This window comes from Cibotium barometz, chromosome 6 (assembly GCF_041138505.1).
Source record: "Cibotium barometz isolate CiBa-2024 chromosome 6, ASM4113850v1, whole genome shotgun sequence".
In the NCBI taxonomy this organism is placed as follows: domain Eukaryota; kingdom Viridiplantae; phylum Streptophyta; class Polypodiopsida; order Cyatheales; family Cibotiaceae; genus Cibotium; species Cibotium barometz.
The window spans coordinates 28507986-28580074 of NC_141051.1; the positions used below are offsets into that span (position 1 = coordinate 28507986).

The 72089-nt window shown below is 40.6% G+C and overlaps 4 protein-coding genes across 6 annotated transcripts; 3 read left to right on the forward strand and 1 right to left on the reverse strand.

Annotated features, from left to right (window-relative positions):
- The first annotated feature begins 37295 nt into the window (after positions 1–37295).
- Positions 37296–38660, forward strand: LOC147637603 (uncharacterized). Its single transcript, XM_086798995.1, has 3 exons — positions 37296–37875; positions 37954–38021; positions 38106–38660. The coding sequence occupies exons 1-3, from the start codon at positions 37296–37298 to the stop codon at positions 38658–38660; spliced, it is 1203 nt and encodes a 400-aa protein (XP_086655121.1).
- A 184-nt stretch (positions 38661–38844) lies between these two features.
- Positions 38845–40235, forward strand: LOC147637604 (uncharacterized). Its single transcript, XM_086798996.1, has 3 exons — positions 38845–39241; positions 39330–40033; positions 40224–40235. Exons 1-3 carry the CDS (start codon positions 38845–38847, stop codon positions 40233–40235), a joined length of 1113 nt encoding a protein of 370 aa, XP_086655122.1.
- A 1369-nt stretch (positions 40236–41604) lies between these two features.
- On the reverse strand, positions 41605–42783 carry LOC147637605 (ubiquitin-like-specific protease 1D). The gene is made up of 6 exons (XM_086798914.1): positions 42699–42783; positions 42447–42620; positions 42222–42359; positions 42042–42135; positions 41830–41931; positions 41605–41722 (listed from the first exon to the last, which is right to left on the reverse strand). Exons 1-6 carry the CDS (start codon positions 42740–42742, stop codon positions 41618–41620), a joined length of 657 nt encoding a protein of 218 aa, XP_086655040.1. The 5' UTR covers positions 42743–42783; the 3' UTR covers positions 41605–41617.
- An 18181-nt stretch (positions 42784–60964) lies between these two features.
- On the forward strand, positions 60965–65154 carry LOC147637606 (uncharacterized). Of its 3 annotated transcripts, XR_015265991.1 has the most exons (10): positions 60965–61446; positions 61541–62040; positions 62188–62546; positions 62668–62733; positions 62828–62890; positions 63018–63119; positions 63990–64055; positions 64137–64206; positions 64361–64892; positions 65039–65154. XR_015265991.1 is itself a non-coding variant. In XM_086798915.1 (9 exons), the coding sequence occupies exons 1-9, from the start codon at positions 61100–61102 to the stop codon at positions 64753–64755; spliced, it is 1968 nt and encodes a 655-aa protein (XP_086655041.1). In that variant the 5' UTR covers positions 60965–61099; the 3' UTR covers positions 64756–65139. The 3 variants fall into 3 exon arrangements, 2 of the variants coding, with proteins under 2 accessions (XP_086655041.1, XP_086655042.1); XM_086798915.1 differs by having other exon boundaries at positions 64361–65139; XM_086798916.1 differs by lacking the exon at positions 63990–64055 and having other exon boundaries at positions 64361–65139.
- Positions 65155–72089: the final 6935 nt, after the last annotated feature.

Below are 72089 nucleotides of genomic sequence, written 5' to 3' on the forward strand. Positions count from 1 at the left end.
TTTGCTCCACCCTTATTTTTTTCTATAAATGTTTTGAGTGCTTGTAAGCGATAGGGGTCTCACAATGTATGTATGGATATTTGTATATATGTATGTATGTGTGTGTGTGTGTGTGTGCGCGCACGCGTATGTATGTATGTATGTATGCATATAGATGTGAGAATACACACAGAATGAGATTCAAAATTTCTTCTAGATTCTCTCCCCTAAGAAATGTGAGATAGCTAGGTTGGAGCTTGCCTCACTTGTTCCCGGCTCATCAAGTCCCCTTGCCCCTAATTCGTGGATTATTGCTAGTGATGCCCATAGTTCATGACTCATAGTAGCCATATTGGTAGCTGCCAACGTAGTAGTGCTAGTGGTAGAGGTTGTGGTGGAATAGCAGTGTTGGTGGTGATGGTGGTTGTGGCACTGATATATGTGAAGGTGGTTGTAGTCATGCTACTACTACACCATATCATCCTCCTACACATTCTATTGAGACTACTCCATGTGCTACTCGGGGTTTAACTCCTACAACCACTCTAGGTTTCACTCCTAGAGCAATAGCAGGCCTTACTCTGAGTTTCACTTTGATAGTAGGAATTCCTTTTTCTCACACTCCCTTTACTCCTTTCTCTCCAAGCATCAGGGTCCCTATACTCCTATAAATGCTATGATGATGGGTCCATCATCAAGGATGCGCTAGGTGGTAGGGTATGCATACAAGTTATAATTTGGCCATGATATCCTCATGAAGTGGTATGACCGATCCAATGGAAAACAAATTTACATTCTTGATCAGCTTCATAGAGAGTTCCATATACCAATCCTCTCTGATCAAAAAACAAGTGGAGGCTCAAGAGAATGAGAGATCTTATAAGCTATCTAAGGTCTGAGGTACAACATGCAATAAAGGAAGGAAAGACTTTATATTTTGAAAATAATGATTGGAGAAAGGCTAATGCAGAGGTCCGTGTGACACCTTGACAAGTACAAGCAACAATGGGAGGCCGCTAAATCAGGGCTTGAAGATTTGGGGACTTTTGAACTTGGTATTGGTGGCACTAGGTGCTTTTGTATATACTTCGTAAGCTTTCGTCTCTTTGTTTTTATAATATATTAATAATATATGTATGAATTGCTAAATATACTAAATAATTTTCCTTGAATGTGTGTAAAGAGAAGTAGTGGGGCATGGCTATAGTCAAGGAGAGTATGAATTCATGTGGTCTCACGAAACTATCTTCATTTTTTAAATGTTAAATTATAAGAGTAAAAATATGGTTTTATTCATGCAAGGACCTTTAGAGGAGCCAGGCAATGATGTGGAAGTATGAGGAGACACTAGCATGGTGATCACAAGGAGTAGCTCTTACATAGGCCTTTTGTTTATACATGCTCATATTTTTTGTAAGAGCTATGTGTGTAATTTCTGTAAGAGTGAAAGCTCCGCTCATATATTTTTGTAAGATAACAATGTACAAATTTCAAAATTCCCAAAGTATCAAGATTTTCCTAAATTTCCTAATACCATGTTTGGATTTTTATACTACTTGTGCGTGATAAGCTTTTGTTGTCCTTATCAGTATATATAACTTTTCTTTGCTTAAATTGTTTATTTTTATCTTAATGTGTTTATATTTAAAGTACCTGACTCGGTACTAGGGGTAGAATGGATCCCATTTTGGCCAAAATCATTTTTTATCTTAATGTGTTTATATTTAAAGTACCTAGCTAGGTACTATTTTTATCTTAATGTGTTTATATTTAAAGTACTTGGCTAGGTACTAGGAGTAGAATGGATCCCATTCTTGCGAAAATCATTTTTTTAACAGTGTCAATATTAGGTAGGTATTTATGTTGATAAAAACATCAGTGCTTAATGCATATATACCAATGTTCTAATCAGATCTAGCGTCAATATTTAAGTCAGTAAACACGCCATTGCTCGATGAGTATTCCGATGATTATACCAATGGTTCTATATCGATGTCACCATGGGAAGTTTTGGTTTAAAAAACTAAGTCTAAATTGTCGATATATATGACGATATTAGGCTGATCTCTAGAGGAGGAATAATTTTCCATCTACATTATCAAATGGGTATTAGAATACATGTAAAGTCTGTTATTATAGTTAATAAACTCATCAGAAAGTATCTGGTGTGGGATAAGAAGAATCCTGTTGGTGGAATTATAATGTGTAGAGCTTTTAGGCAAAAAAATATGCAAATATTTCATGGGATGAGAGGTTATTATATGAAATATCTTGACAACCTCATTATAAAAATGTGTCACATAATATTAGTGTAAAATATATGTCTATGGGAATAGAAATTTACATGCAATATGGTGCAAATGATCTTAAGAACAAAGTTTGTCTCACTTCAACGAGCATTTTTGATAAAGCATTGATATTTTGGAAGTTCTATTCAAAAGCATCTTTTAGGCAATAATTTCAGCACAAGAATTAATAAAATGATCAAGATAGGAAAGAACTACCCATCTTCTAATTGGATAACATCATATCAAGGAAGAGGAATGGAGCTCAAAAAAGGTTGATGCTTTATGGAAGACAATGGTATATCCATCCAACACGACAATGAAAGATATATATGATAATTTTATTAATAAACAAAAACAGAGCTCCCAAAAGTTGATGCTTTTCGAACGACAATGGTGTATCCATCTAACACGACAATTAAAGATATATAGGATAATTTTAACAAACAAAAATTTTGATTCTTCACATCCAAGATTGGGGGGGGTATGGTGAGCATTATCTAGCAAGTGCTTTTTGGGAATTAGGTGAACGGATTCCAAAAAGATACTCTCCCCCCTTCATCAAGAGACAGAGGGGCGACGAAAGTTGGAGAGAGATTAATGATATAATTATTTGAGAGGGAGAGAGGGCGAGAGAGAGAGCCAGAGGGAGTGAGAAAGAGAAAAACATGACAACATCACATCCTCTACATCAACCATGTTCATTCACGTACAACTTCCAAATATAGAAATGTGAAAACCATAATCTTTACTACTATGGGCCTCGCTTGTCCTCCAGGGTGAAGGCACAAAGTAAGCAAACGGCGTTCGTACCCTTTCGCACTTCCTCTAGCAAGACACGCTCAAACTATTTACCAATAAAGCCATAGGCTCACCACATCATAATTAAGCCTACCACTTTGGCCTTCACTTGAGAAATAGCATTATCATTACCAAGAAGTGGAAAGGATGTGAGGCCTTTCCATTCTTGTGCACCATCTATGGTCTTCTGTTTGACTCCACATTGGTGGCCCCTCTTTAGATACGCGTAGCAATAACTTCAATGCTAATATTTGATGAGGCCATCACAAATAATACGAAGGAGGGTTTAGGGTCATGTACTCTACTAACAAGGCTTGGTGGCAATGGTGATTAACAAAGTTCTTCGGAGCTTATCTCATTTTTATAGTAGTGGGAGAGGTGTACTCTACGTCTACAACTACGTCTACAACAACAAACAAAATAAAAAATAAATTTTTCCTTCTTTAATGCCAATAATAAATGCATCTTTCCTCTAATTTCTACACCACAATAATAAAGTCACATTTTATACTTTTTTGGGAAAGAGCAAGTACTATATATTGTATTTTTTAAAATACATGCAATTTCAAATAATGGATTGTGTGTTTTTTGTGGAGCACCTTGCCTCTCTCTTCTCTCTCTAGCTCATCGTTCCCCTCTCATTTCCGTAAGATCTCCAACCGTTTAATTCTCGTAATGTGAATACCATTTATTAATAGATGACCACATTCTTGTAACGTGAATACCATTCATCATTAATAAATGACCACGTTGTTCTACAATACCATACCTGCTTGAAAATGCACAATCCATAGCAAGAGGGGGAGGAGGGAGAAAGATATTGCACAATCGACAATGAGGTTTCTTCCAGACAGGTAACAAAGGTCCCAAAATACTATTGGTCAAGTGATAATCCATGCATTCAATTATCTAAATTAGGGTAGGTTCTCCTATGAGGCAAGGCATCGCAATGCTCAAGGTCCGATAGGATATGTTGGTGGATGAACTTATCAAGCCTAGCACACATAAATAAATGAAGTACAAGTGCTTGCATGCAAGATACGACTTCTTCTTAGATTCTCTATCTGTAAAATTTGGACATGTACAGCACGATTTGTCTTTCACATGAACATCATATTTTCCCACGTGTGTGTCATTCGATCTTGAAAACTTCATACTTGTGCTCCAGTCTCTACACTTCTTCTACCACCCTGTAGCTTTCATTTTCAAAGCGGCCTTTATTTTTTTTGCTGCTTCCTCTTATATCAACATGCGGTACTTGACTCTTATGCCATTTCGCATGCCTGAGCCACCTGCCTTTGTGTTAGTTGTGGACCCATATGGTGGTTCTTTGGAATTTTCAATTGTAAAGAACCTTGTAGCCCCCCCGCTACTTGGTGGGGTGGGCATAGTACCTCTTGCATTCTTGCTCTCCACCTGGTATCCACCTTCCCATAATGAATATACCTCCTCATCTATGACGTTAGTTCCTATAGCAACTTTCCATATCTTGGGTCACCGGGGTGGATTGGGCTTTGGGTCTATGTTGGTGTCCACAATATAGCAATGAAGCACATGGTCCGACGGGAAAAACCATATCCATTGTCTAATAAGACCATTAGAGTGATTGAGATAGCCTTCAAAAAATGGTGTGGGAACACCATTAGAGTGCTTGAGATAGCCTTCAAAAAATGGTGTGGGAACACCCTTCATAGATATGGCGATGTGTTACACTTGTAAAAACCTTGTAGCCCGACTGCTACTCGGTAGGATGGGCAAAACACCTTCTGCATTCTTGCTCTCTACCTGGTATCCACCTTCCGATAATGAATATACCTCCTCATTTATGATGTTAGTTCCTATAGCAACTGGCCATATCTTGGGTGGTGGATTTGGATTTGGGTCTATGTTGGTGTCCACAATATAGCAATGAAGCACCTGGTCAGGGGAAAACCACATCCATTGTCTAATAAGACCATTAGGGTTCTTGTCATAGCCTTCAGAAGATGGTGCAAGCACACCCTTCATCACAGATCCGGCTATGTGTTTCCCACAGCTCTTATCCCCACAAAGCGTTCCACTGCATGTGTGACCTTGTTGCCAATGCATGTCCTTCACATTACCTACATTGCTTCATTCACATTACCTACATTGCTTCATTCACATTACCTACATTGCTTCATTCACCTTGCACTCAATGACACTTCACTCCATGACTTCCACTGTTCTTTTTGGAGTACTTCTTGTATCATGCTTCTTGAAAATGACCTTCCATGGCCTCCTAACATACTTGCAATCTCGTGCATGTGCATTATACTCTGGTCTATGCGTGGCCTCATCATCAATATCAATGACCACAATGGGCTAGTCTCTTGTCATGTACACTTTCTTTGTCACCAGTCAGAGGGGTAGGCACCTTATACATGGGTGTTCCTTGAGTTTCCTAGATTAACTGTTAGGACCATGGGTTGTGGGCTTGTAGATAATCGTTCGTTTAGTTTCTCTAGGCTTAGTCCTCTCCCTATGTGTTTTCCTTGAGAGTAAGAGACTACCTTGGTGCTTTGCAAAATTTCATTTTCCATATCAGTAGTACGTGCATCGTAAAGAGAAATCTTGTGTCTATATCCCCCCCTACAAGCCAACTTTCATGCTTGCTTTCTACTAGGTTTGTTCTTGGGGTATTTGGACCATCATTACTTTTCTCGAAGCTTTGGAAAAGTGGGAAAATACTCCTCCACATAAGTCTAGAAGATGTGGAAAAATAAATAAATTGAAACATGACACCCCCTCCTCAAAGTGGACTTAAAGAGACAAGAAAGAATTTTTCTCAAGGTTTTCAAAGTCGATGGGCTTATTCGCCTTGTGAAGAGCTAGATTGTTTAAGACATCACTCACTATTTCTGCAAGAAGGGAGGTGCCTTCACGGTTCTCATCTAAACCACTTTCAATGGGACATGACCTTGTTGACCTTGTGAAGAGCTAGTTGAGTGGGACATCACTCACTATTTTCTCAAGGGATGTACGTGCCTTCAGAGTTCTCATCTGAACCACTTTCAATGGGACATGATGTCAACATTGACAATTGATTGTGCATTGTTTGCTTTTGTGTGCTCTTCCTTTCTTCTTCGTTTAGACCTCTGGTTTTGATCCATTAGCCATTTCAGGGGCTACTATAGCCTTTGGAATTGTCATCATGACTGAACCCCAATGTGCTATGTGCACCTCCCACTAGCTCAACCAAGAGTCCATTGTTGACATATTCCTATCCATCACATGACTATTGTGCCACCACATGGACGTATCAATTGAACCTCCACTGATGCAGCTTCACTGGTAGGAGCCATGTGCCACTTCTCACACATTGCTTTGTTCTCTCCTACAGATGTACCACACACATACTTTGTTGTGTGGGCAACCATGCTTTTCTCTCAAATGAAATAGGCAAGACCTCTCCCTATCTATCAAGACGTTATTTTTCCCACCATTGAACACATGTCGAACTGAATTTCAGTTAGCTTGAGCCTCATCTGCCACCATGAAACCAAAGAAATGTTCCCTTTCACAACCATGGTTTGCCATCACTTCATTAACGCATTCCATTAACAACATTGGGCCTCCATATCCTCATGTTTCATTTCACACGTTGCCAATTGCTAGAAGATCCTACATGCTACGTGAAAACTCTAGTCATTTATGTTGTAACACACTTGTCCAACTCTCTGACTACTTTTATACTCTACATTCCTAATATGCTACCTTGGATCGTACATGTGACAAGCCATGGTAACCCAATTTGATGTTCGCTGGCGACCTATGACATGCGTTGGGTGTGGTCGAACTGTACCCACGCATGTCATAGGTCGCCAGAGACGGTCTGTCACATTCAATTCACCAAATCCAGCCCTAAAGTGGGTCCAATGGTGGACATCTTGAAAACAAAGCACTTCTCACTTGAGGACCCTTGTCTCGAGAGTGAAAAAAGTCGTAAGTGCACTCTTGTTTCAGTTTCAGAAGTGCATCCAATCCAAAGCTCTCCTTTGAAGGCCCCTGCTGGGTTGCAATGACTGACCTCCAAAACCTACAAATTAAATTGTTCAAACTTCAAACTTTACTTATCTAGATTTTAATAACTTTTTTACAAAAATATAATTTCCCAACCAAATTAGCCTATGAGCTGTCTTCCACCAGTGGTCCCATCTTCTCTGCAATGTTGATGAACTCTTGTTCCCCAATGAAATGTGAGGAATCACCTTCTTGCAGCATTAGTGCTGCCATTATGATTTCTTTGGCCACACATATTTTTACCTTTCTTGCCCTAGCATTACGATCTACTCCTAGCACCCTACCATTTGCTTTGTCCTATCAGTTAGTGCCTTTGATGTGCTTGCCCGTACATTATGTTGATGGAAACTAATGTGTATCATTAATTGATTCATCGTCTCATCATAGGGCATCACATATAATAGATGTAGTAATTGCTTTTGTAGAAATGCACATCACCGACACTAAGCAGTAATGGTGGCAAAGGATATTTCTAGATGCATTGTCGCACTCCTCTCTAGTGGGTCGGTTCCTTTAGCATGCTTTCAGTAAAATGTGATGTATATGATACCCTGTGGTTCTTTAAATGTAGGCAAAGTTCATTCACACAATTCAAACTACCTACGCAATGGCTTCACAGACACACTCCAAGGAAGGCAATGTTAGAGGTTTATGGCTTTGACCACCAATGGGGATCATACTTATACTCCATGGAGTCCATTCCTGAACGTTGTGTGGTGGTTGAGTGATGGCCTCTACTACACCACCAGTAGGCACACAAGAAGAAAAGTAAATGGGATGAGAACTAGGGAACATTGAAATCCCTACTCCCTCCAAGGGCACCTATCAAACCTAGGGAACATTGAAATCCCTACTCCAAGGGCACCTATCAAACCTACATGTCCTCAGCCCTCCAGTTGACTCAATTGGAAACCTCAACACCCTCCTAACCTCCTTTTCTAATCCAAACAACTCCCTCAGCTATCCTCTCAGGTCAATACTGACCTCCAAAATCTCTGAGACCTACCACCTATAGGCCTCAGCTGACCAAAGCTGAGGCCATTCTTACTAGAACATCTCCCAACTAACACACAAATGGCTGTAAACTGCTTTTGAAATCCTCCACTAGTCCTTAATCAGAAACCTTTCGTCTAGACCTCCAAAATGTCCTCCAACTTCAGCTAACCTCACATAGACAACCCAAGGGCCTTCATGGACACCCTCTTGTCCTTCAAATTTTTTGAAAACTACCTCAGCAATCTAACACAAAACCAGCTGACTCAGAAACCTTCAACTATAATAAAAACATTCTCCAAATGTCCTCTGACATCTGCAAGCCCTCAAGCTACACTTAATTCCAAGAGATATCACATTAGAGACTCTCTGCTAGCTGCAACAACAGACACACAGCTACTTTAGATCTAGCTGTCCTCTCAAGGATGGCTAAACTAACTCAGCTGACTCAAGTTCTCTCTCCTCTACATCAACTGACATTTCCAAACCCCTAAACACTCAAACGAAGCCAAGACCCAACCTTATAACCACTTAGCTGACAATAGTTGACTACTACAGAAACACCACTTAGACCACAAACCAATACAACTCTTGATAGCTGACCTCTCATAGACTTCTAACAGCGAGCTATGACTTAGGATCACTTCTCTTCAACTCAAACAAACCAAAGCAAGGTCCCTACACCTTCAGTTGATGATTTTGATCCTCAGCTAACCTATTCTAACTCTGTATCTTCACAATAATTAATTGTGACTGAGCTCAACTGACTCAGAATCGCCTCACCGGTCATCCGATTGACACTCACAAAGGCTTAATCACCATGAACTCAATCAAAACCTTGGGGGGTTCATTATATGTAAATTGTCTATATCACGTTGTCGTGACGTGGGCGGTGTTGCTGGGAAAGCGCGGGACTTCTAGCTGTGAGAGTAACTTCCAAAATCCCAGCAAGAAAACAAATAGATAGTTCCTCAAGGAGCATAAGACATCACCATTTTTGTTGACATGTACATGTCCCAAATCAATTCAATTCTTGAAGCTTTGAAATTAGTATCATTCTCCCTTTCTCTTCCTCGGTTACAAGTTCATCATCACACATGCACTTCCAAAATCACACACACAATTACCATCATAATCATAACACACATACTAGCAGAGAACAACCGAGCTCCGGATCAAGAGGTAGAAATCAGCTCATCAACAAATGCATAGCCTATTGGAGCATATCCCAAAGAAACACCAACATACTAGATACTGGTAGCTCGAGGCTGGTCATGAGCACCATAGCACGATTGGGAAGGCCACGACTCCTGGATCTTAATGCTTCAATCACAATTAATATTTCGAAGATGCTTGAGCTCTTTGTACACTCTCTGCACTTGTAGACGACCACCGCCTGCTACAATCATGTTTGACTCCAGTGTCCTTTTTATAATACTGAGTGTGTCATGCAGTGAGCATTCCATCTCATCCATAGTCATTAGCACCACGAAGGATATTCCAAATAGACAGACAAAGCAGCCTCCACAGCACCACTGCCTCTCTGATCCTTCCCCCCCCTCCGCAGTATTACCAGCCCCCTCCCGGCTCTTCAAAAACCAGGTCGTCCGCTTGTCTTTCACCCCTCTGTACTCTGCCTTATGCTGCGCTTCTGTGCGCCTTATACCCAGCCTCAGTAGCCTCAGCTCCCCTTTGCTCTCTCCTCTCCAGTTAGATCTCTAGGACAACAGCGAGGTAAACAGGGGCACCAGCACCAACCTGCTCTACGTATTTTTTTTTAAGCTTTTGAAACCTGGCGATTCCACTAACCCCCGAAAACTGCAGGCCGCCTTCCTTCCTGCACCCCCCTCCCGGCTCTTCACTTCTGCTGCACCAGAGAGCTCCCTTTTAGTCCTTAGGCAATGAAGGCTTAATCACCAGAGTGTCCAACGAATCGCCCATCGCATGAATTCAACAGCAATCACCTTCACTTGATGGAAGCTTCAGGAGGCATATCAATAGAAGCAGCTTGATTTCCTTTGTAATTCGAAACCATACATGGCACGAACAGAAGATATTCTCCACATTTTAGAATCTCTGGTTCATCTGCTCTCTGGTCTTTTTTTTTCCTTCACACTCCTCTCCGTTTTCTGCATACCCCCCTCAATATGCGCTCCCTCTCTGGTTTTTCTTTCCTTCCCCGCAAGGGATTCGGGCCCTTCCCACCTTTTACAGCTGAATTTTCGTATTTCCCAGGTTTCAAAACCACTTGCGCCACCTTTTTTTTGCATTAATTTCGGATATCTCATTTGGTTACTGCCACGCAAGCTGCCGTCTTTACTACCTTCTACACACATGATATATCTACTCCTCATATGTATATGCTTGGACCAAAGCAGCATCAAATATCATATTCATATCATAAGCCTACTAAAGCATGCATCATGCTTGCACTCCCATAAGTGGTAATCATTGACTCGGCTCATCGATACCATAGAGAAGCTACTACACATCATGCACATGGGTAGCCATTTACATCATAAGCCTACTAAAGCATGCATCATGCTTGCACTCCCATAAGCATGCATCATGCTTGCACTCCCATAAGTGGTAATCATTGACTCGGCTCATCGATACCATAGAGAAGCTACTACACATCATGTGTTACCATATTATAGTAGTGATGTGTGTGAACACACTTAGGACCGCCGGGGCACTTTTTCCCTCACTAGGAGGTTTTTTCCCCCGTGCATTGTATATACGCCCATTATCTTCTAGGGCTTGTTATCTTTCATTTTTGGCACTCATAATACACTACTGTGTTGTGCTCAAACTTCCTTATCTTCTTGAAGTTGTGTGTGCATTCCTGCAACCCTAATTCCAACAATTGGTATCAGAGCAGGCTTCCTCCTCCCGGGCAGCATCACCGGCACCTGCCGCTTCATCTCCTCCGATTGCGACGAGGTTTCACGAGCGTCTGCAGGTTAGTATATGCCGTGGGCAAAATCTGAAGTCATTTCGCCCTCCGTTTTTGCATTCCAAGTACTGCGCAGGCAAAATCGTCCTACTGTGCAGATTTTCTGTCAAGATTAAAATCTGCAGGACAGGTGCCCATTCGTCTGTTTTGGGCTGTGCTACATAGCACAGGTCGATTTTATACAGGTTTACCTCTTACAGACAGCATTTACATCTAGTAGTACAGTCATTGGCCATGGCTGACAACAATGATGTATTCCGCATGTTGGCTGCTGAGGATAAGTTGGATGGCACCAACTATCCATTGTGGGCATATATGATGCGACATGTATTGGTAGCAAAGGGGTTATGGAACATTGTGCAGGGTATTGATGCACGTCCTATTGTGGCTGGGAATGCTGCAAACACATCAGAAACAGGTACTGTTGATGATGGTGCAGGCACAAGTGCTGTAGCAGCTGTTCGAGAACCACCACTTTCAGCAGAGCAGATTCGTTGGGATGGTAGAGATGCGCAGGCTCATGCCTTGATTGCGCTGTCTGTCAAACGTACCATTATCCCACATATTCGCTCCTGCAGGACTTCTAAGGATGCTTGGGATGTACTTGCCACATTGTATCAGGCAAGAAATGAGGCTCGTGTTGCTTATCTCCGAAAACAGTTGGAGAGTGAGCATATGAACGAAGGTGATTCTATGGATAGCTTTTTGACAAAGATCAAGGATTTCAAAGAGCAGCTCATTTCTGCAGATGAAATCCTGTCAGACAGTTCACTTGTGCAGACTGTTTTGAATGGTCTACCAGATTCTTATCAGGGTTTTGCTTCCACTCTTCGCTTGATGATGAAAGGCAATCCCAATGCCTTATCATTTGAGGAGTTAGTTTCTGTTTTGCTGCAAGAAGACCAGTCAAGGCAAAACAGGAATATTATGCGTGTCGCAGATCAAGCTTTCGTTGCTAGTCAGAGAAGTGGGAAAGGTAAAGCTGGCTTTTCTTCTAGTAAGCAGAAATCTGCAAATGCTGCGCAACCAAAGAAGGAAGACAAAGATGAGAAGAAGGGTGACAAACAGAAGACATTTTGCAAGTACTGTAAGGGAAATGATCATGTCATCAAAGCGTGTCCTAAGCTGGCTGCGAAAGAGGCTAAGAAGAAAGAGGCTGGTATGGCTGTTGCAGATGCCTCTCCTTCTAACAATGAATCTGCTAATGTTGTGCTAGATACAGAATGGGCATTCAATGCGCAGTGCAGTTATGACCCATCTTTGCATGACACATGTATGTCTGCAGTAGATTCAGATGTATGGTACTTTGACAGTGGTGCCACTAAGCATATCACCTCGCAGCGCAGTTTATTCACTTTCCTTGAGTCTGCTCCCACAGGGAATACTGTCACTTGTGCCAATAACTCCTCTTATCCCGTTGAAGGAGTTGGACAGATTGTGCTGAATGTTGCAAATGGCAACACCTTTACACTTTTTGATGCATTGTATGTGCCAGGGATCAAAAAGAATCTGCTGTCAGTCTCCGCATTTGCCAAAACAGGTTTGGTTGTAAAATTTGTGGATAACAGATGTACTGTTCATGATCTCTCTTGTGGTGACATCATTGTAGCATCTGGTTCACTATGTCGAGGGCTGTATAAGCTCAATATGGATGGCAAATGTGTAGAGGATTCAGCATGTGCTATTATGGATACGCAGGCTATTTCAGATGCAAAACTGTGGCATGCACGTTTTGGTCATCTGAATTTTGCAAGTTTGCTGCGCCTGCAGAAATCTGAAATGGTGTCTTCTTTGCCTAAGCTTGAGGCACCTGTCAAGCATGTTTGTGAGGGCTGCATATTGGGTAAAATGCAGCGTGCTTCCTTTCCCAAAGATGGATCAGTGAGAGCTGAACGCAGATTGCAGCTTGTTCACAGTGATGTTTGTGGTCCCATGCAAACTCCATCATTTGGAAACTACCTTTACTTCGTGACTTTCATTGATGATTTTACCAGGCATGCATGGGTATATCCTTTGAAGGCAAAGTCCGAAGTGTTTTTGTGCTTCAAACAGTTTTTGGTTATGGCTGAAAATGTGTCAGAAAGTAAGATGGGCACCCTCCGTTCAGATCGAGGGGGGGAGTATATGTCTTCAGAATTTAATGCATTTCTGGCTGAGCGTGGGATAAAACACCAATGTACAGTGCCGTATACACCACAGCAAAATGGTGTGGCTGAGAGAAAAAACAGGTCTCTCATGGAAATGGCAAGATGTATGGTTAAGAGTCAAAGTCTACCACATGGTTTTTGGCTTGAGGCTGTCATGTGTGCCACTTATGTACTAAACAGGTGTCCCACCAAAGCATTACAGGTTGTCACTCCATATGAGGCTTGGCATAGCCGCAAGCCATCTGTTGGCCATTTACGTGTTTTTGGTTGCCTGGCATATGCATTAGTGCCTGTGCAACATCGCAGAAAATTGGATGACAAAGCTGTCAAATGTATTTTTGTTGGATATAGTGCTGAGAGCAAAGGCTATCGTTTGTATCATCCACAGACAAAGCGCATTTTGGTTAGCCGTGATGTTGTATTTGTGGAAGATGCAGTTCAGCCCTTGGTTTCATGTACTAAGGAGACAGATATCAGCTCACGTGATGTCTATGATACATTGTTGCCTCTTTTCAGTGGTGCACAGTCAAGTGCAATACCTCATGAGGCAGTTTTTCAGCCTATGCAGGTTTTAAATGATGGCACAGATCAGCCTATATCTGATGCAGATGTGCATGATGCACTTGAGGATGAGAGACAAGAGATTGAGGGCTCTAGGAATATGCCTAGATGGCTGGTGCAGACTTTGCGTGACAGCAAGTTGGATGCCCCTTTGTCTAGTCGCACTCGTTCTGGCTCTCATGGTGCCTCTTATGCGTCAGATTGTTATGCATTGGCTGTTTCTAGTATGTGCGATGAAAGTGAGCCTGTTTCATTTGATGAGGCACAAAGTTCAGAAAATTGGATGGCTGCTATGCAAGCAGAATACGATGCTATTATGAAGAATGGTACATGGTCTTTATGTGACTTGCCCCCTGGCAAGAAGGCCATTGGCACTAAGTGGGTATACAAATTGAAGCGTAAGCCTGATGGCACAGTGGATCGCCATAAGGCTAGGCTTGTTGCAAAAGGTTATGCTCAAGAGAAGGGCATTGATTTTGATGAGACTTTTGCTCCCACATGTCGTATGACCACTGTTCGTAGCATCTGTGCATTAGCAGCTCATAATGGTTGGAATGTACATCAGCTGGACATAAAGACTACGTTCTTAAATGGAGATTTGCATGAGGAGGTGTATGTATCGCAGCCTCGTGGTTTTGTTCAAAGAGGGCAGGAAAACAAAGTGTGCAGGTTAAAAAAGGCTTTATATGGTTTAAAGCAAGCTCCACGAGCTTGGTATGAAAAAATACATGCATATTTGACTGCACATGGGTTTCAGAATAGTCCAACAGAAAGCACTTTGTATGTTAAACGTGTGGATGGTGTACATCTAATCATTGCTCTCTATGTCGATGACATGCTGCTCACAGGACCAAATGAGAGTCATATTGCTGATTTTAAGGCTGATTTGAATGCCTCTTTTGAGATGTCAGATTTGGGGCATTTGCATCATTATTTGGGGATACAATTTAAGCAGTGTGATGGAGGTATTGCTTTGTGTCAGACAAAGTATATTGAAACATTGTTGCGGAGATTTGGCCTTGAAGACTGCAAGCCTACTGCTACTCCAATGGAGACAGGTTTGAAGTTGAGTCTTCATGATGCTGGAGATCACTTTGATGTCACACTCTATCAGACAGCTGTTGGTTGCCTCATTTATGTATGCATTACGAGGCCAGACATTCAGTTTGCAGTCTCACAGGTGAGCAGATTTATGCATAGCCCAGGCATTAAGCATTGGTAGGCAGTGAAGCGTATCTTTCGCTATTTGAGTGGTACTCGGCATCTTGGGTTGTTTTATCCCAAGGGGGGATCATTGCCGCCAGATTTACATGCTTTTTCAGATTCTGACTGGGCTGGTTGTTATGACACACGCGTGTCCACGAGTGGTTTTTGCTTCATGCTTGGAAGCTCATGCATATCATGGTTGAGCAAGAAGCAGCCTACTGTGGCCACTTCTAGTTGTGAAGCTGAGTACAGGGCAGCTTTCACAGCTACGGTTGAGTGTGTGTGGCTCAGACGTCTTATGGCTGATTTGGGTGTTGGGCAGCCATCTGCCACCACCATCTTCACTGACAGTCAGAGCGCATTGGCAGTTGCGCGGAACCCAGTGTTCCATGCTCGTACGAAGCACATTGAGGTGCACTACCATTATGTCAGGGAGAGACTCTCTGCAGGAGAGATCAGTTTGGCTTATGTGCCAACACAGGATAACCTTGCAGACCTTTTCACAAAGGCTCTGCCTCGTGAGAAGTTCGAAGCTTTTCGCAAAGCTTTGGGCTTACTCCCTTTTGTGGATTCGTCCACATAGCTAGACACTTCCCTATACATGAGTGCTAGCTCCTGTTCACCGCATCACTCCAGGGGGGATTTGTTACCATATTATAGTAGTGATGTGTGTGAACACACTTAGGACCGCCGGGGCACTTTTTCCCTCACTAGGAGGTTTTTTCCCCCGTGCATTGTATATACGCCCATTATCTTCTAGGGCTTGTTATCTTTCATTTTTGGCACTCATAATACACTACTGTGTTGTGCTCAAACTTCCTTATCTTCTTGAAGTTGTGTGTGCATTCCTGCAACCCTAATTCCAACATCATGCACATGGGTAGCCATTTACATCATTCACATAGCTCTTTGACGAGCCACCCATACCATCATTTACATAGCCACGCAGACCATGTACATAATTGAGTGTTTCTCACTTACCCATGAAGTCTAAGTAACAGCTGAACCACCACCACCACCTTACTCACAAGAGCCATCTTGAAATAGTTCTCACTAGCATAGTTGCCACTAGATTCACCATCCATGGGCATGAAGATATTATTGAAGGGATCATTCTGCTTATGAGGACACACAAAGACTTTGAATGTGTGCAGTATCTTATTAAAGTTCTTCTTGTTTTGCTCATTCCGAGTAAGAACTGAAATCATGGCATTCCAAGACACGATATCTCCAAAGGGTATTCTTCAAAACCAATCCTTATATCATATATGCTCTCACATTTCCATACATGTTGAGAAGGGTGTTCCTTACTGCAAGGTCTACCATAAGCATAGGGCTCCATAATTCACACCACACTCATATACAAAAGCTTCGAGACCAAACTCAGCCTCGGCTCGTCTTATTGAACCTCATTTACAATATGAACATATGTACATGGGCATCATATAATGACTCGTCATAGCACTTAATCCCATGCATCTGGATTTGCATTTGATAGTCTCATATGCATGGTTTCACACCATAGACGTGCCATGGCACGACATCCACCCCCTCTAAACCTGCACATCCTCTGGTATGTGCCAAATCATCATCAAGATCCACATATATCTGGATGTCGTCTTCATCTTCTACATTATTAGGGAAATCATCCTCTTCCTCTTCAGCCATATCCATGTTATCACTATCAAGCCTCTCATCCTGAGTTCCCTGTGAATCAAAAGGATCACTGTCAAGCCTTCTTTTAAACATCTTGATCCTTTTGCCTGCTACAAGATTTTTTTATCTCTGTTCCATCAAGCTCACACAGGGTATACGTGGCATTTCCATGCACATGCTTGACAATGTAAGGGCCAAACCATCTTTTTGCAAATTTTCTTTGAACAGTGAATTGGTTGTCAAGGCTACTATCATACATTAGGACCCAATCACCTTCTTCAATAGGTTTTGGCCGGAGTCTGTGTCTTCTATCGAATCTTTCTTTATTTTTCAACCTTGCATCTTTCAAACGAGCTTTAGCAAGCTCTACATCTTCAGGCCTCCTCTCCAGCTGCCTTATTCGCAATGCAAGGAGGTCTTCCCTGTTCAATCCTTCCACCCAGGGTAATACATTCCAAGTTGGAACTACTTCTTCAACTGGCATTACTGGCTTCTGACCATACATTAATTCTGCAGGCATGTATCCTGTCATCACTGAGCTATGAGTTGTACGGTCAGCCCACAAAGCATATGGTAGCAGCCTTGGCCATTCTCGCATTCTTTCTCTGCATGCCTTAGCCAAAGCTTTAATGATTGGAGGATGTCCTCGCTCACTTTTACCATTGCCCTCAGGATTGTAAGCACATGTTAGGGACAGTTTGATGCCAATTCTAGAGAAGAATTCCCTTGCTTCTTCAACATCTAGCTCACCCCTATCAGCTGTTATTTTCCCAACACAACCATACACCGGCAAATCACATCTTCCAAGAGAAATTTGCATACTGTTTCCGTACTCTTTGTTCTAAGAGCACGCCCCTCTACCTGATTTGTCAAATCTTCTCTTGCAAGTGCTATATACCGCATCTGCCAAATTCCCAAAAGCATTGTAACTAGATCCACTACCCATTTGTAGTGCATGGTAGGTGGGTAGGTTGGTTGCAAGCCATCACGATGCCGCACATTTGAGTACATTTGACATACCATGCATGTTTCCACATATTGGGAAATATCCTTGTACATTCCTTTCCACCAATATCTTTCCTTTATTTTGGTAAAGGTGGCCCACACACTTCGATGTCCAGCCCAGAGACTCTCATGGAATTCTTTCATGAGCTTTCCTTGAGTCTCTTTGTCACACATGACTCTCTGTGGCATAGCATTCCTCTGCTTAGGATGCTTCCACAGGTACCCATCCTTTAGAAAATACCCATATGCTTTCCTGCGGATCCTCTTAAATTCTGAGTCAGACCAATTTTCCTGTCTTGTCAGAGTACTCAAGTATTGACCAATTTTCCTGTCTTGTCAGAGTACTCAATTATTGACCAATAAGCAACCAATCTCCTTCATACATTTCCTCAGTAAAAGACTCAAGTGCATTTGATAGGCAAGTATGGTCCCCTTTTGCATATGCAGTAGTGTAGAACTTTGTACCTACATCATCAATGTCACTAATCATCTCTTCTTCATCTTCATACCTGGCTCTTGATAGCATATCTGCAACTGGGTTATCTTTTCCTGCAATATACTCAAACTCAGGATTTAGTGACTTGATATAGGCAATCCACCTAAGCATAGCAATATCTGGAGTGGTACAGCTTGCTATCATCCCAAGGAGTGGCAAGCAATCAGTTTCCACAAGTACAGATGTCCCAATATGATATTTTTTTTCACATTTTAGAGCAGTGACTATTCCCCATAACTCTCTCTTGATCTGCGGATATTTTCATTGTCGAATACTTAATACCTTTGCCCCAAATCTGATTACATACCTGTGATCATCCTCATCATCTTGCCCTACTGCCCATCCTATCCCAGTAGGACTAGTATCAACTGTAACAATCACAGGCTTGCCACACTCATAATCTGCCTTCCTTAGAGTAGGTGATGATTGGAGCAAACATTTCAGCTTCCGCATAGCTTTAATATGTACTGCACTCCACAGAAATTTTTGATTTTTCCTCAAAAGTTGATAAAGAGGATCTGCTACATGTGCATAATGTGGGATCCAAATAACATAAAAGACACATGCACCAAGAAATCTCCTCAGCTCTGTAACATTAATGCATATCTCTTTCATTCTTTGTATTGCATCTATCTTGGCTGGGCAAGGTCGGCGTCCACTAGTACTACAAAGATGCCCCACTATTAGCACTTCACCAACCCCAAACACTGATTTCGGTCCAGATAAAGTAAGATTTACCTCTTCAAGCCTGGATAAAATCATATCACAATCCTTTATATGATTCGCCACAAACTTGCGGCACCCCCTCGAATCCAAATCCCCATCTTTGTCTTTCTCATCACAGCCTTTTATTGGCACATCATCCAGAAAAGGCATAGTTATTTGTGGTATGAAGTCTCGCAAGACTTTATTCATTCCATTCATCATATGCGCCACTGAGTTGGTGGCTCCCTGTGGTAAGGTACACATCCTTACTAATCCCAAAGGAGTTTTCATTGTGGTCAAGTCCCTGCTTTGTATATCCAGCTGGAACTGATCATATCCCGAATACAGATCACCCATAGAGTATATAGCTTTCCCTGCAAATGCTTCTGCAAACTCATCCACAATCGGACCTGCTCCCACATTCCTGATTGTGACTTTGTTTACAGGTTGCATGTCTTGAATGAAGCGCAATGTTCCATTTTTCTTTGGCACGGTAAACCATCTGTTGGAATATGGAGCGCATGATGGCTCCAAAATTCCCATTCAGATCTTTTCTTTTAGTAATTCCATCAGCTTTGGCAAGAGAGCCTTTGGTACTGGAATCGGTCGCAGGTTCTAGGGCACATGTGGTACAGTGAAGATCACCATTGGCGCTGTTACACTTGGATCAACACAGCCTATCTCATGCGGCTGAAAAGCAAAGGCTTTCCCATGTTTTACAAGCATCTCCTCAAAGCATTCCCTTTCAACTGGCAACAGAAAATCTTTTTCACCAATCTTCAGCTCTTTTAAAGTTTTCTGTGTAAACTTATGCCCAATTTTCTTCGAATCTCTGAGATTCGGTTGCATAGAGGCTTCATCTGATTTTTCCTTGCTTCCTGGTGGCAAGGGCAAGGCAACTGGTTTCACCTTCTTAGCAACCGTTTTGTACTTTGTATCAACATGAGCATCCATCTCACAATTCATGTTTTTACATTCCATCCCCTCAAATTCCCGGATTATATCATACATCCCCAAGATGACACCTCTATCATCTCATTTCCACCCTGTAAGCATGCTCTTCCAATATCAAAAAGCACATCCATAGTATCCACAAATGACACCTCAACAAGCACCCCTGAAATAAACTCATTCTTCTCCAAAAGACCACACTGCTCAAGACTTTTTTGTTCATTTTGTACATGTCTATGCATGCCACGCTTCAAATCCTTTCTTTTTACAAAGACCAGTGACCCATAGCTAGAAAATCCCTGAAAATTTGCTGAAAAGTTATTTACATTGATTGAGTCCTGCGAGAACTCATTTTCTCTTGTACCATTGGAATCCCGCTTTACAATGGCACCTGGCCAAAATCCCTCATCTCCCTGTAGTTCATGAATTCTCTATTTATCTTTGGGAGTGACTGTGCTCGAAGAGATTCACGGTTCCTTTCATGGTTAATGCAAACTGTCAAGAACTGAACAGCTTTCTTGCCATCTTTACTCCTTATTCTTGCATACGCCGAGCCATCATCCAAAAATTTTGTTTCCATCCTCACAGCTGTAATGTAGGATTGCCCAAGGATGAGGGGATACGATGACATCTCCTGAACAAAGAAGTTCTGATCATCTTTCACATCCCCTATAGTTACCCTTACATTTGGACATGCTGCATAGAGCTCTCCAGATGAGTTATTAGCTGCTTTAATCATCCACCCATGATCTACATCCATTGGCCACTTACATTTATTGTAGAGATTTTTAGCCATAAGATTTATTTCAGACCCATGGTCGATTAGAGCGACATACGGCTCTTCCAAGTCACCTATCTTGACAAGGGTTTCAGTGGTGGCCCTTGCCCAATGGCTCCTGGAGTAATGACTCTTTGTAATAACTTCTTTTTCATCATCCTCTTCCACAAAGCGCACTTGTCATGCCCCTTCAGCAGAGTGATTACATTCCACCACATTTTCTCTCTCTTCCTTTTGCTGTACCTGTACTCCATGAGTCTTGGAAGTGCTTGCCTCCCCTTGTGATGGAATAGATTCAATTATGGACTGCCTTTTCCTTCGTATAATATCAATTATCTCATCATGGAATTCTTTCTTTGCAATCCCCAAGACTTCCCCTAGTGTAAATTCTACCCTGCTGTTTAGAATCCTCTATTCAAGCACCTTTTTGAGATCTGTTGTGCGGCTTCAATACCAGATTGAAGCTTGTAGAGTGGACTTTTCCCTTTACCCTTCTCCTTCTCATGCTTCATTTTTGCTGGCACTTCTTCCATTGATACTTCCTGTGGAGGTCTGCTATGCGGTGGAGGCATATGTGATGGCCCAGGATCCTTCTTTTCACTACCACGAGTGACCCTTTTTGATGGCCCTCCTTCCTCATTTTCCCTCTTACGCTTTTCCTCTACCTGTGCCTCATTATTCTGGCATTTTGCAATGTAGGCATGAACAAATAAAGAATCCACAGGCTCCTCCCAGCCAGTCTCAAGACGTATACAGTCACCTGCCTCATGCAAAGCTTGCTTAGACACCTTCTTTGACGCAATTAATTCCATTGTTGATGGCCAAAAATCTTCATTCTCATAATGTTCATCATTCTCAGATCCCTGCTTTGATTGACCAGCCTTTAACCCATAGGTTGCTGCCTCAGCCAACATAGAGATAGCATGGCTATAGAGATAGCATGGCTAGCAGCCATATCCTCAACCAGCTTTTTCATCCCTCCTTTCCCAAAGTTTGTGCTTAATGGAAGACCAGTCTCTGTAAGGTGGATTTTCCCATCTTTGAAAAACACAAGTTGATTTCTGAGGGCTTCTTTATAGCTAGCACAGTCTTTCTTTGCATGTTCTGGGTCATCACACCATATACATCTGAATGTAAACCCTTCTTTGCTTTGAGGCCTTTGCATAGAAGCCTGCCCTAATGGTAGCCCTTTTTCCTCAATCCTGGACATCTTCAATTTTAGGTCTCGCATACCCTTAATAAGCTCATCCATCGGCCCTTCTACCTTTGGGATTGTATAGCAGCTGGTTTTGGTAGATTCTCAGGGGTAACAGCAGTTATAGGGGTTGCCGAGCTCATCACCATTTTATCCCTCCTTCGCTGCCACTTTGCTAGCATGGTAACCGCATCCTCGACATCATTCCAATCATTCTTTAGCCCCTGCTCTATATCCTTATTCTCAAGGAGGATTTCCAGTTTCTCTTGGAGATCTTTCCCAGCTGCTTGTAAGAAGAGCTCTGTTTTTTCTCTGTCCAAAGTTGTGCGCTCTATCCTTGACAGCTGGGCATAGCACTTCTCAAACTCTCTTAGCAACTCTGTGGATTCCCATTTTGGGTTTTGTGACCCATTCCAAGAAAGTTCGTTTGGTCACTCGCTCGGAATCCTCCATGAAATATTCATCCTTTAAAGCAAGCTTGAACTCCTCCCAATTTCTGCCACCATGTGCTGTCTGCAATCCTCTTATGCGCTCTCTTATTTCAGGGACACATACCAGCTCAAAGCTTCGAACCATATCCTCCTCAGTCACCCTATTTAGCTCCATTTCCTTTGTGTAATTGTAAGATTTTAAGTACTACAATCAGGAAGTTCCTTTGCAGAAAGACTCAACATCTTGTGGATGGATGGTGCTTGCTAATGCTTGGAGATATCTTGAGTCAAGATTTAGAATGACAACACTTACTGTAAGTTCATGAATGAAAACCATTGATTGATTTAGTGAATACATTTAGTGACCTATTTTCTTACTTTCTTATTTTCTTTTGTCTTAGTTGCATGAGTATCTAGATTCTTGGGTAAGTTGGGTAAGGGAGAAGGCAGTGTCCATGGTTTTGAGCAGATCCATCAATCCATATGATCCTGATTCTCCCTTTCCACCTAATAAAGGAGCCAAGGATACAACTTCAAAGAAAAGGAAAAGGGAGAAGAAGGAAAGCAATGTCAAGGATGACTCATCCAAAAAGGAAAAGACCTCTGCCAAAGAGAAGAAGAAGAGAAAGAAGAGCCCTACTAAGAGCAGATCTTCCAAGGGGAAAAAGAGCCATTCTAAAGAGAAGACCCATTCTAAAGGAAAGATCCCTCAGGCTACAGAGAAGAGCCCTACCCCTCCTGCTAAAGAGAAGAGCCCTAGCCCTCTTGCTAAAGAGAAGACCCCTAGCCTCCTGCCAAAGAGATGAGCTCTTCACCAGCTCAAGGGAAGACTCCTATCAAAGAGAAGATCCCTAGTCCTCCTGCCAAAGAGAAGAGCTCTTCTCCAGCTCAAGAGAAGACCCCTATCAAAGAGAAGACCCCTGTCAAAGAGAGGAGTGCTTCTAAAGGTCTTCCGTTTCACTCACCAGTGAGATTTAAAATTCAGAAGCGTCGTTTATCCAACAAAGGTAGTAAGAGGGCAAATGTTGGCTCTCCATTAAATTACTTTTTCATGTTCCCCAAGAAGACTGCCAAGTCTCCAAGGCCAACCTCCAAAGAACCTTCTCCAAAACCAGACCCCACTGCCAAATCTCCCTCGCCAACACCTGAAGGTCTCAGAGAGGAGCCCAACTTACCACCATTAGAGGAATTCACTCTAAAGTCTTCCTCTCCAACACCTCAAGAGCTGAAAACTCCAGAACTTGAACCTCAATCAGCAAAATTTGATCGAAGCAAACAGAAGAGAGAAAGATTCTCTAAAGATGCAGGGTCATCTCATGCCAAAAGGAAAGTTGATTTTGTTGAGTGATTCCACAAATTGGCTTTTGTTTTGTTCATTTTGTCCATATGAACACACCCTTTTAGGGACAATATTCTGTACTTAATTAAATTCAGTATCAATAACTTGATATTCAACTGTTAATCCTTGTTCTGTGTTGCGAACAATATGTTAACCATTTTTGTGAAGAAGTCAAGACGAAATCTAGCAGAATATATTGATTACATTATTGGAGAAATCCTTTTCAACTATACAAACTTGCCCTTGCAAGTGGCTCAAATACAACTTTTTTTGGAGGGAGACATGTGATACATGAGGTTACACTCTCCATCCTTGTATTGACAACAATATCATCTACTTTGAATCTATATTCAGGTGATATTTCATCCAGAAACTCAAGCGACTCTCTTACATGTTGTAGTCGCCAGTTTGGTGTTACTATGAGTTTCCTGGGATCTATGAATGGATGGACTATGATGTTAAATTCAAACTCTGGACAATTCTCTTCAGAATCCAAAGGGACCCAACTACCAAGCTTGCTTTTCCATCTCCTATAGTCATAGCCCAAAACTAGGGATTGGCGACACAGTTGGTATGAGATAGACAAAGAATTTGGGCTTACTCTACAACTCATATTGTCCCCCATATGAAAAGTTTCCTTGGTACTCCATCCTTCTCCAAGTACAGTGTCCAGATCAGTCAGAGATAGTCTTCTATTAAGCCACATCGTTCTTGTCCTCTCCAATTCCATTGTTTTGAAACATGCCACAAAGACATGTATAGGCAAGAACCATTGAATTTTTATCCTTCTTGAAATCCTTCCAGGAGACATAGCTTTAAGAATATCATCTTTGATTTTGGATTTGAAGCTTGTTATGGTATGTGGATCAGGAACTTCCCATTCTAGTGACATTAATGTGGGAATAGGTATGTCATATAATTCTCCATGAACACCTTCTCTTGATGGAACCCTGTATTCTGCAAAATACACAAATAAATCCACTGATTTGTAAAATGAAGGTGGTTTGTCTGCGTACATGACATCTGCAATCCCCTTGTGAATTACTTTGAATGTGCCACTTAAGCTCTCAACAGGCTGCCACTCCACAGCTGTTGATGGAAAAATAACTGAAATTAAACAAACAACAAATATATCAAAAAGAGAAATATTGTGTTGTATCAAATAGATAATGTTTTGTTGAATTACAGTAAGAATGGAGAATTGGATGTTGTTGAATTACAGTAAGAATGGAGAATTGGATGTTCATCCAAGTTCAACACCATGTCTTTGGCCATGTAGACATGTTGAACTTTTGCAAGCCAGCCATTGTCGGTCACTTTGAATGAAAGAACACGACCTTTCCAATGGGATTTCACTTCATTTCGCTTGGTTCTTTTCACCCTGTGGGCACCTTTGCAAGAGGGAAGCATTGTTACCCAATCATTCACACGAAATGACATGGGTTTCCAAACACCATCTTCTCTCGTGTTATGAAAATCACAAGAAGTTATATTATGAGAAGGACGACGTGAGGACGCCATAGAAGCTCACAGATGAGAGAAAAATAGTGAATCTTTTGAATAGTGAATCTTTTGAAAGTGCAAAGAAAGGAGAATAAACCATATGCCAAAATGAAGGGAAGGTGGAAAGTAGACATTTGAAAAAATTCATTAATAGCGTTGTTTTCAAGGCCTGAAAAGAGGATTTCATATCTTCATGCTTGATTTTTTGAAATAAAAAATGGAACAAGATGTCACTATTTTGGACCCAAACTTTAATGTTAGCCATCGTAAACGTCTAAATTTAGCCGTTTTAGCCGTTCGCTGGCACTAAAATAGAACCGTTAAGAAGACATTTAGAGGAGACAAGAATGCCATACTTTTGTATACGTGTCAATTCACAATTGGACAATTTCTTAATCCTTAGATTAACAAACAGCCCTTTTCTAGCCGTTTTTGGCCCTAATGCACTATCTCCTTTATGATCCAAGCTCCTCTCTTTCACATGCCACACTCTATACAATTCTATATATAGTAACACAGGCACCATCTAGGAATTCAATATCCTCCTAGGTCAAAAGGGTACAACTCCACCTTCCACAACCATCTAACTAAATTTATCCATCCATCTAGATCAAAAACCCGCACACTATCTTCAAACAACATCAGACTCCTGCCCTTTCCAAATGGCTTCATCATCCATGCACAATTACTATCCAACCTCCTTCTTTCCACTTCACTCTTGTGAGTTCTGAGTTCTCCATCCAATTCAGAACCCTTATGTATTCCCATCAAGCCTTCATCCCATTCTCCTAAAACATCTTCTTCGTCTTGACAATAAACAGGCAAGCTCTCTTATTCATATAATTGTTAATGCGAGCTCTATGTTTATTGCACCCTTGGGTGCCGGATTTAGGTTTAGATTAGTGCATAAATCTTAAAAGCTTAATGCGTGTGTAAGTGTTATGCATACAGCTTTATGCATAGAGCTTAAAGCTTATGCATAATGTTTCTGCATAAAGCGTTATGCATAAAGCTTTATGCATGCTTTATGCATAGAGCTTAATGCATGCTTAATGTATTAAGCTTTAATCATATGCATAAAGCCTTATGCATGCTTTAAGCTTGGAAGAAGGAAAAAAAGACTTATCAAGAAAACCTCGATCTATTCAAGCAACAAAGAGAAGCAGCCCGAGTACGACAACATAAAAGAGGAGCTTTAGATGGAAGGCCATCTTTCGCTCAAATTATACATATTTAAATCTTGAACATTTTGTATTCAAAATTGTGGTTTTTCAAAGAATTTAAACTTATATAAATTGTTATTTTTTAATGTGTGTCTAATGTAGAAAAATGTGGCCACTCTCCTTCTCGTGAGAGGAGTACGACTATGCTTATCGTAATGGGATCTTGGCTACATTTGAATGGTTGCATCAACAAGGTGTTGCTTTGAGCAATGCCCATTGTAAGTTACTTGTTTGAACAAGTTTTAAAAGTTCATATTTTTTGTTCTAGTAGCTTTTGGAAATTTATCTTATTTGTATTTTAATATTACTTAGTCTTATGTAATATAGGAAGATGAAAAAGAGGCAATAGGCAAGAAGGATGAGGATGATGACGATGAGTAGAGACTGGCCTATTGTGGTTTACCTTTGTCTTTGTGTATTCCCTATTATGTAACTCGAGACTCGATGTAGCTTGCCTATCATGGCGTTTTGACTTTAATACAAGATGTAACTCACCTTTTATGGCATTTTGCATTTCATACTCGATGTAACTTGCCTTCCATGGTATTTTGGATTTAATACAAATAAGTTTTTAGGTTTTAATATGTTTCACTGAGTTATTTATCACATATATTTTGATATGTCAATATGTTTGTGTATACAAATTAGATCTGTCTTCAACATATTAAATTAAAATGGAGCACATTGGGGACAATTTCCCAATCTTCCCCAAAATCATTTTTTTTGTTTTGAGCGCCGCTATAGCGTCAATTTTTTTTGTTCTCAACATCTCTAAGAAGTGATTATAGCATGGGTTATAATTGAACTTATAGTGTGGGTTATAATGGCACTTATAGTGTCGGTTATACCAGCGCATATAACATCAAAAAATAGTGTCGCTTATAGCAACACTTACACCTCGGCAATTTTCCAATTCCCTTTATAAAAGCCACACTATAAATGCTGAAACCCCCTCCTTTTGTTGTAGTACTATAATGACTGTAAACATATGTATTATTGTTGAGTTTATTGATGTAATAAATAGACCAACATTTAGATATACATTTATGTCTGATTTCCTCAAAGGCAATCCCATGGACAGTCCCTTTCTAAAAAACATAAGTATTTCTAGCCATCCATAGATCCAAGAATCATACATATCTAATTAGATTAATTATGATAGTCAATTCCTTTTTCTAATTCTCTTTATAAAAGCCACACTATAAATGCCGCTATCCCCTCTTTTTGTTGTAATGTTATAATGACTATAATAGTTCAACATGCGTATTATTGTTGAGTTTATTGATGTAATAAACATACCAACATTTATATCTGATTTCCTCAAAGTCAATCTCATCTCATAACAATCCCTTTCTGAAAAATAATAGCATTTCTACCAAGCCATAGCTCCCATAAGCATACATATCTAATTATAATAATTATGATAGTCAATTCCTCCCCTTCGTTTCCCTAAAAGCCAGGTACCCCAAGTTATCCTCAAGCTAGGTACCAGATCCCTAATGAGAAGAAGGAGTTCCAAGTTACTTTTGTATTCCCATCCCATTTTATCAAACCCATTGAATCTTTCGAGGTCAACATAAAAACTTGCGTAATGTAGATCCTTGCACCTTCAGAGGGGCATGAGAAAAAATCTTTTCTCTCCACTCCATCTCAATCCAAATTTTCAGCACTGAATTTACCATAGCTACCCTATAATGAAGGGCTAGATACATCCTCACTTTTTCTAGTATCCTCTTTCCTGCCTAGTCAATCAATTCCTTGTTAGTAATTCCCACTGGGACCATTCTGTGATAGCTGGGCAACTCCATGATGTATTCCTTCCATCCTCAAGTGTTGTACCACACCTAGGGCAAGCCCCTGATGTGAAGTTCCTTTGTACCAACTTACATCCTAATGGCAAAGACCACATGCAACCTTTCCACAAAAAGAGTTTGGTTGTCATAAGGATCTCTAGGTTCTAGATCAATTTCCACTTTGCACCCCAAAATTTTTATACCCCATTCGACCTTCTCTATTATGTTACAATACACTAAATTCCTCCATGTCCTTGATATTTTCCCATAGATGATTTGGTTGATGCTTCCGTTAGTTTGTTTCCATTAATCCACACCTAGTCCTACATCCAATTATCATTCTTAAAGGAAGTAGAAACCCATAAACTATTCCAAAGTTTGTCTGACCACTCACATGTCCCTTATATTGAATTCTTCCTCTAGCTAGTCCTCCTCCTTCCAAGATACCTAGATAGTGTCGCAACTGTCCCCTATTCTTCTTATTCCTTTATTACTCAATTTTTTTGTCACCTGCCTGCTGTAGGTCAATCTAAGCTAGGGTGGCTAAATCTTTGTGACCACCAGATCCATAATGACAAGAAGGTGTTCCCAAATACTTTTGTATTCCCATCCCATTTTATGAAACCCATTGAATTTTTCGAGGTCAAACATAAAAACTTGCATAATGCAGATCCTTGCACCTTCAAAGGGGCATGAGAGAAAATCTTTTCTCTCCATTCCATCTCATTCCAATTTCCCTTGCAGTAGAACTTTCAATGTTCTATTACTTCTTTAAACATTTTGGCCCAAACCTCTTCATGTAGAAATCTTGGCAGCATGGTCATTACTTTGGCTTTTGCATGTAGTCTGAGGTGAATAATTTCAATCCTCCTTCTCACTTGGACATATACACTTTCTCTCGGGCAAGCCAAGCAGAGAATATATTTTTTTCTTTTGTTGCTCCTCCATAGAAAGCCTCTAATGGGTGCCACTAGTCTCTTCCAATGGGTTTTTCTAATATAAAGAATAGCAGACAAGAACATAATGTAGGCACTAAATTTACCATAGCTACCCTATAATGAAGGGGTAGATTCACTCCTTCCCACATTCTCACTTTTTCTAGTATCCTCTTTCCTGCCCAATCAATCAATTCCTTGTTAGTAATTCCCACTAGGACCATTCCATGATAGTTGGGCAACTCCATGATGTATTCCTTCCATCCTCAAGTGTTATACCACACCTAGGGCAAGCCCCTGATGTGAAGTTCCTTTGTACTGACTTACATCCTAATGGCAAAGACCACATGCAACCTTTCTACAAAAAGAGTTTGGTTGTCATAAGGATCTCCAGGTTCTAGATCAATTTCCACTTTGCACCCCCAAATTTTTATACCCCATTCGACCTTCTATATTCTGTTACAATACACTAAATTCCTCCATGTCCTTGTTATTTTCCCATAGATGATTTGGTTGATGCTTCCCTTAGTTTGTTTCCATTAATCCACACCTAGTCCTACATCCAATTATCATTCTTAAAGGAAGTAGAAACCCATCAACTATTCCAAATTTTGTTTGACCACTCTCATGTCCCTTATATTTAATTTCTCCTCCAGCTAGTCATTCTCCAAGATACCTAGATAGTGTCGCAACTGTCCCCTATTCTTCTTATTCCTTTATTACTCAATTATTTTTGTCACATGCAGATCAATCTAAGCTAGCCGGGTGGCTAAATCTCTATGACCTCCAGATCCCTAAATGAGAAGAAGGTGTTCCCAATTACTTTTGTATTCCCATCCCATTTTATCAAACCCATTGAATCTTTCGAGGTCAAACATAAAAACTTGCATAATGCAGATCCTTGCACCTTCAAAGGGGCATGAGAGAAAATCTTTTCTCTCCAGTCCATCTCATTCCAATTTCCCTGGCAGTAGACCTTTCAATGTTCTATTACTTCTTTAAACATTTTGGCCCAAACCTCTTCATGTAGGAATCTTGGCAACATGGTCATTGCTTTGGCTTTTGCATGTAGTCTCAGGTGAAGAATTCTAGTCCTCCTTCTCCCTTGGACATACACACTTTCTCCCGAGCAAGCCAAGCAGAGAATTTATTTTTTGCTTTTGTTGTTCCTCCATAGAAAGCCTCTAATGGGTGCTACTAGTCTCTTCCAATGGGTTTTTCTAATATCAAGCATAGGTGACAAGAACATAATGTAGGTATTCAGCACTAAATTTACCACAACTACCCTATCATGAAGGGATAGATTCACTCCTTCCCACATCCTGACGTTTTCTAGTATCCTCTTGCTACCCAGTCAATCAATTCCTTGTTAGTAATTCCCACCACCCCCAATGGAGCTCCAAGGTGCTTGACTATATTTCCCTTTTGGGGATGACATCACAGCCCCACCTACGAATGTCAAAACTATCATCCTCTATTAGACTTATGATCCTAGAGTTGTGAATATTACACCTTGATCCAAAAGCATCTGTAAAATATAATCTTCAGAGCTTGCCTCATATTTTTATTGTCTTTTGCAAAAACATTAAAGAATCATCAGCGAAACACTGAATCAACTGCTGATAAGCCCCCCTCAATTTCAACCCAGTGATACATTCTTTTTAAATTTTTGCAAGCATTTCCTAGGGCTATTATAAGGAGGTGAGAAGCAATTGCAAATAGGAGTGGAGCCAATCGACATCCTTGTCTTACAGACCTTTGTATCCCAAACCCACCAACTAGTCTGCCATTTATCAATAGCTGTGAGACTAGGCTCCTAAAAGCAAAGTGTAGTGATCATCTTGATCAGCCCCCCTCAATTTCAACCTAGTGAATGACCAATGAACCTTATCATATGCTTTCTCAAGGTCCAGGGTGCAAGCATGAATAGGTGGTATAAAAAGCAGTGTCTTTGACATTGCTTTTAATACTACTTTTTATTTTGATTTGGATAGTTTTAGGTAAATTTAGAACATACCAGGAGTACTTTTTGAGGTTCTTGTCCATAAAAGTACTTTGAATCTTGAATATTATTTAGAATTTGAAACCACAATAGGAACCCTAAAATTAGTTTTCTTTTTTCTACTTAAAAGCAAAAAAAGTGGAACCATCTAACCATGCTTTAACCCTCGAGCTATAGCATTATGCCTTTCAAAACCAACTCCTTCCCAACCATGGTAGTATATATACTATCATAGGTAGACCTCCCTTTAACGAACCCATACTACCTTGTAGATATTGCTTCCTGAATCACTGGGACCATTCTTATAGCCATTACCTTAGCTAAAAGCAAACTGTACATGGCCGTGATCACCCTGATTCCAAACCCCATACTACCCATGGTAGTATATATATTATCATAGATAGACGTCCCTTTAACGAACCCATACTACATTCTAGATACTGCTTCTTGAATCACCGGGACCGTTCTTATAGCAATTACCTTAGCTTATATCTTGTCGATTGGGTTATAGGTCTCCAATGGCCAAAAGACTCACACGCAATTTGCTTAGGAGTCAATTTAATGATCCCTTCTTTTTCTTTTCGTTAAAACAGCTGAATATATTAAAAAAAGGAAAGGTTACAAGTTCCCATGAGGAAGGTCCATGGGTAGACGCCTTGGACTGTTAGACCTTGCAGGTGAAGGGAAGAACTTCATAACTACTTGCAGCTGGAAACAGAGCTAAGCCAGTAAAACAACACTTGAACCAGAGTTTGATGAACCGGAAAAAGAAGCTCGACAATATGAACATCCTGAAAAACTGAGATAGACTGGCTTTTATTCACTGAGGGGGGCTGATACAACTTTATGAACAGCAGACTGAGCCCTGGAGGGAATAAGACACTCCTCATACACTTTCCGACGCCTGGATGTAGGAGACGGAATGTTGCAACCTTCTTTGGCATTCGTGAGCCAGCCCTTGAAGCATGCTTTCCTTTCTTTTGCAATGTGAGGAAACATGAAATTGTCTCCATTTCCTCCATGGTAGATCCTGCCAACGATCAACCTCCATAGGAGACCCTCTAGGTTGCTGCTGCTGTACAAGCCTGAGAGTGTTGTCAAGAAAAAGAAAAAAGTGTTGATTAGTTTTAGTAGCGAAAAGAGCTTCATTACGTTGGTTCCAAACATGCCATAAGAGAAGAAATCTGACGGAATGCCAAGTAAAGGGGTCAAGAGTGTGACATTCTCCGAGGAGGACTTCTTTCCAACTGAGAGGGGAGTTCCTGATTTGCATAAAAGCTTTGTTAAGAACACTTAAGAATTGACTCGTGTCGGAGCAGGAAAAGAACAGATGGGGGACAGTTTCCAACTTGGTTTTGCAGCGGGGACAGAGACCATTTCCATGTCCGATTTTCATAGCCTTGTCGAGGGTCCAGGTCGCTTTATGAATGACCAGCCAAGCCAAGAGGGCATGTTTCCTTTCTTGAGTGAAGGCCCAGATAAGCTTGAAGCGGAAGGCCCATTGATGCTTATTCCAACCCAATGACCATCTATTGTTGAGTTTGAGAACAAGTTTGCCTGTATGAAAACCATTAGGCAACTTGCCGAGGTTTCTGGACCACCCCCACAAGATGGCTTTAGAAAAGTGTTTGCAGTCACAAATAGGCCCCGGGGGAATGAAAACACTGAGAGAATTACACCTCTGCATGACAAGCTCAATGCCACCCCGGGGCAGGCTGAATTTGTTAATGATTTGATCCCTGGTTAACATTCCGGTGATCCCTTCTTTTAGATCCCGGTCCATCAAACCAGTGCATTTGCACTTGCAAATGTTTGCAAGTTGCAATTAGCTCCATATAGGGGCCATGAAAAATACAACTCTAAAATACAATTCTTTTGCTTTGCTTCCCTCCTTATTTTACCCAGCACATGTGATTGAGCCACCTAGGGGGGTGTTGAACGCTGCCGACATGGCCACATGCAAACGTGGTCATTGCACCAATTACCCCTAGATACACCCTCCTCTATGCACATTTTTGTGAATTTGTTGACTTGTTTATAAGCTCTATGAACATTTTTGTGAATTTATTGACTTGTTTGTAAGGGTAAGTTTTTTTGATAACCTTTGGAAACCGTGTTTTCCTGGGCCACTTGGGTCCAAAAATAATTTTTTTGATAACCTAATTGACGAGCCCAAAATTGGAAGGCTTTCAAAGACGGCGGGCGCTTCAAATTTAAGCACTGGAACTGCTTGAAGTGAGTCTGTTACGTGGAGGAGCTGTAGAAGATAGACCGACCAAAGTGAACTTCAGGAGAGGAAGTTATGTCTCTTGAATTGAATATCTCGCTGCTAGCTGCCTTTGCTCGCTACTCAAAGTATTATGTTGTAAATCCCAGCCAATTCAACAAGGAACAACACCATGGCAACAGGGAGACATACTCCTGGGTACTGTCTTTGGTGATTGCGGTTCTTGTGAGTGTGTTATGCCGCTAATTTATGGAATTGTAGATCTGATGGATCATAATCAATTACATTAATTTCGTGATTTGCAGGCTGCCAACTCAGGCGAAAACACAAGGATTTGAACCCAAGACCGCTTGTAGTAAGTCCAAAGTCTTATCCACTTGGCTACTGCCTTGGGAACTCTTTAGATCCATATTCTCTATTGCTACAGAGAAAATATGTCTAACATATTCTATCTCTTCTTGACATAGAAAAGTTTAATCACATTTTGCAAAAAGTGATAAAATTATGAATATTCTAAATCTTATCTCCTACAATCTACAAATGTTAACAAATTCTTTATGTTTTCACCCCTACTCTCTCTCTCTCTCTCTCTCTCTCTCTCTCTCTCTCAAATTTTCAGCTTCCAACAACTCCTTGTAAATGCCTATTCTAGCTATTGGCTTGTCTAGCTTAGCTCACACTACACCATTTATGAAGTAACACATTGTACGAGTGTGTCATGCTCCTCAATAATGTGCATCTCTAGTGTCATTTGCAAATTTTCATATTCTATCTTTTATCATAAGAAAAACTAGGAACTAATCATAAAACCTATATTATTCTTGTAGACCCCTAATCTCACATTAGATTTAGAGGTTCTAAAAACTCCTCACAAGTGTCCTTCCTCAACTCACTCACCCCATTTGTTCATTTGTTAATGCAAGGCATTTGCATGCAATGCTTGCAAGAGTAGCAATTAGCTCCACATGGAGGCCATGAAATATACAATTTGAGATATTTAAAAGGTATAATTTCCTCTCCTGAAGTTCACGCTAGTCTTATCTTCTATGTTAAGAATCCTCATATGAGATTGATCATGGTGGTAGACAAAAGATTAAGCATAAGATTAAGGTGGTTTGAACCACACCAAGAAAGCCATAGCAAGAGAGAGAGTAGTACACTTAGCAATACTCTATAGCATAGGTTACCTCTCATTTGTATGAACCATGCAAATGAGAGGCTTCTAGTACATATAGTCATTGACTCATCATCATCATGCCAAGTGACAATCTCTATCCCAGATCTGCTTTTGTGACTCATAAATCACATCCCACATAATATTTCATCTTACTCTTCCCACACAAGTATAAACTCACACATCAAAACCCGTTTGAAATTTTACATTGCACATTTCAACACCTCTCCTCAATAATTGGGTGTTTACAATCTCTCCAACCATTGGACCCACTCACCTCTCACCCATAACAATTTGGCATTGCCAATCTCAACACTCCCCCTCAATGCAAATTGCAGTGTTCAACAAGTATGTGTGCATGTGTCTAGCTAGCCTAGACACCCGAGTCCATTTTGAGTACCATTTTCTCAGGCAGAGCCACACAAGTGCTTTTTAGAAACTCATGTGCTCGAGAAAAGGAACCGACCCATACAGTGCATCACCCATGCATGCACAACTCAACACATATCACAAATACATTCATTTTGAGCTCCCCATGTGTGGGCATGGGACCCTCAGAAATGGGGTGCGAATACAATCAATTTTATGCGGTATCGTAAAAGTAGAACAACCATCACAAATGTGAGAAATTACATCCATTTTATGTGTCATCATGCAAGGGTAGAGAACCCTCCAATGTGGTTTAAAAAAACACCATGGCTTTTGCAAGGCCTATATCCTCCCTATTTTTCAAGGCCAATGAGAGATTTTCCAAAAAAAAAAGTTTAAAAACCGTCCCAAAAAACTACATGGGTTTAGCCCCTTTACATCACACACTTGAATCCTTTTCTAAGGTTTTTATCCTTTGAAAAATACTAAAAAGGGAAAATGTCCAACATTGCTCTGCGCCTCGCATCATCGATCGCCCTTGCTAGCTAGCTCACCCTGTCTTTTCTCACTTCAACGCGGCCACCACCACCGAGCTAACACTGTCTTCTCTCACTTCAACGCCGCCAGGACTCAGGAGTGTGCTGCAGTTATTGAACGCGGGCACCACCACCTAGCTCATTTCAACGCGGCCAGGAGTGTGCTGCTGCAGTTATTGAACGCGGGGCCGCACCACCACCTAGCTCACACTGTCTTCTCTCACTTCAACGCGAACAGGGCCCAGGAGTGTGCTGCAGTTATTGTCTCTTTTGGCCGACTATTGGCCTCGTCGCTATATCACACGGTGCTTTTAATAAGCGCCTCAGGTGGGATCGATGGCTGAGACGTGCGCGCGATTCTCGGCCATCCGATCCCATGCGAGCTAAAACTAAACTAGGACGCGCAATCGACGGCTGAGACGAGCGATTGATTCCTGGCCGTCGATCCAAATTTTTTGAAAACTAAACTAGGATCATCGCAGTGCGAACTGGGATAAAAATTTCGGCCGTCGGATCAAGCGAAACCAGCAGCGCGATTCGTGGCCGTCGGTTGAACACCTGTAAAACCTAGCGACTGAGGGAGACGGATGCAATCGAGACGGAGGAGTCTGAATGACAAAGCGTAACAAGCACTCGGCCGAAATTGAGGTATGTGAAAAAACATATGTTTTGTTCGTCGATGGTCATTAGGCACAATGCGTTGGTTTACATAACTAGAGATAATTAACATTTCAAAGATTTCAAAGGCATATGCAAACGGTGATGATTTATGAGACTAATGCATAAACGTTGAGTTTATTGACAATGCAACAACTCCTCAGCCACACATATGCCAAGTTGCCAACAATGATGATTTTATGGATTGACTTTCAATAGTGTGTCCTTTGTATAGCATGATATATGGCATTTTTTGTATTGCAGTTTTTTTTTAATCTTAATCATTTTTCAAGATTTTCTTCTTAAGAAATCTATTGGTTGCATGTAGCGTACAATTAATCAGGTTTGAGCGCCTTTCATTGTCATTCAAAGAATGCCCGCTTCCACCTTGTCATATGTTCCTTACACCACCCCTTTTGATCCCTTTCACTCAAAGAAGCTTGCTTAACATTCAAGGTAATTTGCTCTCTCTCTCTCTCTCTCTCTCTCTCTCTCTCTCTCTCTCTCTCTCTCTCTCTCTCTCTCTCTCTTGTCTCTAAATCACTCAGTCTATTTGATATGTGGTAGGAAAATCAAAAAACAAGGTCTACGCAGTAAAATAAGAAAAGTAAGGAAAGTAGGACTGTGTAGTAAACTAGGACTGTGAGCAAACTACGACAGTCTAAGGGATAGATGAATAGCATTGTATTAAGAAAATTTTTTCGCGTTTTCAAACATGATAACTTTCTAAATATGTCCATGTGTGTGAAGGATGAGCTTGTGGATTGAAGATCGTGGGATTGAAGATGGCCCAAGTGAGCAAACTACGATCGAAGAATACTTGGTGCCTGATACAAGTAGCCAAGAATCTAGTTGGAGTCAAGAAGAGGATGGTTTCTTTGCACAAAGGGTTGAAAGCAAAGAAATTGAAGAAAGTGCCAAAGAGTCACTTAATCCACTGCTTTATCTATCGCCTATATATTTCTCCTTTGATAGGAGAAGTTATGATGTGATGGTCATGGTTATTCAAGGGAATTTGTCGATGACCATTGAGAGTCTTAAGACTTTCGATTCTAGAGGAATCCTTGATCTGAAGAAATGGAGGCGAATGAAGGAAAATCTTTGCTTGGATCAGAATCAAGATGGCTCCCTTGTGCTTTGCTTAAAGTCATTTCCAAATTTAAGGATATCATGCATAGAGGAATGGGAGAATATTGTCATGACATGTCATAATATATTGGAGTGTGGAGATCATAGAGGGATAAAGGAAACCCTTGAAACCATCAAAGAAACATGGTGTGTTGACATTCGTCAACATGGAATCCCTATTTCTTATGTAAAGGACTTCATTAATTCTTGTGCTTGCAGAAACATGGTAAAAGGAGTTGATGGAGATTCTATTCCACGTTGGCTTCAAAAGAACCCAAAAAGAGAACCCACTACCATTTTGAATATTGATAGCTCTAATGTGGAGAGGCATTTGATAGAGATAATGATAGAGTACAAAGTGAGGCTTGTGAAAGTTCGCTCAACAAAAAACCAAGGGCCATCAAAGAGGGTTGTTGATTACTTGTGCCATAGAGGTGGAGAACCTACTCAAAAGGGGACACTAAGGAGATTGAGGACCTCAAAGAAGTGTCACTGTCCGTTTAAGGTACAAGTGGAGTATTTGAATACAAAAGACAAAGCAGTTATTTCATTATATGCTTCTCATAAGGGACATGTTCCTGGCACTCGAAATGATCTATATCATTTGCCAGTCCATCCTATTGTCATTGAGCGTTGTATAGAGGATTTGTTTGACATTGGTAGCTCTCGCCATGTAGCAAGGATGTCACTCTCAAAAGAGAGATTGCATATGGAGAAATCTTCAGACCTAGATCGCACGATCTTTAGGTTTTTCATGATTCCAAAAGAGGTCTCCATGTTGTCATACCAAGTACGCAATCAAGGTAGAATTCTAATACTCATTGACATTCGTGGTTTCTTTTCTATGTGAATAGATATTCTTGACATTCATGTTATTGCAGACAAAGCTACAGAAGATGATTGGGCATTGATGTACATGGAATGCTTGAAACTAAAGACACAAAACAAGGTGAGTTTGGTGGTTTTTCTTGACATCATTGGAGTTTCTTTATTTCTTACCATACATTCTTAATTACAAGTTTCGTGGATATAGGTGCTATATTGTCAGCCCTACAATCCTCAAGCGAAGGAAGACAAAGACAAACCATTCATTCTTATTATTCAAGATACGTGGATGTTACAAATGGCACTTCGATTCTCCTTGCATAACTCATGGGCTATTGATAGTACTTTCAAGACAAATAAGTTTGGCCTACCATTATATGCAGCTGTGCTACCAAACCAACTTGGAGTTGGCATTCCAGTGTGGTGTATGATGTGCACTAATGACCCAGGCTCTCATGGTGAGAGCATTGCCTTGGAGATCACTATGAAAATGGTTTTTTCAAGAATGGGAGATATTCGTCCTACAGCTCTAGTCATTGACAAGTGTCCACAAGAACTACAGCCATTGCTTAAGGTGGTTGACGAAGATCCGCATTGTTGGGTTCAACAAGACCAAGAAACTCGCCAACAAGTTGCATGCCATGTCATCCTATGTTGGTTCCATGCTAAGAAAGCTTGGGTTGAGAATTTGTTACCACAAGTAAGAGCTTGCAATATTTCAAGGCTATGGAATGTGGGTATACAGTTAACTAGGACTGAATAGTAAACTAGGACTGACTGTGCATTAACTAGGACTGGATAGTAAACTAGGACTGTGCAAAAACTAGGACTGTGCAGTAAACTAGGACTATGCAGTAACACAGTACTTCGTAATTGAGAGTAGCTTAGGATGTTTGATTTAACATGAGTTTTGGGTTATAATTTAACCTCAAAAAAAAATGTGAAAAATGCAGGTTTCCAAAGAACTGCAAGATGAGATTTACACATCAATGTCAAATCTCATGCACTCGGTCACAGAAATGGAATTCGAACAGAAGTATCAACATTTCTTACAATGTTACAATGCCCATGACAATATCATTCGATATGTGACAAATGGTTGGTGTGGGTCGACTTGTGTTTGGCGAAGGCGATGGCCAAAATTTGGCCGATTGTTCTCTTATGGGAATGTTGATACTACTAACTTGGTGGAGCGCCTATGGCAATACATAAAATACACTCTCTTGGATGCACAAATCAACCGGTCCATGCTTGAACTTATACATGCTCTTGTGGGCGATTCAAAGACTGGCAGGCGCATGGGTGGAACTATGCTTGAGTTCTTCAAGCAAAAGCAAGAAATAGGTAATATCAATAGTTCTTTTCACATTTTTGTTGTATTCATTTAAAGTATCGAAAATCCTCTTCTTGACATTTGTATTTCTTGATCTAGCCGATTCTGGGCGCTTTAGTATTCGTGGATCGTCAAAGATGCACACTTCAAGGTTGTCTGCTGGGGAGAGAATACTACAACGGTTTGAAAGTGACCCCTCATCGTTGAAAGTCATCAATGAAATGGCCTTGTCGTTCAAGATTCAAAGCACCTCTTCTTCAAGCCAGTGGTATCATGTGAGTATGCAATCCAATTATTGTGATTGCCCCGATTGGACAAGTGACTGCAAGCACTTATATGGCATAAGATTGATAATGAGGCATCACTTTCCTGAGTTATACAAGTTTCTTCCCATTATTGACAATGCACGCACCTTGGGAATGGTTTCTATGGATCATGAGATTTGTGAGACTTCTGCAAGCCCTTGTAATCAGATGGACATGATAGAGGCCAACACAAGTGAAGACATTCATCTCTGCATTGAGGAATTTAGAAGAATTTTAAGTCAAATAGAGGAAGAATTGGACACAAAGGACTCTACAGAAAAAGAATTATGCTTGACACAGCTACAAACCTCAAAGGAGTACCTTTCAAATCTTATCAAGCCAAAGGAGATTGACATGCCTACAAGAGGGAATGTTCGTCAAATTCAAGCACATGTGACGACAACTAGGCTTGGCCATGGAAGGCCAAGAGAGCCTTTCAACACCATTCCAACTTCAATTCAGGAAGCTGCATTGTGTCACCCCAACAAACGAGCTCATGTATCCGGTGTATTGAGAAGAAAACATCAACGTGGTAGACATCGTATTCAATTTGATAAAAGACCACGTATTTGGTGCCCACATTGCTGCACAAAAACATTGTTGGTAGACCCCCTTTCTACCCTCTCTTGTCACACTTGCCATGGTTTATTGCCTTTAACTGAAAGACATGCTCCCGTCGGTGTTGAAGGCGTCCTCATAAACAAGTATGTGCTATTATGCGATGGATTACAAAGCTTGCAATGTAAGATCATGTCTTGTTTGTATGGTGATTGTAAGGATGAGGAGAGACACTTTTCTTTGACTCTTCCAAGTGGACAAGTCCTCGAAAAGATATACGCATCGCGCGTTAGACTTGTGTTGTTGTACACTTGATATATGAGGATGGTGGCAATTATTGTGTTATTTTGTATTTGTGTGGCATTGGATTTACGTATGATCTCTCTCATTGTTGAGTGTTTATGATCTCTCTTTGGTAAGCATTTGGATGATCTCTCTCATTGTTTATATGGTGATTGTAAGGACTTTGTAGTAAATTAGGACTGTGTAGTAAACTAGGACTGCAAAAACTAGGACTGTGCAATAAACTAGGACTATGCAGTAAACTAGGACTGTGCAGTAAACTAGGTCTATGCAAACACTAAGACAAGCCGAAGTACAAATGTTGTGAAATGGTGGCAAGTACTGTGTAATTTTTTTTGTATTTGTGCGGCATTGGATTTATGTATGATCTCTCACATTGTTGAGTGTTTATGATCTCTCCTTGGTAAGCATTTGGATGATCTCTCTCATTGTTTATATGGTGTTTGTAAAGACTTTGTTGTAAATTAGGACTGTGTAGTAAACTAAGACTCTCTCCTTGGTAAGCATTTGGATGATCTCTCTCATTGTTTATATGGTGTTTGTAAAGACTTTGTTGTAAATTAGGACTTTGTTGTAAATTAGGACTGTGTAGTAAACTAAGACTATGCAAAAACCAGGACTGTGCAATAAACTAGGACTGTGCAGTAAACTAGGACTGTGCAGTGAACTAGGTCTATGCAAACACAGAGAAGCCGAAGTACAATTGTTGTGAATTGGTGGCAAGTACTGTTTATTTTTTTTGTATTTGTGCGGCATTGGATTTAAGAATGATCTCTCTCATTGTTGAGTGTTTATGATCTCTCCTTGGTAAGCATTTGGATGATCTCTCTCATTGTTTATATAGTGTTTGTAAAGACTTTGTTGTAAATTAGGACTGTGTAGTAAACTAAGACTATGCAAAAACTAGGACTGTGCAATAAACTAGGACTGTGCAGTAAACTAGGACTGTGCAATAATTTAGGACAAGCCGAAGTACAAAATTTTGTGAAATGGTGGGAAGTACAAATGTTTTGCATAAAGTAAAAATCAACCCTAAAACCAAAAATAAGTACTACATTGACACATGTAGCATTCCAACCAAAACATTTAGCATCCATGGAAGTGTAGCCTTACAAATTCAATTTTGTGCGAACTATAAAATCCCAACTTAACATAAAATGTCATATATCATGGAATGGCATAAGCCATCCATTGACAAAAAACTAACATAGCGAACTAAGGTCACGATGGTAAGGGCAGATGCTCATCCACTACATGGCTAAGCCAAGAATTGAACTCATTCTTCAACTTCATGACGTATCCATGGTCGAACCACTTCTTTGATAGCTTCACAAGGAAAAAAGCAATGTCAGAGTTTATAACACCAAATTCACATTTAGCTCATACATAGCAAGAGATTTCATAAGGAAGATTTTTAATAAGCATGTGGATACCCAATGCTTTGGAGGTGTATGTATAAGGCTCCCATCGATAAGTTTCTTGATAAATGCCATTACATAAAATCCGCAATCAATTGCGTTTGGTTGTTTTGGCACCTACAATGTTTACATACGTATGTCTCATTTGATCGAATCCAAAAAATGCCATATATCATGCTATATATATCATGTCTCAATATTCAAAGCCAAAATTAATTTTCACATACCTCTATACACTTCAACTCAAACCCAGTGGATGGGCATGCAAGAGACTCTTGTAATGGTCCATGTGTGCAACTTGAAGAAATTGACTCAAGAACTCTACAAATATATACATGTAAAATGTTAGCTAGTATTCACCCAAGCATTATGGATTCATGAACTTCAAAGTAAAGCTCTTGTCTTACCGTTGCACAATGGAAACATACTCGCCCGAATTCCCTACATGCAGTGAGTCTAGGTGAAGGAGAATATTTTTTCTCGATGACAAGCCTCTCACCTTCATGCTGTGGGAATTATAGACCACAAAAAGAGTCCAGTGGTGCCTAAGAAACATGAAGTTGTAAGTGCTTTGTCTACTCATGACAAAACCAAGAACACATGCATCAATATGAGTAAAGTATTGACCTTACCTATGTACTAGAGGTAGAAACAAGAACACATGCTTGCTCAGATCAATATGTCCAAAGAAATTCTGCAAGGAAGTATTCCTCGTTGGACGCCGTGAAGCCACATAGTCATACCACAAACTATCCACGAATGTAACCTTCTCCAGAGCATCTACAGGTAGGGTTTTTTCCATCCACCTACAAAATGAACATGCTTTACACATCTTTGGGCTGCAAATCCAAAAGCTATATTTCAGAATTGAAAAATTTACCGACATGGCAAATAGGTTAAGCACACGAGTAGACGCTTCCACATTCATGATTGACTTGGCTAATTGCACATCCACCTCGGCAATGAATCCCCAACATGCAGAGTGTAAGTGAATAGTCACTCCGTGTTGAAGTCTACACAACCAAAAAATCAATCCTTGCGTAACTTTAAACCATGCATATGATAAGATAATTCAATATTCTAGCCATAGAGTTATAAAAAGTATACCTTTCATAGACCGCACTTAGATCTTTTACCTTGCCCAAGACATTGTGCGTCTTAATGTCACTAGTGGATATTGTTATTATTACATTTGAAGGCTTACTCTCACTCGGAGAGCTAATATCAAAATAAGTTGCATTCACATTGCAAGCCATCCCCTTCAAGTTCAAACAAACAAGAGTTGACATAAGGAGCCATGGTATGTGAAATAAATCCTACTCTTAAATTGTGTACGAAGAGACATCTTCCACCCCTTACCTTCTTCCGTTTCTTACTTTTTTTAGAGAGTCCTACATGAGCCTCCTTGTTGACAATTTTCTCCTAAAGTGAGGAGACAAGAAATAAAGCATATTTATGTATTTTAGTGTAAGGAAAACAACCTCAAAGTAGTACAAAGGTTGAAGAGATGTATTTTCATACCGTTGTAAGGGAGGCTTTTCCCTCGAATTCCACATTTCTCATCGACACTTCGTCATCGATTATTTTGTTTCCATGTGAGGAGCCTTCACTATCATGGATTTGAACATTTTTCTTTGATCGAGTCTTATGAATTGGAAGATTACAAAGTTTCATGGTCCACGCAATTTAAGGTTAGTACCATGTTTTTAAAGAAGCCCTCTACTTAACTAGTACATCAGAAGCCCTCAGACCAACTAGTACATCCATCTCTTACCTTCAAAGGAGAAAAAACAACACACTTTTGTCTCTTCTTCACTTGAGATGGAGCCACATGCTCATGGTTCGCCTCATCAAGAGAGCCCTTCAAGAGAGTGGCATGTTATGAGAGTAAAGATAACAAACAATGAACAAGTTAAAAAAAATCAAAAAATCATATCTTGCATACCAAAGGAGGAGACTCTTTCTGATTTTCATCCTTGCCGCTTGTCAATATGTCCTCATCGAGGTTTTCCATCCGTTGAGAACCCACTTCACCATCATCATTGTCAGAATCATCACTTTCTTTTTGGCGTCGCTACAAGATGCAAAATGAGAGCTTAATAATATTCATGGTATAAATATATTTCACAATTAAGGTTAATAGGACAAGAGAAAATCTCACATGTCTGGAATATCCCTCTTTAATGCGCCGTTCAATCCCTTGCATGCGTTTCTCCTTGCTCTCCATGTATTGTTCCATGCCCTTGGCAACAAATCCCTCGATGAATGCTTCCTTTCGCATGTTGTAGGCTCTCTTAGACAAGTTGGTAGGAGCTTTCTTTTCCCAAGCATCTTCAGCCAAAAGTCTTTGTTTCTTTTCATTGTTTTTCATGTTGATTTCAAATTTACGTTTTGCATCTAGAAACCTTGTCTGTGATTGCTTTGCAGCACTCTTTGAAGCTCCTTGCATTCCACCACCCAAGGGGCGTCCTGTCTTTTGAAGTGGGATATCCACCTCTAAGCCATGGTCGATTTTCAAGTGGCGAATCATATGAATTCTCTTGATATAGTTCGTGTTCCATCTAGGACACGTATCTGAGACTCGACATTGCCGAGCAAGTTTCCCAGAAGGAAGAATTATCTCCTCATACTGAGGGTTTGCAAGTGGCATCTAATAGCAATGAGTACCGAACTCACCATCAATATAAAGAGGTGACATACACAAATTGGTACCACATACTTTTAGCAAAAAGAAAGACTACAAGAATATGTGCACAAGGGTGAAACTAGGTTGAAGCTTTAAGTGTGTCATGTATGCATGGTTGCATATTACTAAACACATGCATGACAAGAAGACATTAATCATGGCAATAAGTGAACCCAAGCATGGCTATAAGCATGCATGCAATAAGCACCAACGTTAAAATAAGGCCGATTTTCAAACTATAAGCATGCATGCAATAAGCACCATCGTTAAAAGAAGGCTGGTTCTCAAACTGGGTCTGTTTGTATAGTAAACCAGGGATAAATAAGCACCATCGTTAAAATAAGGCTGATTTTCAAACTATAAGCATGCATGCAATAAGCACCATCATTAAAAGAAGGCTGGTTCTCAAACTGGGTACGTGTGATATAGTAAACCAGGGATAAATAAGCACCATCGTTAAAATAAGGCTGATTTTCAGACTATAAGCATGCATGCAATAAGCACCATCATTAAAAGAAGGCTGGTTTTCAAACTGGGTCTGTTTGTATAGTAAACTAGGGATGAAGTACGACTGTGTACTAAACTAGTGTGTAATCTATTTTGAAAAAAAACGTCAAGCTACTTGAACGTTCCAAAGAAATTAAAAAAAAACGTCAAGGAGGAATGCAAGAAGAAGGCACCGTGTGATATAGTCTGATTGACGGCTGAGGGAGGGAGGACGTGCCTCGTCGCTCGACGTATCACCGCCGTAACTTGGACTGATGCCTTGGCGGACGCTACAGCCTCTTTTGCAGGTACGGCGAACGCTACAGCCTCATTTGCAGGTACGGCGGACGAGCGCGCAGTTCCTTGCAGAACTAAACTAGGACGAGCGCGCAGTTCCTTGTGAACTGGGGTGGCTGCAGGATAGCGACAGGTCGCTAGGTATTAGCGGTGTCATCCGACGGCCAGGAATCGCGGGATCATCTCAGACGCACGATCCATTCTCTCCCAGTTCGCGCTACGCTCGTCCTAGTTTAGTTCTTGCATGCAAGTGATCCGACGGCCAGGAATCAATCGCTCGTCTCAGCCGTCGATTGCGCGTCCTAGTTTAGTTTTAGCTCGCATGGGATCGGATGGCCGAGAATCGCGCGCACGTCTCAGCCATCGATCCCACCTGAGGCGCTTATTAAAAGCACCGTGTGATATAGCGACGAGGGACTATTGGGCAGCCTGGGCCCCTGCACTGCCATCTCCGCCTCTACTCTAAGCACGCTGCAGGATGCTGTTGCCTTGCTTTCAACGGCAGCTTGAGGTGCCTCCCTTTTCTGTTTTTGACCTTCTCGGGTCTTCGCAAAACACTGCCGTTAGTAGTGGTTGCCCGTATGCTGCTGTGCTGGTGTGGAGGGAGATGTCGCTGCCATATTAGCTCTGTTAAGCAAGTTGGTCGAGTTGCTGCCATCATTTTGTAGCAAGTAATAAACATCATTTGAAACACAAGCATAGAAACATCATTTGAAACACAAGCTTAGAAACACAATTATTTACTCTTGCTAGGAAATCATCTAATCCATTTGCCAATAAGAATAACACCACTAACATGACACAATCCATTACAATCCCCCATATTCCAACACAAAACCTAATGTAATTGCCATTTGAGAATGACATAAATAGCCATACAAGCATAGTGTTGGAGCCATGACATAAGCCAGGACAAAAAGCCAAAACGCTACCTGGACATAAGCAAGGGCAAAAACAGAAACACCTTACATGGACTTATATAAGTCAGGACATAATCCAAAACGCTACATGGACATAAGCAAGGACAAAAATGAAAACACCCTACATGGGTACTAACAAGGACATAGGCAGAGGTCCAACGATCACTCTAGTCCGGCAACTCAAGGGACATCCTCTTCTTCAAAGCGCGATTGCTGTAGCGCCGAGTTCTAGCTGTCTCCACCTCAACATCATCTATGCATGTCCCCTCTACACCCGTGCCACTAGTGTGGTCTCCATATGCACAAAAGGCAAACAAAAGAAACACAAAACATAAGAATCGCACAAGCAAGTTCACATCGAAAGGAGATGCTTGAAAGGAAGGCACTCACCTGCCATGCTACCGTCAACAGTGTATGTGTTCGCCTCTTCTCCCACCGGCCTCGTAAATCCATATGCAGTGGCCTCCTCCTCGGGGCAGTCACAAACCGACACACTCGTGCCCACATCATCTGCACCACGAACTATACTACAGCTCAAAGACTCACCATAGGATGCATCCAAACAATGTATCCAAAATAATCTACAAAAGGCCACTCACCATTAGACTTCAAAGGAACAATGTATCCAAAATAATCTACAAAAGGCCACTTAACGTTAGACTTCAAAGGCATACGTCCCAAACAAACATGGCACCCATTGGGCCGTGGCACACCCCTTCCAGGGCACTGTCTTGCCTTCCCTCCAAGAGTTGTACTCGTACATGCAAGCCTCCATGAAAGACATGATGAAGTCTTCTTTTGTGGCTTGGAAGGTGTCACGGTGTTTCTCACACGTGCATTAATACAAAGCTTGGAACTCCACATGTGCAGCCCTCATTAGCCTATATTTCTTCGAGTAAACCTTGATGCCAGGGGATGGCTCTACCAAGCACTCTCATTGGGACCTTGAAAGGTTCCAATCTAAGAAAATGACATCAATGCCAGGGTGCTTCGAAACACAATGGTGGTTGAGCTGTTCCGAGATCTTGAGGTGACGAACATTGCCCTCGATGGACACATAGGGCGGGATCGTGAACACATAGTACTTGTGTTGCACCGGCCTATGTATGTGGGAGTGGAGCTCCCACTACAATGAAATAACATATCAATGTAGACATGGACAAAAAACTTATGGCCAACAAAGGAATCAACAATTAGTATTATCGTGTCCTCGGCGTGAAGAAGGGTGCACTCCTCTAAAGCATCCTGCCGCTTGCACCTGACCAGCACCATCTCTCACTGGATGATTGTCGCAAAGCTTTGCAGCAGCACCTCCTAAATATAGCTGAAAATACAATGCAAACACTACAAACAACTCTCATGTGTGACAAACAAACAACTCTCATGTACCACAAGCAAACTGGCACCGTGTACATAATGTCTGTCCACAATCATTAGGCCACATTAGGCCATCAATCATGAGGTCGTACGCAACACCAATGACAAACAAACAACTCTCATGTACCACAAGCAAACTGGCACCGTGTACATAATGTCTGCCCACAATCATTAGGCCACATTAGGCCATCAATCATGAGGTCGTACGCAACACCAATGAAGTACGATAAGGGCCATACACAACAACATCACTAACAGCCATACGCAGCCTTGAAGGGTCGTGATAGATATCAAGCACCTCTATTGGTCCTATTGAAAATTTAATATATGAAATATGATGAATCAAGGACATGGACTGTAATGAATTTAATACATGAAATATGACGAATCAAGGTCTTGTTTGTGCAAGAGCCACATAAGTGTAGCATGTGATAAAGCTGTGATAGCAGAAGGGGAGGGGTCAGTGCATGACATTTTTTTGTCCTAACACGTTGATGAAGCTGTGATAGCAAATAGGTGGGTGGAGCATGACGACCACCATATCATCCTCCTACACATTCTATTGAGACTAATCCACGTGCTACTCAGGGTTTCACTCCTACAACCACTCTAGGTTTCACTCCTAGAGCCATTGCAGGCCTTACTTTGAGTTTCACTTTGATAGTAGGCACTCCTTTTTCTCACTCCCTTTACTCCTTTCTCTCCCAGCATCAAGGTCCCTATACTCCTATAAATGCTATGATGATGGGTCCATCATCAAGGATGAGCTAGGTGGTAGGGTATTATGCATATAAGTCAAGGTTGTAGTGTATAGTTTGGCCATGATATCCTCATGAAGTGGTGTGACCAATCCGATGGCAAAAATAATTACATTCTTGAGCAGCTTCATAGAGAGTTCCATATACCAATCCTTTCTAATCCAGAAACAAGTGGATGCTCAAGAGAATGAGAGATCTTATGATCTATCTAAGGTCTAAGGTGCAACATGAAATAAATGAAGGAAAGACTTCATATTTTGACAACGATGATTGGACAAAGGATAATGTAGAGGTCTGTGACACCTCGACAAGTACAAGCAACAATGGGAGGCTGCTAAAGCATGGATCATAGAATCGGGGACTTTTGACCTTGGTGTTGGTGACACTGGGTTCTTTTGTATATACTTTGTAAGCTTTCGTTTCTTTGTTTTTATAATATACTTAATAATATATGTATGAATTGCTAAATATACTAAATATTCTTCCTTGAATGTGTGTATAGAGAAGCAGTGGGGCATGGCTATACTCAAGGAGAGTATGACTTCATGTGGTCTCATGGAACTATCTTTGTTTTTTTAATGTTAAATTATAAGAGTAAAACTTCTGGTTTTATTCATGCAAGGACCTCTAGAAGAGCCATGCAATGATGTGGAAGCATGAGGAGACACTAGCATGATGATCACACAAGGAGTAGCTTTTACGTAGACCTTTTGTTTATACATGCTCATATGTTTTGTAAGAGCTATGTTTGTAATTTTTGTAAGAGTGAAAGCTCTGCTCATATTTTCTTGCATTAGGAAAAATTTGGACTAAAAAAGGGGCCTTATAAGAGATCCCTTGGGATGGTGATGTGGACAAAGCAAGCCAATAAACCCACATATAATATTGGAGGGTACGTGCGTCATTTTTGAGTTCTTTATTCCATTGACTGACATGTAGGGTGTTTTTTAATTCAAAACAATGCCTCTTAAGTATAGTTTTTTATTCCCACTATGGTGCCTTATTCCCACTATGGTGCCTTATTTTATTGAAAAAAGACACCACTCTCTTTCTTCATTACACTTTTGAATGTAACCAAGCCAACTTTGCTTACCAAACTGTAACCGAACTTCGTCCCTGCAACCCATCATCTTGCATTGTCTCCCTCATTGTCTTCCCGACTCCACAACCACAACCACTCCAAATCCGAATTGTTTTGAGCGGGAGGTTTTTGATTTTCTCTTCTTCTCAAGGTGGCAAGTTTTGAAAAAGGATGGAAAAGTATTTGTTCTTCATGTGCCATACCTGCTTGTGCATGAATAACAATCCCATTTCTTACCTTTTTCAAGTGAGGGTTGTGCTTACAAGTATTCTATACATTTTGGTGCATCCAGGATACCAACAAGTTTGTTTGATGGACAAGGAGGTATTATTTAGTGATGTTGTCTTTTGGTTTTAATGAAGCAATCTTCTTCAAGAGAGATAAGTGTAATATCTTTGGTTTCTTTTGGTTAAAGTGTGAGTTCATGATGCTTTTTGGTGTTGTTAAAGCACAGAATAATGCAATGGAACCTGTGAAACAAAAGAAAAAAAAGGTGGACATCCACTTCCAAGTAGAAGCCGATTATGCTCCCTACTGTAAGAGAAATTGGTCTAGGCCAGCATGCGAAGCCCACATTACTGAGCTTCGAAATGAAGGAAAGAAAAATATGGACCTATGGTTGGATGGTAGTATTTACCCACCAGATCCAACCTCCTCTCAATCTCCATCATTCTTTGGGTTGACAAGTTTCTTCAAGTTTGTGTGTGAGGGTGAAAATGGATTGCTTGGATATTGCAAAAGATTGTTTGGCCAATGTCAAAGTATCTTTGAAAGACATTTGAGTGATAGAGATACCAGAATAAAAATGCTTGAAGGTGCGAATTTTTACTTGGCATCGATCACAACAGCTTTGCAAGCTTCAAATGAGGACAAAGCAAAAGTTTGTGCTGGGTTACAAAAAGAGTTTGATCATTTGCAGCAGACTATTCGTAAGATGCAGCACACTATCAACGAGAAGAATGAAATTTTGGTAGTTCGAGAAATCAATAATTTCACATTGGAGAGTGAGAATGCACACCTTCGAAAACAACTTGAAAAGTTCAACAAAAAATTATAATATTTGAAAGACACGCCATTGGGTGCTCGATTACGCAAGAGACAGATCAAACCATTGGAAGAACTCAATGTTGGAGGTGGCCAATGGAAGCGTCGTGTAAAAGCTTGCAGGTATTGGGATCTATAATTTCTTTGAGCTTAAATTTCTTTGAGCACTCACTTTTCCTTTTCATCTTTAGTTCCTTTTTTGGAGATGGGGGATTGGGTGTGGGGGTAGTATAGTTAGATGAATGATGGACTGACATAGCTATCGTTGTTGCTTCAGGATGGTCACAGATGTTGTGGGTCCAAAAGAGCAAGGTTCTGATATATTTGGCAAAGTTCTGACAAAAGACATCGTGGAGTCAGCAATACATCATCCTAAGTTTGCAAGACTTCGATCAGACATAGCAAAGCAATCCTTGCAGGAGGTGAGTGAAGCATTCACTCCTGCAGATGCACAAGGTATATGTGACATGGCTGGTATAAGCACAAAGTCTTACAAGATGTTGTTTGATAAAGTTAAAGAAGGTTTCAATTCTAAGCTTGGAAAAAAAACAGTAATTCCCATTCCAAAACCATTTCACGTGAACAAAGCTCGAAATATTCTCAACTTGGGAATGGTCGAACTTGTTGAAGAGCCTTGTCACGTGTCTAGTACATTGACAGTGACTAAAAAGAGCGGGGAACAGAAAATCATAGAGCTTACAGAGTTCAACAATTTCATTATGGATGTTCGGAAATTACAAATGGCTATGGTGAAATTTTATGACATCAGTGTACATGAGTGCAATGGAAGGCTGAAATTTGTTTTAAAACTTGATAAGAGTGAGGTGATCAAAGGACAGAAGCTAGAAAGGGTTAGCATGACTTTAATGAATAGAGCTTTGGATGCAAGTATCAGTAATGCTGATGAGAAGCACTTTAGTGTACAATCCGAAAATGAGATTTGGTGGCTGGCTGCATTTGAGGTGACGTGCTATATCCATTTTTTTAAAAAGTATATTATGTTGCTATCCTCTTGTTATGATGTTGTAGACAATTTAACTGGCCTCTTGTTAATAGGTTCCAACAGAGACCCATGAAATTCTAAAGTGGTACTTTAACCAGACTGAGCTTCCTTCCACTATCCAGCAGTCGAATGGCGAAAAGCTTTATGTAGAAGGATATGGTGAATATGAGGTTGAATGGCACCTAGCTGCAGATCTTAAAACTTTGAAATGCATGTTTGGTATTTCCCAAGGAGCAATGGCCAAGTATCCTTGCCTGTATTGCATGACCGAACGAGGTGTCTCCAAAGGAGGAAAAGAGAGAGAATGGAAATGCCTAAATGCAATCAGTAATAGGCGTGAAGCCCCCCCTTAGATACACGACGTAGCAACAACTTCAATTCTAATATTTGATGAGGCCATCGCAAACAATAGGAAGGACGGTTTAGGGTGGTGTACTCTACTAACAAATCTTGGTGGCAATGGTGATTAACAAATTTCTTTGGAGCTTATCTCGTATTTATAGTAGTGGGAGAGTTGTACTCTACTTTTGCAACAAACAAAATAAAAAATATTTTTTTTCTTTTTTAATATCAATAATACATGCATCTTTCCTCAAATTTCTACACCACAATAATAAAGTCATCTTTTGTACTTTTTTGGGGAGAGTGAGTACTATATATTGTATTTTTTAAAATACATGCAATTTTAGATAAGGGATTGTGTGTTTTGTGGAGCACCTTGCCTCTCTCTTCTCTCTCTAGCTCACAGTTCCCCTCTCATTTTTCGTAAGATCTCAAACCGTTTAAATCTTGTAACGTGAATACCATTCATCAATAGATGACCACGTTCTAGGATACCATACCTGCTTGAAAATGCACAAGCCATAGCGAGAGGGGGAAGAGGGAGGGAGGAGGGAGAAAGATATTGCACAATTGAACCTTCTACAATGAGGTTGCTTCCAGAGAGGTTAAAAAGGTCCCAAAATACTATCGGTCAAGTAATAATCCATGCATTCAATTATCTAAATTAGGGTAGGTTCTCCTACAAGGCAAGGCATTGTAATGCTCAAGGTATGATAGGATATATTGGTAGACATGAATGTATTCTCATTATAGCTCAAGCCTAGCACACACAAATAAATGAAGTACAAGTGCTTGCATGCAAGATACGACTTTTTGTTGGATTCTATTTCTGTAAAATCTGGGCATGTACAACACGGTTCATCTTTCACATGAATGTCATATTTTCCCACGTGTGTGATTCGATCTTGAAAACTTCATACTTGTGCTCCAGTCTCTGCACTTCTTCTACCACCATGGCTTTCATTTTCAAAGCAGCCTTTATTTTTTTTGCCGCTTCCTCTTATATCGACATGCGGTACTTGACTCTTATGCCATTTCGCATGCTTGAGCCACCTACCTCTGTGTTAGTTGTGGACCCATATGGTGGTTCTTTGGAATTTGCAGTTGTAAAGAACCTTGTAGCCCCACAGAGCCAACCACCTCAGGCTTGCAAATGTCAATGGAGGACTTATGTTCCTCCAACGACACTAATGTATCATCCTGAGACTCTCTGGTTGTTGGCGGTAATTTTTCCTGAGCTCTTCTAAACTCCTCCTTAGTCACAAGCCTTTGATCAGCCTCTACAATTGGGATCATCACCGACTCATGCACACCATCTTGCACCGGAATAAGCCCTTGTTGCAAAGCCTTCGAGCCCTTGTTGTCGATGGGCAATTCATCATTCACAGATAACAAGGAGAGGAACTCGGCTTGGTTGAGCTTGTAGACCTTTTCTAGGTCATGTAAAAAGAGGAATTCCTCCCCTTCAATCACCACACAAAGCTAAACTTACTAAGCTCAAGTTCTGACATCTTATGTGTAACCTCCTTTCCCTTGCCCACTACATCTGGTACATCTAGGGTACCCTCTATAGGACCCTCCCCCACCTCTTCTCCACCCTCTGTTGTGGCTGAGGTGCTAGCCTCTCCAGAGTATGGCACCAATGCCTTTGACAAGGATGCTTCACCAGATTGAGGTGCCTTAATTTGGAGGAGATCTTTGGCCATAACGGCCTCAACAAGCTGGTTGAGGACCTCATGTTTAGGATCCTCCTCCTTGCCTTGTACCATGTCTCCAATTGAGACATCTAAAGACATTGCGTGCAAATTACACAGTAATATATGAAGAATTCAATATAGCCCTGGTCATCATATTTCACTTCGTCTCGTTGGCCTGTGCCTCCACCTCCACCTCTTCTTCAGAGTCTTGCTCACCACAAAGGTATATGAAAGTGGCAATGCAAGAGAGGAAATCACGGCCAATCATCCCCCTCTGAGAAGTGCAATCATCTCCTCCTTGGTGATCTGCTTGTAGAGTGACCATCAAGGAGCACAATATCTTGGAATTTTTACAACCTCCTAAGGGCATTCGTGTCATTCTTATTGATATATTGTACAAGGTGTGGGCATCCAGGAAAGGGTTGGTACCTATAAGATTTGTGGGAATGTTAGGTAAGGGACCAAAGCTCGGTGGGATTGAAGTGACAAGTGGTGTGAATCTCGATGACACGCTTGTTATGGGCATGGCCAATGGTATTGGGAGGTGCATTTGTGGCATAGATCTCAATGGCTCGAAGATGTCAGCCATTGGGTTCAGTCCTTGTGTGATCCATGGCAATCCCTCTATCGTTGCCATATCTGATTGCGTAGTTGCTGCTTAATAAGCAATTACACGTGTGTTTTTTTTTCTTTTTATATTTTCTCACAGCCCATTATAGCCTTAAGAGGCCTGGCGTACTCTTTGTTGGGTCACAAGAGTGTCCGTTTGCCCTAAATAGCTTAGGCGCTATAGGCATGTGAATGACCTCTAAGAGATAACTTTCTGAAAAAAGTGTATGCTAGTAACTTTCCAGATGGAAGAGGAGGTCCTAAAACCTATTTTCCATCACTGTCTCAAGATGAAAAAAAAATTAGAAATTTTTTCCCATGTTTTGTAGCATGTTTTTGAGGGTGTTTCAAAAGGAATTTTGAAAAACTTTATATGAGAGAGTTGTAGTATTTTTGGAGTAGTACAACTTTGTTTCCCAGATTTGTCTGTAATTTTGTCGTCTAGACCCTCAAAAAGTAGCCCGAATATGGTGTTTCAAAAGGAACTTTGAAACAACTTTGTAAGAGAGTTGTAGTATTTGAGTAATACAACTTTGTTTCCCTGATTTGTCCGTAATTTTGTCGTCTAGACCCTCAAAAAGTAGCCCGAATATGGTTCGATAGTCGTTTTCGCGCTATTTTTTGCAATGACCTGTTGTGGTTTGCAAGATATTTATTCTTAAATTTCTATCAAGGCTTGCATCACCTGATCCCAGACCTTGTTGCTGAGTCTAGCCTTTGCTGTTTTTATCCCTGCTCTACTGCTTTGGCATCTAGTGGTAGGCATAGAACTTCTTCTTGGTTTTTTAGGGCTTGGGCTTCTAGAGGATGTTCTGGGCCATGGACATCACCCCTTTGTTTGTATGCAACTACCCAAGGACCAAAGGAGGTTACGACAGCATTTTTGTGGTGGCAGATAGGCTTACAAAAGCCGCTCATTTCTTGCCTATCAAGAGTTCATATACCGCTATGGATGTGGCAAATATATTTGTGAAGAATATCTTCAAGTTACATGGTATGCCTAAAAGTATAGTATCAGATCGAGATTCTCGATTCACTTTAAATTTTTGGTAGGCATTCTTTAAAGATGTTGGGACATCACTTGATATGAGTATTGCATATCATCCTCAAAGTGATGGGCAAACAGAAAGAGTGAATCAAATCTTGGAGGATATGTTAAGAATGTATTGCATGGATAAACCTGGAAAGTGAGACGAATACTTACATATGGTGGAATATGCATACAATACAATAGTAGTCCACAGTCTACTATTGGAATGTCTCCATTCAAAGCATTATATGGGCAAGATTGCATGTCACCTGTATTATGGTATGATCCTGTTGGGAAGGTTGAGATAAGTAAACAGATGCTTGCTGAAATGGAGATGTAGACAAGACATAAGGGAATGCATAAGAGTTTCTCAAAGTCGTCAAAAGAGTTATGCAGACAAGAGAACAAAGCTAAGAGAATTCAATGAAGGTGAAATGGTATTCTTAAAGGTGAAACCAAAGAAGAGTTCTTTAAGACTTGGGAAGTTTAAGAAATTAGCACCTAGATATGCAGGACCTCTCAAGATACTTAAGAGGATTGGAACACAAGCTTATAGCCTACAACTTCCAGAAGGAGTTAAAGCACATAATGTATTTCACATTAGCTTATTGAAGAAGTACGTGGCTAATCCAAATCACATATTGGGTGACAGTACAAGAGTGGAAGAAGTGAGCAATTTTTTGATAGAACCAGAGACAATTTTGGATCGCAGGGTTAAGAAGCATAGACATCGGGACATAGTCGATCTCTTAATAAAATGGAAGACATATCTAGTTGAAGATGCCACTTGGTTGTACGAGGATCATATGAGGACTCACTATCCTCAGTTCATGTGATGAGGACAACACTCTTTTTTTTAAACTCGGGGAGAATGTTACGTACTCATATGTATGTATTTTTGGGTACATTTGATTCGGTGATTATTAGCATCTATATTTAATGCTGAAAAGTAGGAAATACATAGAGGACATAAAGATTAAGTTTGGTCACAAGTTTAGTAATTTAGATATGTCAATTTTGGGACTTTTTATGCATGTTTTGTGATTTCTATTCTATACTTAACCATGTTAGATAATGTATAAGAGGGTCATAGTGAGTGGTTTAGCCTAAAGGAAACTCATATGGGGGTTTACATAATAAAAATAAACACAACGAGTGTCCGAAACAAGGTTCAAGTTAGTTCATCTCACAAGATGAATAAAGTCCGTGCTTAGATAATTGGGAGATTCCACATGGGGTGGCCGGTATACGCGAAACGAATCCGATGCCACTTTCCAGTGTCTTCTAATTTGGTTTGAATGCATGTTTTTAGAAAAGATTTTCTATTTGATGATTTAGTGCATGATAATCTACTAATTCTCGTGGGCTATTTTTTTTCTGGGCTTCTTCTAGAGCCTTGAGGATTTTCTGTGCAGGATAGAGAGAGAGATTTTGAGATTCGGGCGGGCCAGCCATCCTTACACAGGGAACACCGAATAGAGATTGTGATTTATGCCCTCTGGGAGCCATTTGGTAGAACCGAGAGTGGACGAGATTTACTAGAGGCATACCCGGGATAGCCGCGAGGTCCAGAGTGGTGGTTGGGTGGACGAGCGTTGGAGAAAGGCCCTATTGGCTAGATATTTTGTTGGTGATTATCTCTCTGATTTTGAGATTTTTGTACTAACAAATATTATTGTTACTTTCGATTTGTAAACGAATATGATTTATTGAAAATCTCTTCGTTTTTCTACAGTATGAGTGATTTTTCTGTAAGATTTAAGAAATTTATTGTTAGAACATAGAACAAAATATGGGTACATCAGAAAGTAGGAATGGCAAGCATCTATTTGCTCTTTTAAAAGCTCTTATCTCATACTTACCACAAATTTCCATTTCTTCATAAACCAAATTCACCCCATAAGATGCAATTGGCTATTGAGAATTCTTCTAGAAAAGGTTTCCTCCATAATAAACACTGCCTCAATAGCATTGATATAATCCATCTCAATGGACATAGGATCTTTATTCTTTAAGGGTATGTACCTACATACATAGCAATCATGTGTACTGTTTATTATACATAACTTGTGATTCCATGAGAATACCAAATATTAAATATAACTTCACTAGTAAATTGAAGAGAAGATTCATACCTCACCAAGCTTTTGATTTTGTAAATAGCCTCTCTTACTTTCTTGTCTCCACAACCAACTATAGCAATTGGAAGAAAAAACTAGATGGGGCTCATCTTGAAACTCTAGCCATAAGACTTATTCACATAAGGCTTGCATATGGCTTATGTATAAGCCTTATTCACATAAGGCTTGCATATGGCTTATGTATAAGCCTTATTCATAGAGCTTATGCATAAGCCTTATGCATAAGGCTTCATGTTTTTTTGATTTAGAGTGCTATGCATGGATGGAGTGTATAAGATTTTGGAATGTTTATACTCTCTTATACATATATCATATATTTATTATGCTCTATTTTTTCTATGCATAAGGTATGCTCTCTATTCACAGAGTTTACATGTGTATAGACATAGTCATCACAATCCTTGCTAGACCTCCTTATGTTAGAGTTCAGTGAGAAGTGACTTTTCATTATAATGTTAGGAGGTCTATCAAGTATTGTGAAGTGGGATACTCTCACATATATTAGAGCATACATAGGCTTAATGCATGCATGCATAGATCTTTTCACATAAATGTGTTACTAAAATCACTTTTGTTCATGTTATATTTTGCAGGTCTTGCATTGTTGTCACCTCCTTCGGCTTGATATTGTCAAGGTAAGCTCTCTTATTCATGTAATTGTTAATGCAAGATCATGTTTATTATACCCTTGGGTGTAGAATTTAGGGTTTAGCATAGTGAATGAGGCTTATAGCTTATGCATACAGTATAGGCTTGCATAAGCCTTATGCAAGATTATGTATAAGCCTTATTGAAAGATTTGAGCATAAGACTTATGCAAGCTTATACATAGCCTTATGCAAGCTTTACGCATAGAGATTTTATGCATAAGGATCATGCATAAAGCTTATGCATAAGCCTTATGCATAGAGCTTATACAGAAGCCTCTATGTGTAGAGCTATATGCATAAGGCTATGCGTAGAGAATATGCATATGACTTCTGCATAGAGCTTATGACTTCTGCATAGAGCTATATGCATATGACTTCTGCATAGAGCTTATGCATAGAGATATGGGGCACTAGGTACAATTGAGGGTTCAAATTTACCATTAGGTATTTGATACAGATCCCTATCACTTCAGATTGCAATTCGGAGATGGTTTGATACGCCAACCATTCAGTAATTTTTTGTAAATTTATGCTGATAAATCTATTGTAATCATCATTTAATACCAGATTTGAGTTGTAAAAGGGTAGACACTACCCTTGAATCTTGAATTGGATCAAGAGGTAAGACCCCCTTCACATCATCACACAGCACAAGAAATAGCTAAATTTATGCTGATAAATCTATTGTAATCATCATTTAATACCAGATTTGAGTTGTAAAAGGGTAGACACTACCCTTGAATCTTGATAAATCTATTGTAATCATCATTTAATACCAGATTTGAGTTGTAAAAGGGTAAATTTATGCTGATAAATCTATTGTAATCATCATTTAATACCAGATTTGAGTTGTAAAAGGATAGACACTACCCTTGAATCTTGAATTGGATCAAGAGGTAAGACCCCCTTCACATCATCACACAGCACAAGAAATAGCTAAATTTAATGGGGAGCAGTTTCATACATGGCAAACAAAGACCATGTATTTGCTCATGAGAAAAAATATATGGGGACTAGTTGAGGGAAGAGATGAATGCCCAAAGGTGATTGGGGAGAATGAGTGGAAGAGCAAGAATGAGAAAACATTAGGACTCATTGCACTCAGTTTAAATGATGAAATCATTCACCACATCACAGGGATACAATGGCCTAAAGATGCATGGGATGAACTCAATAAATTATTTGGCACTTAAGCAAAAAATTCAAAGATAAATTTGCTAATGCAATTCTACAAACTTGACATGAAGGAAAGTGAACCTCCAACCATACACTTGAACAAATATAGAAGCATTAAGCAACTGCCATTGGTAAGAAGGTAGAGGATGATGAGGCACTAGCAGTGCTTCTGAAGAGTGTGGACAAAGGAGAATATGAAAATATCGTGGCAACCTTAAAGAATGTACTAGAATTAAAGCTACATGAGATAGAAGGAGCTCTACTAGAGCAAGAGACCAAGGTCAAAGAGAAGAAAGGGGTGGACCCAACAACTGGAGAGGAAAAAGCATTCTTCACCCGAGGAGGATTCTCACGAGGATGAGGACAAGGAAGAGGCAGGGGAGGAGAAAGGACCTTCACTTGCCACAACTGTGGGAAGCTAGGACACATGGAAAGAGACTGCTCTACAGCAAACCTAGTGAAGAAGGAAGTGACATTGGCAAACTTCATGGGGAGACTTCTAAGGAAGTGGAGACAAATCATCTTTTCTAAGAGAGAAAGAGAGAGAAACCCCACAACCCAATGTAACCTACCCCAATAGAGTAAAATCACCTCTGAGCCACCGACGATGATGTAGGCCATGTGGTAGATGTAAGTATAAAATATATAGAATGTACAAATATATATAATAACAATATGTAAACATATAAGAAGTAAGGATACTAAAAATATATATATTAAATCCATACTTATATATTATAGTAATATATATAATACATAAATCTAAATAAGAAAATCAAAGACATATATATAATAATATATTATAATAATGACATATAAATCAATATGTACATATAGTAAATATACAATAGTATTATATGCAAACACACGTACACATATATGTATGTGTACACAACCACACACATGCATGTGGAGGGGGTGTGCGTGAAAGAGAGAGAGAGAGAGAGAGAGAGAGAGAGAGAGAGAGAGAGAGAGTTTTTATGTGTGTGAGAGAGTGTATATGCGAGACGGGTGTGAGAAGAGAGAGAGAGTATATGTGTGTGAGAGGGTTCTGCCTATGTACATGGCAGATATAAAAAGAATGCATGTGAGAGAGAGACACACAATATGCGTCTATATGAAAGTCATACATGGACACACACATGCAATATACACATGTGTATATAAACACACACCACATAAAAACACACGCTTGCACATATATACATATGTATAATACGCACAGTTACGTACACACAAATATGTATGCACATATGCATATAAGATGCTGCAGCAAGCTAATATATTCACCTTTTTGTGGGGCATTGAATAATTAATGCCTACCGTGGGCATTAATTTTTTAATGCCCACACCTTAGGTGAGCCTAAGGTTCATAATCTTTAGACAAAGCCCCCTTATAAGGTGAAGCGGGCAAAGGCGAAGCGGCTGAGTAGATGCCAACGAGATGAGGAGAAGCGGGCGAAGGTAGGGGGCAACGCTGCGCGAAGGAGGGTGAAGGCAAGGCGCACACACGGGGCAAGGTTTTGCGAAGGCAGGGGGCACATACTGAAATGGAGGCACCGGGCGAAGGCGGGACAGACAAGTAGGGGCGATGCCTGTGTGAGAGAGATAGGCGACATTTGAGAGCGAGCAAGCGATAGAGAGAAGAGAGAGCGAGCTTGCTTTGGCCGCCAGCCCCACAAAAAAAAAGTGCCAAAAAAAGAAAGTAATGGTGGGTGTCTTTTTCGATTACTAAATAAGAACTTTCGGAAAAAAGGCTATGCAGCATAGTTTTTGGCTCCATGGGCTGATCAAATGTAGAAAACCATTTTGGTGCCATATTGTGTACAATGTGAAGAGCAAGTTCTCTTGTAGCGAAAATTTTAAAGGGAAAAAAAGAGGAAAACTGTGGTCGTACGGCCTTCAGCTACCTAGCGCCCGCCAAATTTTTGAATGCCATGGGTCTATGACATTGGAAGCTGCAGGCGGCTTCAGAAGCTGCAGGCAATATGTCCTCTTGGGCGGATGAGCTCGACATCGACGATTCTGACATATTGCGAGCTTTCAAGTGCAGAGAAACCTCTCAACGAAGCTCGCAGCCATCGCTTGCTGCAGGCCCTCCTCCTCCCGCGATCCTCTCTTCTACGGATCCGCAGCACTCTATAGCTGCATCAGGCGTTCTCAAGCGTTTCCAAAAACCCCGCCCCTCGAATAATCCGCCTGCTCTGCTTGAAAAGCTTGACGTTTTCAGCCTCGATTCTGCCGGAAAGCGGAAACAAAGCTTTGATTTAGTGCCGTCTCTGGCCCTCAAAGCAGTCTGTCGGGAAAACTCTAGCTTGGGAAACGAAATTCGCAGGCAAAGCCCTAACCCTCAACGGCGGTCTGAACTATGACCTGTTACAACAGTCTGCTTGCGGAGAAAACCCTAACCTTGGAACTGTTACTTGCAGGGAAAACTCTAGCTTGGGATTTCATGCTGCCTGCAGAGAAAACCGTAGACTTGAACACGCTCTCTGCATAGAGAACCCTAACCTAGACAATAGCATGTGCGTTGAAAACCCTAACCTGGAAACTGTTGAAGCCTGTGTGGAAGCTTTTGCAAGCAGAGATGTTGAAGCGTTTGGAGAAGAATACTGCCATTCGCTTTCCAGCCGTAGTTATATACCTAAACCGACCATTAGAGCAACTCCCAACTTTGATCCGGGAAATGCTGAATTCTGCATCACTGACAAAGATGAGGAAGCAATGTCTACTTGTGAGGCGCCTAGAGATGAACCGTACCATGCGCATTTGGGCTATAGCGAGGCAACATTGGTGCCTTCAGCACCGGGACAGATCCTCGAGGGAGCATCTGATTTTGATCAGTTGCAGAAAAAAAAGGTTGTCCTTGCTTCACGGCTACAGAAAACTGGCTGTGATGCGATGGCCCTTAGCTCCAAGCAAATAGCATGTATGTCTCTGTCATTCACAATCTACAACTTGATCCAAGTTTCCATGGCTTATCTATGTTCACAGGAGCTTTTCAGTTGGTTCTCATGGCTAACTTGCCTTTGCAGGTGCTTTTTAGCAGGCTCACATGGTATCTCCACCTTTGCAGGTGCTTCTCAGAAAGCTAACAACCTAGAGAATATGGACCAAGCACTTTGGAACACTCTAGACAGGCCTTTGGGAGTGCAGCCTTCAGCACAAAGGATATCCTTTCCAACAATGGACTCGGTCCATGGAGACAATTCTGAACGCCCGGAATCTCTAGGCACCCGGTCACGGCACAAAGACCTGCCTTACCAGATTCCAGGTCCTGCAGGTGTGGTTCAAAGGGGCTTAGGCCAGAAAATGCATCCATCATTTGGAAACAACAGGGTGAGAAAGGACAATCCAGCACCATGCCGGGCATCTGTCCTTGATGCAGATTTTCAGACTGGGGCCTGGCTTAGTGCTATGAATTACCTTGAGAAGGTTTACTGCATGATTCATAAGATTAGTTTGCTTCTATTATGTCTTATACCTAGTGCATTCAGAAATTTCCTAAACATTTGTCCATGTACTCAATCAAGGTGTTTCGTTTTGTATGGGGCAGTCCTCTTCCTCAGTGTCAACCATAAGTTCTGTAAAGACATCCAGAACAGAAAATCGGATACCCAAGGTATCTGCACAGGTAGCAGATATCAAGTCAGATTTTCTTGTATTAAGGATGGCCTTATGTAGAGTTTGGTGTTGCTGCTTTGAACGTTGTGTAGCTTGTGGCTGTCATCAAAACTTGCATTCCGAATGGCTGTGGGGATGTGGCAGTAAATTTAAAGGTGAACTAGACTCTAGAGTCAATAAACACAGGTGTTTTCTACTTACAAGCTTAATTTTGCACTTTTTGATATTTTCCAGCAAAGGTTTGAGTATTTCTTGAAGGTGGTTTTTCTTCTGCCAATGCAGGATCATTCTGATACCATTGGTGGTACTGTGAACAGAAGGGTAATGACAGAGACTGAGTTTGGCAGGCTTATAGAGCCTGGAGCTGTAATCTTGTTACACCAGGTGTGGACGCGCTTAAATATTGTTGTCCTTTGGATTCAGTTGTAAAAGGAAAGCTTGTATAAAACATAAGTGTGTGGTCATGGTAATGGCTTATACAAATGCTGGAAAAGAAGCATAACCTTTGAGATGTGTCCTGATGCTGCCTTTTTGTACAAGCTTGAGAAGCTCAAAAGGCACTTTTCTTTAGCAAGATCATATAGTGTATTGAACATTTTTGTCAAAGTTAATCTCACCAATGCAAGACAATACGGGTTTATGCACTATAAAGTCTTGCATCTTCATCATGATTTTGTTTTGTGATTGTTTCTTTGAAACTTGCAAAATCTCTTTGCCTTGATAGTGCTCAGCCATCACTAGGATAGATCATAGAATTGTAATGTGCATTCCTAGGATGCTTGGCCCTCCACCTCCATCTCACTCAAAGCTTGAGCAAATGTCGTAAGGGTCTTCAGCTTGTTGCATTTCACACATCAAGCACACTGGTGCTTCATGATGCGACTTGCACAAGGACAGGGATTTCTGCCAAGTGCTTCAGGAGGCACATGAATGATGTTCTTGTGACAGCACACTGTGGTGTGGGAAAACCTTGGAGGAGGTCACTAGGCTCTCCTTTTGGCCTCACTTGAAGTAGGATGTTCATAAGCATGTTCCTGCAAGAAGTTAAAACCATGTCTTACTGCTGCCTGGAGTAATTTAGATGTGGTACTAGCTACCTGCTAGTTTAGTCATGCTTTTCTTGCACCTATCCTGACAATCTCGATCCTTCAGCAGATTGTGCATAAAGGCTTTTCCTGCACTTACCAGAGCTCTCTTTTTTTTTTTTTTTGGTTTTTATCGTTTCTGGTAACAAATTCTTCCTTAACTGAACAGGTTGCTGTTTTCAGTCCGACACCATATGCTCACTACTTGAACATTACAATAAATAATGTGGAACAGGTGGCTTCCCAGTTGTCCCGAATTACTTCAACATCAATTGAAATTCAGCTGTGAAGCACTGACATGTGGAAAACTTTACAGGTTTTTGGTAAAGGAGTCCAGTTCTTTAAAGGAGAATGTTCACGTGCAGCCATCAAGACAGGCTTCACAGGTATCACTTCTCATATGAACATAATGAAGATGTAGGCTGCCTGCAGTTTGTGAACTAGTGTTCTGGTTTTGAGAGCTGAGTGGCATGCATTTGCATCTCTTCTACTTCTCACCTTTGGAATATGTCTAACTGACAGTTTCTTCTCATGTGACAGGAGATGACCAAGTAAATAGTGTGGAAAATCATTCATCCCAGTTTGAGCCAAGTATGGTGGGTTTCTGTGCACAACAGATGCCAGGGAAGCAATCAGCTTCGAGAGGCGGTCAACTTTTGGAGGGAGATGACATAGAAGTTCTGCTTGCTCCACCAGGTCACATTCCCACAACAGGAGAACAAAGACCTAATGAGGTAGAAGTGCATTCATCAGATGATCTTTTGCGGTCTGGTCAGAGCCATCTTCCCACTCAACTTAACCCCCTACCTGTGAATCTGGACACAAGAAAGAGGCATAATAATGTCTGTTCAGCCCCTGCAAATGATGGTTATGACCAGCTTCTGGATGATACAGACCTTTTCCATTGCCTACAAATAAGGTCTGCAGTTCTATGAAAGGTGTGACACGGGTAGGAGCATCCTGGCTGATTTACAAGGCCAGAGATAGCCTAATGATGGAGTATGGGATGGACAAATTCAGATGCTATCCAATGGCCAATGGCTCTCAACATCTTATGCATCTCAAACCCGCGGTTAGTAGTTGTTTTCTGTTCACAGCATTGGCAAGCTGGTAAAAGAAAAGTGCATTTATCAGACACTTGAATTAGTAGTAGTTGTATCTTTTTACACATACATCAATCTCTATCAAGGTGAGTATTAAGGGTGATGTGTTTATCAGGTAGTCAAAGTGGGCTTTGGTAAGAAATAATCCTTGTTCACGTGGAGTACATTTCAGTTGAACCTTCGCATTGGAACATGAGAGTTTGGCACTTGTTTGTGTATCTCCATGGAATAGAATTGTCTCACGTTTGGCAGGCTCTTGTGTGGGTTCGAATTCCAATTAACGTGCGTGCACACGCACGCACATACAGTGTGTATGCACACAGGCGCTGGTGTGCTATGGGTTTTCTACATTTATCAAGAGCACGTGTGGATCTGTGTTAGGTCTTGAATAGCCTTGATAGTTTGTTATGGTACGTGTACATATACATATGTATATATATGTGTGTATGTGTATATATATATAAACATACATATACATATATGTACACATATGTATGTATATATAAATGTAAATAAAAATACATACATATATAATTTTTATTTATAAAGACACATGTGTATATGTATATTATATTTATATTTAATTAAAATTTACTTTTACTCTCTCTCTCTCTCTCTCTCTCTCTCTCTCTCCACTCCCCCAAGCTTGTCCCCATCTCCCTCTCACAAAAACACACTCATACACACATGCACATGCACCCTCTTCTCTTCTCTCCCCACACACACACACACACACTCTCTCTCTCATACACATGTACACACCCACATGCACTAATGCAAACACTCTTCCCCCACACACATAGAAACTCTCTCTCTCTCTCTCTCTCACACACACACTCTTTCTCTCATACAAATTAATTTATATACACAATTTTAATTAATTAAAATTTAGACTAGATTTTATGAGGTGTGCTCTCTCAAATAAATGCCTTACATGTAATGCCTTGTTTCTCTCTCTCTCTTTCTCTCTCTCACACACACACACACACACACACACACACGTACGTACGCACACACACCCCTAACACACATGTAAATATATGCATATGCAACCTCCCTCTCTCTCTCTCTCTCTCTCTCTCTCTCACACACACACACAGACACTCCCTCTCTCAAATGTTGAAACTCTCTCTCTACTTGGAGTATTACAAGACATCGAGCAAACATAACCGAGCAAGCCCTAAAGTCGAGTGATTGCAAAAACCATATAGTACTCCAAGTAATGGATTCTCACATCTATCCAAACCAGTAGGTCTTCTAATAGCTTCTAAATGTATTAACACATTATCTCAACATGCCATCATAAAAGGTAAGTCATGTAAAATACTAAGAGTACTAAATTGATTACCAAAATAGATGAAACAACCAACACTTTCTCACCCTACAACCATGTGGCTTACAAGCATTGATTCATCTTAACAATCTATCAACTCATGTGAGAGCCATGAACCAAATGGAATTCAAATTGTACTTTTCGTCATGATAATAATGACCTTGAGAAAACATGGGACTAGACAATTAAAGAAAGCAAGTGTATTCATTCGATTGGTTGTTAGCACACTATCTAACCCTCCTCACACTTATCATCCACATAAAAGCACGATGCTCGACGATGTGCTCGTGACATCCTTTCGTAGTTCTTATCAGCAATAACCATTCTTTGAGTTGTAGCCTCTGCATAAGAGGTTAATACACTATAATGACACCAAAAGTACACACATGTCAACAATACAAAGCCTACATTGAATCCCGATTCCCAAAGGAAGTAGGGTATATTTGTTGATTTCAATTCAATAGTGAAAAGATGCAAGAAGGAAGTGAGCTTGAGCTCTTGCAAGCATAGACACTCACATAAACCTTAGAAGAGAATACACAAGATCAAAGACTGAAATTTTGTTCTTCTTCTTCTCAACAAAAGAGGTCTACCAAAAAGGTAAGGAAAATACAACATAAGTACTAAAGTACTATGTACATGCAGTCCATAATGTGAACACGCTAAGTGAGTAAGTTGGAAAGATAAGTATGCCAGAACTCAATAGTGGACTAGTAGCTGGTATAGTCTAGTTGTAGAATCACTGGTGAAGATCTATCATGTTAGTATCCTACTAAACACGCCAGTGATGTAAGTGGGTGGAAACGGTCACCCAAGCATATCATAAGTGTGAGCTCGTGTTGAGCTTGACATCTCAACACTCCCCCTCAAGCTCAACTCCATCTCTAGGACTCCAAGCATAGTTCAGAATCTGCGAAGCTACTTTGCTTCCATGGCTTTTATATGAAGATATCTACTTACTCCTGTGTACTAACATACATGAGATCAGTGTCTCTTACTAAGACCCTCTCTCTGATGAAGTGATAGTGGATCTCTATATGTGTTTGGTTTGCATATGAAAAATTGGGTTTTTCGCTAATGCTAAGGTTGTCACAATAGATGACAACCTTTCTGTCAACCTCCTGCAGCCCTAAATCACCAAGTAGCTTGTGCAACCAAGCTACCTCATATGTTGTGATTACATCACCCCTATAATCTACCTCCGTACTCGACAAGGTAGCTGTTGGTTGTACTCCATGTCACAACACCACTCCCAAAGGAGAACATAAATCCACTGGTAGATCTCGTATCTGCGATGCTGCTAGCCCAATCTTCATCGGTGTATCCAAACACCTGCAATCTAGTACTAGCCTCATAAAAGAGACCATAGTCTAATGTAGACTTCACATAGTGCAATGTGTGCCTCACACCATCCAAATGTGGAGCCTACATAAACTGATTCTCCAATCCAACTGTACAGTTCAAATATGGGCTGGTGATTATCATGTAGATCAAGCTACCCACTATCTTCCTGTACGTAGTGGGGTTCTCCAAGATCCCACCCACAACTACACTTAGCTTGCCATTTGAATCTAATGGCTTACAACCATCCATACCATATTTGGACAGCATGTCCAATGCATATTGCCTCTGTGATAGCCATATGCCCTTGGTTGTCGTAATAACCTCAATGCCAAGAAAGGATCTTAGCTCGCCCAAATCCTTCATGTCAAATTTTTGCTTGAGGAGATATTTCACACTCTGAACTTCCTCTCCATTATCATCCAACAATCAAGTCATCCACACATATTGTGATGACCACAAGGCCCTTATCACTCTTTTGCACATAGAGTGAATGATCAGCATCTGCCACCACTGGAAAGCCAATTGTGATAAAATATTGTGCTATCTTATCATGCCATGCTCTCGGTGCTTGTTTAAAGCCATATAAGGCTTTACGCAATTTGCATACAAAATCAGAGTGACCCACATCTTAATAACCTGGTGGCTGACCCATATATACTTCTTCTTGCAAATCACCACCATGACCCATTCTTAACATCCATTTAATGTAAAACCCATCCTTTTGATACAGCCACCGTAGTAACAGCTCTCACGGTTTCTATCTCAATAACGAGACTGAACGTCTTCTCATAATCAACGCCATAAGTTTGAGCATAACCTTTGGAAACCAATTTGATTTATACCTGCTAACACTTCCATCTGAGTTGTGCTTTAGTTTGTACACCCACTTGCATCCAATAACTCATTCATGGCTTTCTCCCAATCTACATTCCCAACAGATTCTTCAAGACATGTGGGGTTCAACACCTTGCACATTTTTAGCCATATATGCATAATAATGAGCCACATAACCATCATATGTCAACTTGTCATTAACAGGTTTTCTAAATCTTCGTGACTTACGTTGTCCATGATCACTACCTGGCCTTTTTGTAGCTTCTCTTGCCTTCCTTGCACCAATTGTTCTAATCGCTAGAATCCCAAACTCATCATTAAGAATTTTCTTTAAGCCACTATACTCTCTATCAATGAAAGAACATCCTATAGAAATGTTAGGCATACCAAGAGACTCAACAACTTTATCTTTGCCTTTACGTGATGTACCAACTGCATTTTCAGGACTGGTGTTTTGACGCAGTCTACCACTCCATGGTCGATCAACAGACCCAACACAAGAGGAATCTCCAGGTCCACTTAATGAATGTGATTGCTGACTTGCATTCTGTGCAATCATTTCCAGTTATTACAAAAGCCCCAACAACATATTCTTCAGCAGTATACCAGCTCCTCATTTCATCAACCACAAAATCTCTGATTACCCTCAACTCACATGTAGTAGTGTTATAGAATCTATATCCCTTTTTCTCAAGGGAATATACAATAAACATACATTTTTCTACTTTTGGATCTAGCTTCGTATGCAACTCATCTAGCACAGGCACATAGGTAATGAATCCAAAAAATTCAAGTGAGATAAATTAGGTTTCTTACCAGCGAATTTCTCCTCTAGCATTACATCATGTATGGCTGTAGTAGGAGTCGTCTTCATGATATAAACTACTATAGAAATAACTTTAGCCCAATAGCTATGCGGTCAATGCTCATGCTATCTCTGCAATGTGCATGTTTTTTTGCTTAGCAACCCCATTCTGCTATGTAGTATATCTACACGTAAACTGTCTCTGAATGCCATTCTTTCACAAAAAATCTAAGAAATAATTAGAGAAGTACTCTCCCCCTCCATCTAACCTTAGGCACTTCACATGCTTTCTTCTCTGCCATCACTCTAAAATTTTGAAAATGAGTGAAAACTTCACTCTTCTCCTTCATGAAATACACCCACACTTTCCTTGTGTGGTCGGAAATGAATGTTACCTAATATTTATAGCCATCCATAGACGTAGTTTTTGTAGGACCTCATCAACGCCTTCTAGGATGGACACACAGTCCGCTAGAATATCTAAAGAACATTTCTAAATTTTGTCCATAATAACTTCTCTAGGGAGCCAATTGAGGATAGCATAACAAAACACATCAATCCCATATGTAATGATAAATCATTAAAAAAAACCACTCACAAAGTCAATGAAGTTGGAAGATCACATTTTATACTCGTGGTCACCCTTGAGAATAGAAAACAAAGATTCTGTAGGCTCGTTTGCTTCAGAAAGTGAAAGCTATCACAACCTCACATCTGTGCTAACATCACACAAAGCTAGCAAATTAAGCTTCTCCAATGAAACAAAACTATCCTCACTCCATTTCAAAGAGAGTACTACCTTCCTCCATTTATCACCCAACTTTGGATCCAAAATATTCAAGATCTGTCAAAGCCAAAGAAATCTTCAACTCTAGGGTTAGAAATGACTTTCAAGATAAAATCCAAAGAATAGACAAAAAATATACCTTGTCTATTTTTCCTGAGTACTTTCTAGTGAGGTTTTCACTCTCTTTCTTCTCCAATTCAGAAAACTCCTCATTGGAAACTTGACCTCTGAAAGGACCAAGCTTCTTCCAATGCATTTTGATATTGCACCTATATTGAAAAAACACACGCACTCAAAAGGAAGCATAATACAATCCATACACTAGCAATCCAACAATGCACATGGAAACCTACATTATACACAAGCTTTCCAAGGTAACCTCATGTTAAGGGGAACCATGGTTTGACTCCCTTGGTGTTTCTCCAATGGATTTCATCTATAATTGTCTTCACATCTAGATTTGGAAGCTTTCTCAAATAATCCTAAGAGTTAGCCATGCAAATATTTGAAGTGTTTTATGGGACACTCTCAAGAGTGTTCCTGTCAGCTTGAATGTATCCACATTGACCTACAAATCACATGTAACATAATCACATTAATGATTATACACATTGGAAAATGCATTTATGAATCATTATTAATCATCACATATTAGTAAATTCAACTTGCAATATGAAAATGTGACAAGCCTTTGGCACCTGCCTAGCCGATTCCATCTTGTGCATGGTATGTACCATGCACAAGTTAGCACACCAATACACAAGTCTCTCTAACTGTCACTTGCTCAAGAAATTGTGTATCTTTGTGTGTATAAGTGAGTAGAAACTCTAGTTCCTCTCATATGAACCCAAAGAGGAATCCTGTCCTAAAATAGCCTCAAAGACACCTTTTGGAGGTAGCTATGGGCATACTCGAATGTCTCCCCCGCTGAAAGAGAGTCTTTCCAATGTATTCCCTTTCCTAGCAAGTAGGATATGCACATGTGTCTCCCTCCCTTTGGTAGTTGTAGATAATGAATTCCTCTAGGAACCTCCCATAAAGATCCTCAAGCAAAGCTTTAGGTATGAAAGCATCTCAATCTTGAAGCAACTGCACATCATCGAAGAGGGCTAGAAACTCGTTGAAAATTTATAGGCTAGATGCAATAAGGTAGCTAGACCATGGATAGGTCTTCACATCCACTTTAACCACTTCTCCATGATGGAAAAAATATCATCGCGCTTCTCCTCGTCGATGGAAGGAGAAGCATACAACTTTTCTATTGCCTCTCTCATGAAGTGAATAAGAAGGCCCCCGCCATGTACGTCATGTACAAGACCCTTTAGAAGGGTGTGACCACAAGGATGATTTTGCGCACTGCTTGCCAAAATGACTCCTTTGGGGGGGCAAAGCCATTCCATGGCTTTTCCCCCCTCCAATTTTGGCTCCTCCCATTCATTCCACATTATGGAGACCATCGTTTGGCAAAGGGGAGAATTCACATCCAAGAGCTGCTCCAATAGAAGCCACATGTAGGCAAAGCATGTGGATGACAGCTTCTTCAACTCTAACTCGCTATGCTCACGGAACATAGGAAGCACCTTCACCTTTTTTGTGAAGAAGATGACAATGGATGAAGCATTGGCCATCACTTCCTCCATCCACACTAACTTGCCCATGCCCTCCATGAGCACGTCAATGCAATGGGAGGCACATGGCATCCACACTATGGAGGGGTATTCCTCCTTCATAAAGCACCCCATACGACGACAATGTGATGATTCTCAATGACGACTTGCAACACATTCTCAGGGCCGACCTACATACCATGATACCACATACCACACTATGGAGGGGTATTCCTCCTTTCATAAAGCACCCCATACGACGACAATGTGATGATTCTCAATGACGACTTGCAACACATTCTCAGGGCCGACCTACATACCATGATACCACATACCACACCATGAGCATTTACAAATAGATCATAGTCTCTAGATCATCATTCATGATTCATATGCAGCTTGCAAGTTTACAACTTACCTCCATAATTCCTTGCTTGATATGGCAATATATGAACT

Bases quoted from the DNA above. Each gene is read 5' to 3' on its own strand.
- LOC147637605 (XM_086798914.1), bottom strand. From the start codon at position 42,742: ATGAATGTGGAAGCGTCTACTCGTGTGCTTAACCTATTTGCCAT. The intron at 42,621-42,698 runs GTCGGTAAATTT...TTCATTTTGTAG, and splicing joins GTGCTTAACCTATTTGCCAT to GTGGATGGAAAAAACCCTAC. The intron at 42,360-42,446 runs GTAAGGTCAATA...CATGTTTCTTAG, and splicing joins TTTCTACCTCTAGTACATAG to GCACCACTGGACTCTTTTTG.
- LOC147637606 (XM_086798915.1), top strand. From the start codon at position 61,100: ATGTCCTCTTGGGCGGATGAGCTCGACATCGACGATTCTGACATATTG. The intron at 62,547-62,667 runs GTTTACTGCATG...TGTATGGGGCAG, and splicing joins CTATGAATTACCTTGAGAAG to TCCTCTTCCTCAGTGTCAAC. The intron at 62,734-62,827 runs GTATCTGCACAG...AACGTTGTGTAG, and splicing joins CAGAAAATCGGATACCCAAG to CTTGTGGCTGTCATCAAAAC.
- LOC147637603 (XM_086798995.1), top strand. From the start codon at position 37,296: ATGGTAAAAGGAGTTGATGGAGATTCTATTCCACGTTGGCTTCAAAAG. The intron at 37,876-37,953 runs GTAGAATTCTAA...ATGTTATTGCAG, and splicing joins ATACCAAGTACGCAATCAAG to ACAAAGCTACAGAAGATGAT. The intron at 38,022-38,105 runs GTGAGTTTGGTG...TCGTGGATATAG, and splicing joins AACTAAAGACACAAAACAAG to GTGCTATATTGTCAGCCCTA.
- LOC147637604 (XM_086798996.1), top strand. From the start codon at position 38,845: ATGCAGGTTTCCAAAGAACTGCAAGATGAGATTTACACATCAATGTCA. The intron at 39,242-39,329 runs GTAATATCAATA...TTCTTGATCTAG, and splicing joins CAAGCAAAAGCAAGAAATAG to CCGATTCTGGGCGCTTTAGT.